This window comes from Littorina saxatilis, linkage group LG14 (assembly GCF_037325665.1).
Source record: "Littorina saxatilis isolate snail1 linkage group LG14, US_GU_Lsax_2.0, whole genome shotgun sequence".
Taxonomy (NCBI): Eukaryota; Metazoa; Mollusca; class Gastropoda; order Littorinimorpha; family Littorinidae; genus Littorina; species Littorina saxatilis.
This window is the reverse complement of record NC_090258.1, coordinates 31,373,201-31,445,289: the sequence shown is the minus strand read 5'-3', so window position 1 is coordinate 31,445,289 and position 72,089 is coordinate 31,373,201. Positions and strand designations below refer to the sequence as shown.

Sequence of the window (72,089 nt, the reverse complement as noted above, 5' to 3'; positions counted from 1 at the left end):
AAGAATATTCCTTACCAAAACATCGAAATATTCTAGTTAAAATTCAAGAATTCTCATTTAATCTTTATGAATAATTCAAGAAACTTCTAGAATATATATTCATGAATATTCATGAACGTTTCTTGAATGGTTCTAGAATTGTTCTTGACCGTTTCGCCGGGGCGAAGTGTTAGGTAAATCCCAAAGAAGAAGTTAAAAATTTTAGTAATAAATTTTCATTTGATTAATATACTTACCCAACTCACATATAGCAATTAACTCTAGTTCAGTGCTGGTAACGCTGTACGCATCCCCTTGGTAACAAGGGAAGCCCCTCTAAAAAAAGAGTGACCAATACCCATAAGGCCATATTAATACATACTTCCGACTTCCGTATGCGCGCGCATACGCCGCCATATGCATCATTCCAAACGAAGCCCAACTCACTCCCCTTTTTTAGAAATCCACCCCCCACAGCGGGGAGGCGGGAGGGAATAAACGATGTGAGTTGGGTAAGTATATTAATCAAATGAAAATTTATTACTAAAATTTTTAATTAAATTACATATCTTACCCAACTCACATATAGCAGATTGCTACTATAGGTGGAGGGCACTTAACCCAATCAGGAATTGAGAATCTGTCCTGCCGCTAACAGAGCAGGTAACCCAGAAACACATCCTATCTCAATGCATAGGCATCTCTGAGATAAACACCAAAGAAAACCCTTTCAATAAAGCCAGCAAGCCGACTCAAGAACACAGTTCCGCCAGGAGACCAAAACGAAGAACAGCTAGAGTGGAAGCCCCATCTCTTGCCCCGTGAGGCCTAGCTGTAGTAAAGGGCAAAACTGCCCTGACATCCCCTGCCTGACTCCGCCACCAAACATAAACTTGTCTAACTATGGTGGAGACCCAATTGGCTAACACTACTCTCGAGAAGTCTTTAAAGCGCACCATAACGAGTGAGATAAAAAGAAGTTCCTGAGATTCCGATCTAGTGTGCAGAGTCCTTAACGGAAAACTGTGGAGGGCTATAACCGTACAAAAATGTACATCAGAATCTCCAAGAGCCATAAAAATGCTCAAGAAAGGAAAATAGAGTCCGTGCCGTTTGAAGGGGGAGGACTGACTGACTGCCCCCCCCCCTGTCTACTGCCACCACTTGAAGGCATACCTGAACACTGTGGCAGTCCATCTAGGCAAGGTTGACCTCAACAAGTCATTACCCCTACCAAAGTTGAAAGACATTCTTTCTTCCTTTATATAAATTAATCAGTGTTTAACATCGTATATAACCGTTCAAGGTTAAAGGGCGACGAAGCAGAAAGATAAGAACAAGAGCCCTTAGATTTAAAGATCTCGAGCAATCCGTGCAAGTCAGAAAAAATCTTCAAAACTCGAAAAGACCAAAAGGCTAAATATGGCTCTAGGGGAGCCAAAATAGTGATTAAGATTTGAACAGTGAATCAAAGTTGGTAACTCCAGATTCCGCTTATATGCCAGAAAACCCAAAAGAAACCTAAGTGCCATAGATCAGTCTTCCTCCGAAAATCTGTCTATAGCAAAATCAGCAGAAAAAAAAAAAACCACTTACTCCCACTTCTCACAGAAGCTACCCGAGTAAGCATGGCCGATTTCCGTGTTGATCAGCAAGGCTAGTTAAGTAAAAGAGTCAAAGAATCCAATCACAAAACCCTAAAACTAGGAGCAAAGTCCAAGAAAGGACTGCAGATCAGCTTTCAGCAAGCCTAAAGTAGGCCCTCTCAAACTTGCTGGCTAAAAAGCCACCAAGAGAAAAATTAGCACCGAGCTGTCTCAGTAAAACTGATATCACATAATGTCTTAAACAAAGACGTGGGAGAAAAAGAACGGAAAGCCAAAATAGGTGGCTCGCCACCTTCATTGTACCGAGAGAAGAGGAGTTCTATCCGTTAAAACATAAGCCATCTGTTCCAAGCCAGACAACAAGACAAGTACCAGTCCAGAGTTGACGGGCAGAAGAGCCCGAGCCACTCAAAAATATCCTACAGTAGACACCCGTGAGAAACGAGTGTGAGCAAAACCGGAGCCCTCTTGCCAGCCTAACGAGGTCTGGCAACCCAAAAAGAACGGGCCCAAACTGTGAGACCGGCAGGCCACTCAAAGTAAAACAAGAGTAAAAATTTCCATGCCCGGCAGTCGGGCGACGAAGATAAGCAAAAGGCGATAGTACCAAAAGGCAAAAACTCATTATTAGAAATTACTCCCATTCCCCTGAAGGAACAAAAACACGTGGTCAAAGAGAGTCTGCTCCAAGTGGCCATGTGGCCGACAGACTTAGAGAGTCCGCCCAGTCATAGAGACTCTCATGAAGGTACTTCGCTGCTAAAAAGATCTCGTGATGGTAAAACCACCAAAACCTCTCATGTTCCGTGAGGAAGCGATAGGGAGTGAGAGACCCCCTTTTCTTGATGAGAAAAGCCCCCTGTGGAGTTGTCTGCTTGAAACAACACATGTTCCAACCCTTTGTTCTATTGCTTAACACCCAACAGACCACAAAGGGTCCTATAAAAGCTGAGAAGCCTTAGACATCTAATGTGCTCCAGCCCTGCACTCCCAGTTACACCTGGAGTAAAGGACTTCTATCAAGGGCCGCTTGCACAATCTCCAAGAGATCCAAAAACGGCTCAACAAACGTATGACTTAGAAAAAAGATCAGAACCCTGAAGCTCTGAAATACCAAACGAACCATGAAAGAGAACCAAAAGGGAGGCACCCGTGTCTCCCCCCACAAAGAGGGAAACCTAATCCCCCCCAGCCGCTGTGTCAAACACAAAGGCGAAAGAAGAGTGATGCCGAGAACTAACTTCCAGTTGACATAACTGCCACAAGTGTGAAAGAAAGCGTGCTTTTGTGTGCCTACCAACACCCACCGCCAACTTGCCTCAGGGGGAAGAAAGGTGGATATTAGACACAGAACCCTGTCACGAACGCGAGGGTAAGGAGACAAAAAGATAAAGTCGAGAACGGCGAGCCTGAAGCCTTTATTTGAAAACAATAAAAAGCCAAGGCCTGCCGTGCGCTTTCCTTCTGCAGTGAGCTTTTAAGATAGAGAAGAATCCCTGTGCATAGAAGCGAACTCACAAAAAGGAACCTTCAAGAAAAGAAGAGATTAAAGTCTCGCCAAAAGAACAAACCTTTTTGAAAGAGACCTACACCCAGGCTAAAAGCAAAGCTACATCCTTCGTATCCGCGTCCTGACGGAACACAAAAATATCCAGATAGGACGTAACCGCGCACGAGAGAGCGCAGAAACAAGATTTGTTAAAAAGCGGTAAATGTAAAGGAGTGCGGCCATAATGAAACATAGCCAGGAGAACCTTGTTCTGACAGAGAGACAGTCACTCCTAGCTATTAACATCCAGACGGATGTTCGCCAATTCCGGGGAACCCGGTGGCGGTTCCGTAGAAAAAGCAAACGAATCAACTACGTTCTTAAGCTTGGAGTAAACCGAAGCCTACGGATAGCGATCAGCGCGTGACGCGCTGCTTGAGCAGATGACGCAAGCTAAAGCCCCGCCACCGCAGGGGCTAAGCCGAGCGTTGCCCACAAAGGAAGTGGTAACAAAGGAGCCTCAATTGTGAAAAAACAAATTTCACAAGCCCAAACGACCCCAACAGAGAATCCAAGAACACAACGTTCTAAGATTCCCTTAAAAGGCTCAGGCCAGCTGAAAATGCGCAAAACGCGGCAAAGCTGAAGTATGAGCTTCCCCCTGAGATGCCAACAAAGGCAGAGATGGGGGAAAAGCATCGATTGAGTTCGCAAATTGATCCTAAGAAGGAGCAAGACACGCCAAAAAAGATGGAGGAGAAAAGGCAGATGACAATGCTACCGCTAACCCTACAGGGAAAAAGCGCGTAGTAACCTCTGCCATCCATGTAAACAAAGATGGCAGCTTCGCTGAAAGTCAACAAAGAGGCGTCTCCATCTGCCCCAGAAGCTTAGTCTTCCAAATCCTCATCAACCTGTACAGTGGTAATCCAACCAACTACAAAAGGATGAGAGCCGGAACCAATCCCGAAAAAGCAACACTTGCCAAAAGGGAAAGGTTCGGAACAAATTTCCCAAAAGCCGGAACTCCGAAAGGATATTCCATCCACCTGCCTCATACCAGCTGAAAGCCTGGAAAAGGAAGTGGATTTAGCCTGAGTAACAGCAGAGGAACCGCAACAACGGAACCGATAGCCGAAGACTGATGAGCGCCAACTACCAACACCACAGTGTTAACGGCAGAAGGCTATACCATCCTGTAACCGGAAGCCACAGCCGCAAAAGCGTTAGCAAAATCGGCCACGGATTGGCAAAAATCAGAACCAACCGGATGCCTAAACATGCACCAGAAGATCCTATTGTACCTTGAAGCCGCTTAAGCCACCAATGCCACTGCACTTGACAGCCTAGACGGCAATTTGAATTCAGTGCAACCACCTCTGCGGAAGCACCTTCTTCTGAACAGCCGTCAGGCACTCCCGTGCCATCCAGAAGCTAACCCCCTGCTTGACTGCCATAGTCAAACAAAGAGCCAGCTATACTGTTCTCTTCCTGCCCCCCGGGCGGAAGCGAAAGACGCACACCCGTACCACAATCTAAAGAAGCGGTTGGTTGCGCAAATCTTCCGTTCGCTCTCCAAGGTTCCTAACCGCCACCGACCTGCTGCCAATGCAGTCAGAGCCAGCCTCAGCTTCGGAACTTTCACCCACAAAGCCAGAGCCCGGAGTTACTTTCTCTTGGAGACGCTCTACCCTTTCCCCGGAGAACCCGGGTACTTGGGTAGAAAACATACCTTTAAACTGGTGTGAACCACCGGGAACCGGAACACAGGCCACAAGCGAAGGCGTGGTCCCATCATCCCATTCCGCATGAACATCAGCCTGAGACACAGTAGCAGACGGCGCAGGCGAACGTTGGCAAGAGACGAAACCCCCGTCACACCGGAAGCGAACGCATCTCCGCCCGCGTGGAAGCGAACTCCCCCGCCAAGGAAGAAACCTGTGAACTTAAAGAGAGCAACAATGTCGCCACGTCCGCAGACGCACGACCGGGAAACACATAAACTAAGGCAGCCTAAGCGGGCTTATCCACAGGAGAAACCTTGTCTAAAGGTTTAGCCGTCAAAAACGGAGTAGGAGGCATGACGACCAAAACATCGATATTTTTAGCAAAGACAGTACATGAACCGAAACACAAGCCTGTCCGGAAGCCTTTGCTTTCCCAGGTGTTTACTTTGTCGGCGGAGAACCAGCAGTTACTCGTTTAGACAACTGCCGCTTCTTGGCGTAAACCGCCATGACCAAAAACAACTCACGAAAAATTTTGTAAACAAGAAAATTTCACAAGTTCAATTTAAGGTCAAAAACGCCCACAAACACAAGCAAAAAACAGAAAGATCTCACCTCAACATGAAGAGACGATAAGACAAGCAAGAAGATACCAAGAGGTAAGTGACCAAGTCCGTAGACGAAGTGACAGATGGCTGAACACAGCCAGAGCGTACAAAAACACGACCAGTCCCACTGCTCGCTGAGTATGGAATGATGCATATGGCGGCGTATGCGCGCGCATACGGAAGTCGGAAGTATGTATTAATATGGCCTTATGGGTATTGGTCACTCTTTTTTTAGAGGGGCTTCCCTTGTTACCAAGGGGATGCGTACAGCGTTACCAGCACTGAACTAGAGTTAATTGCTATATGTGAGTTGGGTAAGATATGTAATTTAATAGCAGATTAAATAGCGCCATTTCTCCTGAAAAATTCAATGAGCACTTTCTGTGTTTGGCTGATCGATTGAAACAATCTAAAAATCTCTAAATGAAGAAGTCGAGGGTGGGGACTCCCTGTTGTTTAGATTAAAAGAATTTTGTATTCATAATCACAAGATTCATTCTCTATCCCAACTATTGCCGTACATGAAGTTGGAAAATTTATAGAAAACCTTCAGAATAATAAATCCATGGGGCCTGACAAAATCCCCCTGTCGTTGCTTAAATTAGCCCTATAGCCTACCGTACATAGTGGAATCCCTAACGTATGTGTATAATCTTTGCATTGAACAAAATATTTTTCCTGATGCATTTAAAACGGCAAAGGTCGTTCCACTTCCTAAAAATACAGATGTGTCTGACCCTAATAACTCAGGCCAATTTCATTGCTTCCTATTTTATTAAACCCTTTAGAGAAGCACATCCAGAAGAATCTTCTGAACTTACATGGAAAGGTGCAAATTATTTCCCAACTTTCAATCTGGGTTTCGTCCGAAACATTCCTGTAGTACAGCTCTTTCATCACTATGTGATAACTGGCTATCGGCAATTAATCGTTCGGACATATCATTGGCTGTATTTCTTGATTTTAAGAAAGCTTTTGATCTTGTAGATCACACATTACTTTTACATAAACTCGCATTGTACGTGAACAATCCCGCAACGTGTTCATTTTTTAAATCATATCTTGTCAACAGAACACAGTATGTTTCTATAAACGGTAAAACCTCTCCCAAAGGATGTTTAAAGAGTGGAGTCCCCCGGGGGTCAGTTTTAGGGCCCATTTTGTTTTGTGTATTCATTAATGACCTCCCCCTTCATATATATATATATCTCATTCAAAAGTTAAAACGGCATTTTTTGCAGATGATTCGACGCTTCACACAAGCTGTAGGGCTGTTCAAGAAATTGAAGTTTCCTTACAGCGGCTAGTCTGAATGAAGTCAACAATTGGTGTAACCAGAATTTTATGATAGTGCACCCAGGGAAGACAAAAAGCATGATTATTACAACAAGACAAAAACACTAGTCACGACCTCTTAATTTAAATCTTTCTCTGGAATCACAACCTGTTCAGCAGGTAACGGAACATCGTGTTTTGGGTGTGATAGTCGATCAAGAATTAAAATGGCAATCTCATGTACATTATATTTGTCAAAAAGTATCCAAGAATTTGTTTCTGCTATCAAAGTTAAAGCAATATGTCGATATCGCAACACTAAAACTATTTTATCATGCCCACATCTTATACCATATTAATTACGCATCAACTCTTTGGGATGGCGTCTCTGATATTCACATGAAAAAATTAAACTCTCTACATCGTCGGGCAGCTAAAACCATGTTAAATGGTCCACAATTATCAGCTGATTTGAAGTTAAAGAATCTAAACTACCTGCCGCTAGTTAAACAGTTACAGTTTAATAAGACTGTAATGATGTACAAAGTATATCATGGCGAAGTTCCCAACTATATTCAGGACCTATTTCACAGTCACCGAAAGGTACGGGTCTATCAATTTTCTACCACCAATACCCAGGATTGATTTGTTCAAAACTAATCAAGCCTTCTCTGGTTCTATGGTGTGGAACTCCATTCGGTCTGTAATAAGATCATTAACCTCACTAAAGAGTTTTAAACAAGCTCTGCATAATCATTATATGTCTACCTAGATGGCTACTAGTCTTAACATGTGCAAGTAGCTGTCAACAATTGGCAAAGCTATATGAATTACAAAAATATGTTCTTTATTACATGTATTATGTGGAATTTATGTTGCGATTTTCCATCATCATCATCAACATCATCTGTTCATCATCATCATCATCAAATCATCAAATCATCATCATCATCATCATCATCATCAACATCATCATCAACAAATCATCATCATCATCATCATTATCTTCATCATCATCATTTACACCATATAATCATTGTAAGCATTAGTGTAAACGTTGGTATGGTGTGAATTTTACCGTCGATCACTTCACCTCAATTAACAATGTTGCATGTTTCGCTTTCGATTTGTATGTTGCCTACTTTGTCATTTTGTTGTTTGTGTTTATTTGCTTGTTTGCTTACTTGTCGATTGTTTGCTGGGTCGTTCGTTTAATTTGTTTATTTGTCATGTTGCTTTACTTGTTTATCATTTATTAGACATTTGTATTAGAAGTAAGGACCGGTTGTAAGAAAAGGCGTCGCCTTAAACCTCTATCCTTGAAAAAAAATCATCATCATCATCATCATCATCATCATCATCATATCTCTCTCTCTCTCTCTCTCTCTGTGTGATTGCGTAATTAATGTTCCATTCTGTAATTGCTTTATTGATGTTCCATTCATGTATTTTCTACTACTTTTCTCATTTATTATTACTGTATGTTTGATGTTTCTATGATTCTAGTCGGGCGCACGCGTGAATATATGTGTTTGTGTGAATGTAAAGGGCACATTGTAAGGATTAAGCCTATGGCCTAAAATGTCTACCCTTTATGTGAATAAAATGTTCTAAGTCTAAGTCTCTCTCTCTCTCTCTCTCTCTCATGCTTCATCGTCTGTAATGTTTTCCATATAATGATTTCATGATCATAATTGGGAGACGTGTGCATAGTAATGTTTTTAATTTGGTTGGTGTTTTTGTTTTACCAGTGTTTGGAGTTCAATTTTGCTGTCTTTTACGCTTATACTACAGTGGAACCCGCTTATAAGAAAGTCGAGGGGGAATTTTGTTTGCTTTCTAATCTGATGGTTTTTCCTATCCGGATATAAGAAATATTTATGCAATTTTTGTTCTCTTATCCGAGAAAATAAAATTGTTATCATATGTTTGGAAAAGCGTTGCATTATATATGCCCGCAGGCAGGTGCCTGAATGTGCATTTTATCATAAATGTTTACGTTTATAATTTCATGTCCTTGGGCTTAATTAGTATACGTGCATGTTACTAAATGTGTATTTTCATGTGTTACCGAGAGAGGTGAAATACTGAGAGGAACATATGTATACAGGATCCCCAAATAATGGCCGCCGCACTGCTGCCTATCCGATTCGCTGTTCGTGGCCGTTTACCGAACAGCGCGTGCAGACGATCTTTTCGGTATCAACCAAGAGACTACAGGTACCGGTCCGACTAAACTACGCGCTAGCACGCGCCAGCACGCGCTACCTTGAACCATTGCACTTATATACTTTATTTTTATATTTCTAGTTAGTCCATCGTCCATTCTCACATAATACAACATTTTAAACTTCAATGATGAAAAATACGGAAGTTATGACGAGTTTAAGGAGAGCTAATGCACTACTCTCAAATCCGACGATTTCTCTATGATTGACTAAACAGCGTGCTACCACTTTGAAGTAGACGCTACCCAGTGATCCATAACACTTACATAATTTATTTTTATAGTCTATATAGTTCATTGTCCATTCTTACATAATACAAAATTTCAAGCTTGAGTGTTGAACATTTCAGTAGTTATGACGGGTTTTAGGCGAGCTAATGCGCTACTCTCAAATCCGACAAAATCCGGCAGTGACTAAAACTGCGCACTACCGGTACCTATACCAATTTTAAGTGGACGCTACTGAGATTCATAGCTGTTATATAATTTATCTGTATGTTTCTAGTCATTCCATCGTCAGTTCTTACATTACACAAAATTTCAAACTTCAGTGATAAAATGTACGATAGCTAAGACGCGTTATAGGAGAGCTATCCTAAGGCCGTGGCTCCATGTCCGACAATCGTCGGATTTGAGAGTAGTGCATTAGCTCTCCTTAAACTCGTCATAACTTCCGTATTTTTTATCATTGAAGTTTGAAATTTTGTATTATGTGAGAATGGACGATGAACTAACTAGAAATATAAAAATAAAGTATATAAGTGCTATGGTTCAAGGTAGCGCGTGCTGGCGCGTGCTAGCGCGTGCTGGCGCGTAGTTTAGGCGGACCCACAGGTACTTCATTTGATTACAAGTTACATCAATACAACATTCTTTTAAAATGAGGGATATAAAATCGTTTATGGGTTTTATTTAACCGACCAAAGTTACAAACGGATTGTCAGTGAAATTTATGATCAGTATTTTTTCTCTCTTGGACATGAATTAACGGTATTCACTGTCCTCGTCCAGGTACACGCACTGGAGTAGTATTTGAAAGTATTCACATTTACTAGTTTCAGTTGTCCACACGGGTTGATCTAGCTAGACCGGTGTCCCAAAACAACAGAACTGATGATGAACAGCTCCTGTCTGTGTTCCTTCTTGCGTAGTACTGAAAGCTGCGCTGCGCAAATCCTTCTTATCACGTTTGGCGTAATAATAGTAGTGAGGTCAGCGGAAGTCAGTCAGCGGAAGTCTTACGTCGTCACCTATGTAAACATTGAATCTTTGACGCCTCTTAAAGACAACTTACAGGTAGTAAAATAGTATATAATGTACCTCATTGGAGAGATTAGTTCTTCTATTTTCCGTTGATATGCCACATTACTCACTTAGATGACGAATCCGTGCCATTATTCTCCTCTGACTTGGTTAGATTTTTTTTTTTTTTTTTTAATTTCTGCGATCTTCTCAAACTCAAGGGTCACTTTGGCGGTCAATATCGCTGGTTAGGTGAATTTGGCCATTTTTGAGCGGGTGTCAATTGATAGTTAAGCCATTTATCTCTTATTTTAACCAAAAACTATGACAATATTTACTGTCTCCTCGTGTCTCCATGGGTATTTTTGACACAGGGGTGTTCGTGATCTGGCGCCATTGTTGAAGATCATAGAGTAGTCGCCCCTGATCACGTCCTCGTTACTTTCGATTTCTCTTGTAAGAAAAGTTAACTTAATTTTATCAACTATTATTGATAAATTTGGTGTTAAAATGTAAACATGTACTTGCTTGTTCATGAGTGATTGTGCAATTTCTCACTCAGTTGAGCCGGCTGAGTGAGGATAATTGGCTTGATAATTTTAGCTACTTGGCCAGTTGGGGAAATTGCATGTTGTTGTTTTTCAATATTTATTTTTAGTTTTAAATTTGTAAAGAGCGTATATAAATTTATATTCAGTGATCGCGCTAGATATCTTTCAAACCGGTATGACATCATGAGCTGACCACAATTCTCACGAAAATCAGTCAACCTGCCAATGCAACCAGTCAAAGGCAAACAATGACTAAATCAATGTTTATCAATGCCATCGACACGCAGACGTTTTCTGTGGAATAAATTCGGGTTATTCCCCCCTGGTTGTCAAAAACGTGTTGACGCGCAGAGCCGATGTCAAAATCACCGAGTGACTTGCTATGCCATCGTAGCATCATCAGGCGGTTGACGTACTAGGCCGTGAAGCACTTTCAGTTTCAGTGTCTGACAAGGGCCTTTTCTGACCTCTTGGAGGCAGAAACAACAGCAATGATCTTTGCTTCATGGTTATGATAGTACTGGCCTCAAATATATATGTGAGCAAAGAGCGGAGCTGGTGTGCGTAGGTGATTTTCCCGTATGATCGCATACCGGCTTTAGCATTCTGCTATTTTGACGTCATTTTTGACGTTTCGTTAACAGGACCTTGGGACACCAAGCCTCATCAATTTGTTTTCCATGAGACAATGGCACAACAAGCCATGCGATTCTCTCTCTCTCTCTCTCTCTCTCTCTCTCTCTCTCTCTCTTACTGACCATGGATTCTTTATAAAGGATTTTTCTCTCCGCTATTTCTTCCCCCCCCCCCCCCCCCCCCCGGTCAAAATAATTAACAATCGGTACGTCTGACCGAGCACCCATTTTCTTATTGGTATTGGCGAATCTCAATCGGTAAAATACCAGAAATTAACCGGTAAACGCCATCTCGACTAAGCTTGTAAAAACAATAGTATGGCACATTTTTTTTAATGATATTTCTTAATTGTACCTATTTATTTATGTATTTATTTATTTATTTTGTTGTTGTAAATCACTAGTCCGCCAATTATTGCCTTTAATGCTACTATTATTGTTTTTATGGTGTGTTCTTTCTTGTGTGGATTTTTGCACTGTATATATCGTCACTGTTGGACTCATGTATGTGCCTTCTTTTTATGTGTACCTATACCTGCTTAGAATGAGACAGTGACATGTTGATGTCACACCACAAAATATGATTTGCATGCTCATGCTGCATGTTTTCTTTCTCTTTTTATTTATATATTTATCAATTTTTAATTCTTTTTATTTCTTTGCTTTTAACATAGAAGCATGGTTTTTTTCCCAAGTTTAAAACAATGACATATTTTTTTTTCAGAGAAAAATGCCATGGGCATGATTTTGAAAACAATGATTTAATCTGAATTTGCACTTTTCAAACTATTGGTGTTGAGTAAAATTAATGTAGAGGTAAACTTGTGATTTACATTTCTTTTGGAATAACAGGCAATACAATTTATCCAGTGTGATTTTTTTTTCTCAATTTGTGATGTTCTAACTTTTAGTTTTAAAGAAATTAATTTTCTCCATTTCTAGATTCAATGGTATTGCATTAAAAGAAAAATACATCAATGTTTAGCAATAGCATGCTACTCAGTAGACATAATGATATTTAACGTATTGTCATTAGTAGGCCTACTTTGAACATTTTCTTTTTTTTTATCAAAATTAGTATGCCTTTTGTGTTTTAAAATGAACAGTACCGAAAGATAAAGTTTGACCACACATTTCTTGAACAGTTACTCTATTCAAATCCATGTAGCTCGTTACCTAATTGACCTATGGAAATGTAATTGCTTCCACAATATTTGTCTTTGAAAGACCTTTCTAATGGTATATATAAAAGATCACTTTGACCCCAGTCATTGGGTACAAGTAGTGTTTAAAACCGATTAATGCAGAGGGCTAACTTTTGACCCCACCCTACTTGGAGTTGGACGGTGCCGTTTTCAAATCTATGTAGCTCGTTACCTAATTGACCTATTTTAATTTAATTACTACCGTTGTCTTTGTCTTTAAAATACCTTTCCAATGATATATATATATGCCTATTTTGAAAAAAAATTAAAAATGGCCTGACCTAGCTAATAATAGAGAGATCCAGATTCAACTTCGTCAGACTCGAACATTCGTCGGTGGTGGGGATTTCCTCTCTATTTTTAACTTTGTGCCTCAATGCGCATGCGCTCGGTTTTTCGCGACCACTGCATGCCGAAGACTGGAAACTGCGTGGTCACGGTGTGTCAACTGATTCCGTTCATCCACCGGATGTTTCCGTTCATCCGCAGGATGTGTTCATACAGCCCCATTTTTGTCACTTGCTTCGGGAAAAACGTTGTAGAAAGTCGTGTGGGCAGCGCGCTTGTGTGATATTGAAAGAATAAGGTAGCGAAATGGTTGGGCTATGTGTACGATAAGTACCAAGGTGCCATAGTGAATCCTAATAATAACACACGCGGGCCGAACGTGGCAAAATTGCCTGATTATTTAACATTTTCTTGTTTTTCTCGCTCTGTTATCGAATCTGACCCCTGATTTGCACATGATCACCAAAACCATTGCCTGTTACGACATTTCGCTTGAACAGAAGTTTATAGAAACCCATGGCTTTTGTACAATCACTTGTCTTTTGAAAACATACAGATTCCGTTCATACCCCATGTTTCCGTTCGTACAAAAGTGCATGTTTCCCTTCGTACGAAAAGCGTTTCCGTTCATACACATTCGTTAGATCAGAGTGAAACAGGCCCCCACTACAAGTTCTGTGTATTCCAATCGTCTTCAAATAGCACAAAGTACGAATGCGTGTGATATTAGACCTATGTGAACCGTAAGATGAATTGAATTTGCAAACAAGTCGCGTAAGGCGAAAATACAACATTTAGTCAAGTAGCTGTCGAACTCACAGAATGAAACTGAACGCAACGCAACGCAACGCAGCAAGACCGTATACTCGTAGCATCGTCACTCCACCGCCCGTGGCAAAGGCAGTGCCCGTGGAATTGACAAGAAGAGCGGGGTATTCGTTGCGCTGAGAAGGATAGCACGCTTTTCTGTACCTCTCTTCGTTTTAACTTTCTGAGCGTGTTTTTAATCCAAACATATCATATCTATATGTTTTTGGAATCAGGAACCGACAAGGAATAAGATGAAAGTGTTTTTAAATTGATTTCGACAATTTAATTTTGATAATAATTTTTATATATTTAATTTTCAGAGCTTGTTTTTAAGCCGAATATAACATATTTATATGTTTTTAGAATCAGCAAATGATGGAGAATAAGATAAATGTAAATTTGGATCGTTTTATAAATTTTTATTTTTTTTTACAATTTTCAGATTTTTAATGACCAAAGTCATTAATTAATTTTTAAGCCACCAAGCTGAAATGCAATACCGAAGTCCGGGCTTCGTCGAAAATTACTTGACCAAAATTTCAACCAATTTGGTTGAAAAATGAGGGCGTGACAGTGCCGCCTCAACTTTCACGAAAAGCCGGATATGACGTCATCAAAGACATTTATCAAAAAAATGAAAAAAAACGTTCGGGGATTTCATACCCAGGAACCCTCAGTAAAATTTCATAAAGATCGGTCCAGTAGTTTAGTCTGAATCGCTCTACACACACACACAGACAGACACACGCACATACACCACGACCCTCGTTTTGATTCCCCCTCGATGTTAAAACATTTAGTCAAAACTTGACTAAATGTAAAAACAGTTTTGTGTCGGTTCGTACTGATTTTGATGGGAAAATGTGTCTGTTCGTACCACTTTCATCAAATTGTTTCCCTTCGTACGCTTTTCATGACGTTTGTGATTTTTGGTAGAAAGCTTGTGCAATTAGCATTTTAATACCCCTAATTCGACTTATGTATAACCCATAATGCATGTTGTTCATGAGTGCAACAACACGCGACTGTGGCTTTTCTGGTGCAATACCATCCCTGTTTAAAATCTTACTGAAGAGCAAACATTTTGATAAGTGTGTCTTCTTCCAGTTTCCTTATACAATGTCATTTCAAAGATCTAAACTTATGTGAAACCTGTTCAAAATATGCTTTCTGCAAGCTAAACCTAGACATTCAGTCTTTTAACATTTTCAGATTTTTAATGACCAAACGTTTTTTTAATCATTTTTAAGCTTTGAAGCTAAAATGCAATCCCATAGTACGGGGGTTGCCTGGCTAAAGTTTTAAAATCAATTTGATAAAAAAATGAGGGTGTGACAGTGCGGCCTCAACTTTTACAAAAAGTCGGATATGACGTCATCAAAGACATTTATAAAACAAGTCGCGTAAGGCGAAAATACAACATTTAGTCAAGCTGTCAGAATGAAACTGAAGGCAATGCAATTTTTCAGCAAGACCGTATACTCGTAGCATCGTCAGTCCACCGCTCATGACAAAGGCAGTGAAATTGACAAGAAGAGCGGGGTAGTAGTAGCGCTGAGAAGGATAGCACGCTTTTCTGTACCATCTTCGTTTTAACTTTCTGAGCGTGTTTTTAATCCAAACATATCATATCTATATGTTTTTGGAATCAGGAACCGACAAGGAATAAGATGAAAGTGTTTTTAATTTGATTTCGACAATTTAATTTTGATAATAATTTGTATATTTTTAATTTTCAGAGCTTGTTTTTAATCCAAATATAACATATTTATATGTTTTTAGAATGAGAAAATGATGAGGAATAAGATGAACGTAAATTTAGATCGTTTATAAAAAAAATTTTCTTTACAATTTTCAGATTTTTAATGACCAAAGTCATTAATTAATTTTTAAGCCACCAATCTGAAATGCAATACCGAAGTCCGGCCTTGGCCAAAATTTCAATCAATTTGATTGAAAAATGAGGGTGTGACAGTGCCGCCTCAACTTTTACAAAAAGCCGGATATGACGTCATCAAAAATATTTATCGAAAAAAAGAAAAACACGTCCGGGGATATCAATCCCAGGAACTCTCATGTAAAATTTCATAAAGATCGGTCCACTAGTTTCGCTCTACACGCACGCACACGCACACACACACACACACACACACACACACACCACGGTCCTCGTTTCGATTCCCCATTTATGTTCAAACATTAAGTCAAAACTTGACCAAATGTAAAAAGGACTGATAGAGCCGGATAATGTTTTTTCTTGATTTGTCTAAATTCTGCTCATGATTATCACAGGTGAAGCAAATGGCATGATAGGAGTAACATACAAATGTACATGTTACTTCGTTCAGTCTTAGTTGCAGTGCTGCAAAGCAAGCACAACTGCACAAATCAATCTTCGTTCTTATCAAAACACACCGAAAGCTCCGTCACTGAACACATTACTGAAAAGGGTACGAAGGGAAACAATTTGATGAAAGTGGTACGAACGGACACATTTTCCCGTCAAAATCAGTACGAACGGGCACAAAACTGTTTTTTGCAAAGGCATTGGCGATACACCAAGTTTTCTTCTTAAATGGGTGTCAGTCGCCTGTGCTAAAGGCATTGGTGATACACCAAGTTTTCTTCTTAAATGGGTGTCAGTCGCCTGTGCTAAAGGCATTGGTGATACACCAAGTTTTCAACTTAAATGGGTGCCAGTCGCCTGTGCTAAAGGCATTGGTGATACACCAAGTTTTCAACTTAAATGGGTGTCACTGTCAGTCGCCTGTGCTAAAGGCATTGGCGATACACCAAGTTTTCTTCTTAAATGGGTGTCAGTCGCCTGTGCTAAAGGCATTGGCGATACACCAAGTTTTCTTCTTAAATGGGTGTCAGCCGCCTGTGCAAGGACATCATGCAGTTATAAATGGGGTTTCACACAAACACACATATGCTTGCATGCATTATTGTACTCTGTCACACTAAGAACTCACACATACACACTAGCAAGCATACGTGCACATATCATTTGGACAAGAAGGGAATGCATAATACACCTTGTAAATTTATTCACAGTTAAAAACGCAATATATAAGAAACCTTACTGACAGTAAAATGAAACACAATTTGTAACAACATGGACGGATCATAAACAAGCATTTTACCAAATCATACAGTGTCTGTGATATGTTTTAGATGACACAAATAAATCCTTGAGCTGTGCCATTCTACATCATAATCATATGAATGTGAGACTGAGAGTTTTTATTATGCCTTGATCCTATATCTTTTTCTCAAACCAATGTCGTAGTTGCTTTCATGCTGTGAACATAACTTGAAAATGTCATCTTAGTGCACATTTACATGTTTATGGAGCTGCCTGTATTTCTGACTTTTGGCTATGGAATCTGTACTTTTCCAGCTGAGCTTCCTGTGTTAAACATCAGACAGTATCCACAACCACTACCCCCATCATCACTTTTTTGCAAGAAAAGTTTGTTTGTTTGTTTGTTATGTCTTCTAAAACAATCCTAGGCTGTTGCTGCCAAACTCAATTTTAATATTGGCTGTTAAAGGCTGTCCTTAACTGAGCCCGAAGTCAACTTCACAAAGTCTTTTTAGCAAAAATTTAGTGGTGCAGCAAGCTTCGCAAAGTATACTTCGCGTAGTCAACTTCGCCCAATTAATGACAGGCCCCCAAATAAAATAAAAAAAGAAGAAAAAAAGTAGTGAATATCACAGTCAATATTTTGAGAACATAGTTAAATAAGCTGCATGAAATGTCATTATATTTTCCCCCAGCTAACTTGGAAACAAGCCAAGACAACTGGGCACTTACGTAAATTTGCATGCATACCAAATGCACACACACATTTTCTCTTTCTCTCTCTCTTTTACACCTCTTTCTCAAGAAAAACCAATTCAAACTACAATTAATTCTCACAAGTGCAACTGCTCCCACATTCCAAAAAAACCACGTCAAATCAAAGCAAATGACAAACTCACTAAGTACCTTGCTGCTTACAATGTCTTTGCAACCATGTTTCAGAAATTCCCAACTGATCTAAAACCCAACCCGTGTCCCAAAAACTCACACTGAAATTGCTATAGCCAAATTGGGGACCCAATTAGTGGTAAAACCTTCATATAAACGTATAGGTTTTCTGCTTCTTTACACTTGCCTAATACGATCTTTCGAATCCTTTTTTTTTTTTTTACTAAACCCTACCCCAAACCTGATATGTTAAAAAAATCTGTGACACACAATATTTCTCCCTTACATGACGAACCCCTCGTTTGCATTTGTACTGTGCACTTGTTTGTTCTGCGTGGTCTTGTCCTTGAGCTTGGCCTGCAGGAGGACGTGCTCCACCACACCTGACCGGATGTCCATCTGAGTTATCTCCTTCTTCAGCTGCTGGATGGCCTGCTTGACCTTCACCAGAGGAGCTGAAAAGATGGACATAAAGGTTGTAACTCAGATTATAGAGTTTAGATGGGGGATGGATTTAGAAGCTCAGTCCCAGGACAGGCCCCTTTGGAAACGTGCAAGAAAAGACTTAAAGACCTTTGAAGCAAAACTAGAAGCCCCCTGGAAAAGAAAGTATGATGCAAGAAGAGCACAGCTGCCTCCAATGAGACACATTACCGTTGCAGCATAGTGCGGGAGACACTAGGCCTCCGAAATTGGCCCCCAATCTGCATATGCCGGACGCATTCCAGAAATTGAACTGTTTGCCACTCATCCGTTGCAACGATCGGAGACTCCATCATCATCATTGTGTAAATACTTTACTTTCTGTATAGACAATTACATATCAGTCCAATCTTTTTCATATGCTAAGGGCAGCCTTCAACTTGAATGCTTACAGTGGCACACACCTTACCCCCCCCCCCCCCCCCCCCCCCCATACAACCTGTCACAGAATGACTTTACAGTATTGTTGCTATTCAGGTATGTTTACTAGGACTTCTTTTCTTCTGTAAATTAGCCACAAATTGGCCATAATGGTTTGAGAACTTTTTGGAAGCACAGCGACAGTGAAAGAGTTTGGCAATTCTGCCAAAGTGATGATCAAGTTTTCTGCAATTTGAAATAAGTTTCAGCATTTCTCCAACCCACAAACATGTTTACTTGCTGCTATAATGAAACAAATAGAAAGAAAGAGGTCAGTGGATGCATACCTCCATCAGTCATACTGCTGCCTCTCTCCTCCATCTCTTGTTTCACTTTCTCCAGCTCCTCTGTCACCTGCACACACACCATACAGTTTTGTTGAAATACTGATCAGCACACCCCTTCCATCCACCCCCCCCCCTCTCCCCCCTTCCCAACCGTTTGTTTCAGCTAACAAAGCCAACAAAATCTGAAGGATAGTTTTTTTGGTTTTTTTAGAAGCCTCCTTTTTTATTTACACAGGTGTTATGTACGTACCGTAGTGTTAATCGCCAGAAATTGTTAGAGCGGTGTCCCCTGGATGTCGCAGAAGATCGAGTAGCTCTTTTTGTTCTTTTGAAAGTTGTACAAAATTGAGTTTTATCATTTATATCATTATAATACATTTTGTTTAAAGGCTTACTAACTCGCTCCCATGTTTACGATGTGTAGTTTGCCAACAATCGATGTCAAATGCATCATAAGGCCATATAATGATGATATGTCGCAATGCGCGGACCATATACATGCATTACAGCTTGTTCTAGCCTCTGAAAAAGTGAGGATGTCAACAAAGACGCGGAGTTATTTCCCTTGCGTCAACGTTACCTCTGTTGGCAAATCTATAAATAGGACGATCTAGATCAAAATAAAAATTCAAATATCTCAACATTTAAGGGGTCCTAGACCACAATATCTTGCAGGGAACTTAATTTAGCATGTCTCCAGCTGTGGGTAAAGCAATTAGCGTGAATAGTCATCAGCTTTCTATGCCTTTAAAGTAAAAACATGTTGTAAGGAGAAAAAAAAAAGAGTCAGTCGGGGAACCGGGAACAAAGACTTTTTCTCTCAGCCTTAGAAACAAAACATCCTCCGAAAGCGGCGTATGGCTGCCTTAATGGCGGGGTAAAAACGGTCATACACGTAAAATTCCACTCGTGTAAAAACACGAGTGTACGTGGGAGTTTCAGCCCACGAACGCAGAAGAAGAAGAAACAAAACATACAATACAACGCAACGTCTTTGTCTGATATTTGGGCACTAGTAGACATTTTGGGTACAACAAGGGAAGTAATTGACAGATTTGGCTCAAGACATTCCAAACATACATAATACCAAACAGGGTATGATCGAGAGTGTGTGTGTTTGTGTGTACGTGTGTGCATGGCTGTCTGGCTGAGCCATTGCATAGGGCAGGGACATAAAGATATGACTCCATGAGATCTGTATCACGTTAGCACCTGAACGTCACTTTTCTTGTCTGTTTTCTTGTGTCAAAATCTCTAAGTATTCATTCATGTTCTACAGATCTGGGAACCCCTGTTTTGCACTTAGAGTATTCTCAAACCATCACGTTGATTCGTTGATGACACAACCATTTGTCGAGGATAGCGTAGGCACCCGGTCTGCTCCCCGCCTAAAAAAGGCCAGTGCCGTTCCGTCTTCGAGGGACTGCGTGGGTTTCATTTCGGAGTTTTCCTTCTCCTAGACGAGTTTCCTTCCATGGATGATGAGCCTCCTCTACCCTCGTTTTGAATTCAGAGTGGTCTTCTCTTAGGATAGCTGCCTGCCAGGGTTGACGAGCCTATCCTGCCCGGCTATTTGACCCATAGCTGGAGGTTGGTTCGTGGGCACCTGGGCGTTTCCACACACCGGTGGGCCCGCATGCCGCACGTCTAGGGGCCAACCTCCTCCGAGTCCTTGTAGTCTAGCCTGGGGCCTTGCGGTACCCAGTTTACGCCTGTCGCCGCGATGGAGGCACTACATAGGGCTTGTTGTGGAGAGGTTATTGTACTGGCAGGAGAGACTGACGCATTCTGCTCTCTTTTCGCATTGTCCTAAAAAGGACAGACGGTGCTAGCCAGCGGTGAGGGCTGAAAGCGAGAAGTGACAAGCACAAGACACTTCGCCAACACACTAGACACGTCACACAACCGTTTGGCAGGCAGTATTCTCAAACAAACTTGGTGTATTTTCAGAAACATTAGCATTTGAACATCCCTGATTAAAACATGCTTCACATGCGTCCGTCACACTGTTAATTAAGTTTACCTATACATTTGAAACAAATGCTTATTTCAATGTTTACTGACAAAAAATGCAATCATGTGTCAAAATACTGGATCGTCTTCGGGGATGGGCTTGTGAAGTAACCTCCTTTAAACTTGACTAAATCTATTTGTTTTTAAAAAGCTGACCTACCCCTTATAGTTATACTGAAAGCTTTCTCTAATACTTTTTTGAACTCGGTATGGTTAAAAAAAATGTGCCAAAAGTTGATTTTTTTTTTTGAGAAATGAAAAAATAGGGTCGGTCGGGTTACCCCTAAACCAACATTTTGTGTGTGTGTGCCTAATAACACTGTAAAATAAAAAGAACCAAAGCCATGTGAAATAAGAGCACTAATTCTAAACTGAGTACAGGACCAAAGCTATGTTAAGCATCCGGCATAGCCCCAAATTAACCCCATGTAAGTGACGTCACATACAAAAAGAAGAGCGACCTTTAGACATTCAGCTGGAAGTTAAGAGTCAGTGAGCACAGTAAAGTTTGTTTACATTTTGGTCAACTTTGACCTCGCATTTATCCAATCAGAGGGTTACGTAAACAATGCCCAAAGTCGTAGAAATGGCCACTATTGGGTTATTGCCTAAAATCCATTATCAGTTCTCCGATCCAATCATACCTCAGCCAACGAGCGTGACCTCTCCGTGACCCCGCCGCTGGCCTGACGATATTTCTCTTTCGTCTCCGCCAGCTGATCCTGAGCCAGTCGGAAATCACTCAACAGATGCTCCAGTTGGTTGTTGAGGTACTTCTCTCTGGAACCGATTTTCTCCAGGGTGTGAGATATCTCGTCGTGGAGCTTGTCGAGATGAACTTTGGTCTCCGTCAGAGACGTCTCGATGCCGTCGCGGTGCCCGTGCATCTGCTCCAAGTGGACGCGCCAATCCTGGAGACAAAGAGATGTCAAGGTCAACTAAGGTCAAGGTCCCTGTTTGTGGGGAATAAAGCCATCCAGTGCAGAAGAAGAAGAAAACAAGTCGCGTAAGGCGAAATTACTACATTTAGTCAAACTGTGGAACTCACAGAATGAAACTGAACGTAGTCCGCCGCTAGTGCAAAAGGCAGTGAAAGTGACGAGCCTGTTTGGCGCGGTAGCGATTGCGCTGTGCTTCATAGCACGCTTTACTGTACCTCTCTTCGTTTTAACTTTCTGAGCGTGTTTTTAATCCAAACATATCATATCTATATGTTTTTTGAATCAGGAACCGACACGGAATAAGATGAAATAGTTTTTAAAACGATTTCGGAAATTTAATTTTGATCATAATTTTTATATTGTTAATTTTCAGAGCTTGTTTTTAATCCAAATATAACATATGTATATGTTTTTGGAATCAGAAAATGACGAAGAATAAGATGAAATTGTGTTTGGATCGTTAAATAAAAAAATAATTTTAATTACAAGTTTCCGATTTTTAATGACCAAACTCACTCCTTAGTTTTTAAGCCACCAAGCTGAAATGCAATACCAAACCCCGGCCTTCGTTGAAGATTGCTTTGCCAAAATTTCAATCAATTTAATGGAAAAATGAGGGTGTGACAGTGCCGCCTCAACTTTTACAAAAAGCCGGATATGACGTCATCAAAGGTATTTATCGAAACAATGAAAAAAACGTCCTGGGATATCATACCCAGGAACTCTCATGTAAAATTTCATTAAGATCGGCCCAGCAGTTTAGTCTCAATCGCTCTACACACACACACAGACACACACACACACACACCACAACCCTCGTCTCGATTCCCCCTCTATGTTAAAACATTTAGTCAAAACTTGACTAAATGTAAAAAGACAAAGAACAAGAAGCAGAAACCAAATCACACAGGTGACAATAACCCTCCTTTTTCTTTTTCAGCAGAACCAGTAAACCCTTATTACCCAGGAGCGGAAAATACTGCCCGCTCTAGCTTCCAGGTGCACATCCTTGAAACATGCTCTGTATGCAATGATACCTATGACACATCTGTTTTCATTTTTACTGCCTTCCTGCCATGTTTGAACCTAACAAATTTGAACAAAATTTGGAAAATTTTGCTACGATTTTTTCAAGTTTGAAATTGACAGTTACTTTCCTAAAACTGGATTAAAAGTTTTCAAACCAGAGGAGAGCAATCAATCAATCAATCAATATGAGGCTTATATCGCGCGTATTCCGTGGGTACAGTTCTAAGCACAGGGATTTTTAATTTTTTAATTTTTTTTTATGCAATTTATATTGCGCACATATTCAAGGCCCAGGGATTTATTTATGCCGTGTGAGATGGAATTTTTTTACACAATACATCACGCATTCACATCGGCCAGCAGATCGCAGCCATTTTGGCGCATATCCTACTTTTCACGGCCTATTATTCCAAGTCACACGGGTAGTTTGGTGGACATTTTTATCTATGCCTATACAATCTTGCCAGGAAAGACCCTTTTGTCAATCGTGGGATCTTTAACGTGCACACCCCAATGTAGTGTACACTAAGGGACCTCGGTTTTTCGTCTCATCCGAAAGACTAGCACTTGAACCCACCACCTAGGTTATGAAAGGGGGGAGAAAATTGCTAACGCCCTGACCCAGGGTCAAACTCGCAACCTCTCGCTTCCGAGCGCAAGTGCGTTACCACTCGGCCACCCAGAGCATGATCTTTCCTTCTTATTTCTTACTTATAATATCTAATCTCTCATTTCTATTCACCTCTTCAGTCTTTCTCTCCCTTTCATTCTTCCACACACCTGATCTTTCATGCACATTCTGTCTCTGACTCATTCATTTTCCCTGAGGCTGGGTATTTTCTGTTAAAAGGTTATCTTTTTTTCTGTTAAAAAGAGTTGCATACGGAATTTTTTTTATTTTTTTTTACCTTATTGTCTGTACGAATGGTGACCTTGAGCTGCGGGGTCACTCGCTCGACCTCTAACCTCCAGTCAGCTGCGTCTGTTGTTGACTCCAAAATTTCCTCAGGCTTGGAGGAGTCTGTCTGTAAGTAAGACATTCAAAGAGTTAAGCCACATACACAAAGCATAGTTCCAATCAACATGGGATTCTCCTTTTCCTGTACCCCACCCTCTAGCACCCCCCCCCCCCCCCCCCCCCACCCTCAGTACATTTTCTATACTTCAGAAATACTATAAATTTTGGTACAAATACAAACTGGTGCTCAGAAGAACAGATACATACATCCATCAGTTTACAAATGCAGACATTGGTGAAAGTAATCCTGCAACATTTCATAGCAGGCAACTGGAAAATGCTCTTTTTAAATTTGTGTGGGTAAAATTCTGAATCAAGTCAGTGGAAATTAAATAAAATGTAGGCCTGTCTTGTACTTTATTCAGAAAATGAAAGTAACATCATCAACATGCACAAATAAAAGTAACCAAAAGCAAACACATGCTTGCATGCATACTCATGAATGCACTGATTTGCACGCACTCACAGACACACAAAGAAACAATAAACTAATACATGTGCACCAACCTTGTTGAGGTTGAGTTTCTTCATTCCCTCCAAATCCATCATGGGCTCATCTTCCTCGTCATCCTCCCCATCATCACCCTGGAAACAAAACAGAGTATTTTCACTGGCTACCCAACACCAGACTAGTTATGCCACGATTGAAACCTTCCAGTTTGAGCATGCAGAGAAAGTATATGCATAGTTCAAAGACCCACCTGGAATTTTGTTAAATCATAAAGCCTTGGGTATATTTGCTGAGATATTCCCATCGTACAGAATTTGAAACTTAAGTTATTATATTATCACTTATTAGCACACAGCTAAGGGGAGATAATCATAATGCATCAAGAAAAATTGGGAAAAAACAAGAAAAATAAGCAGTTGACCATAAACAGAAATATCAAATGCTATATAAAATTGAAGAAAGCAACTGATAAGGCCAACAAAAAAAATTGTCTGTTTCTGGTCACCCGACCGACCCTAAATTTCGGCGCCGACCCTAAACTTTTTTTTTCCAAACTCAAACTTATTTTTTGGGTGGTAAAGGACAGGGTGAGAAAATGAACAACAAAAACGTGTGAAAACGAAAGTCCGCTGACGATTTGTAAATGTGTTGAGTGTCTTGTCTCTATGTATAGTGAATCCAGTCTCTTTGCGCGATTTTTAAAGTTAGTTTTATTGGTCTACATTTGGGGTAAAAAAAAAAATTTAAACAAAATCCCTACCTACCGACCCTATTTTTTTTAGCCATGTTACCAGAAACAGACAATTTTTTTTTTGTTTGGCCTAAGCAAAAGAAAGCAACACAAAACGTGGTAACATGCAAACTTACACCCATCATCATGGTCTTCTCTATCTCATTCAGCTGAAGCTCTGAGTCGTCTTCCACAAAGTTTTCTTCTTCCGTCTCTTCCTGTGGGTACTCAGGGCTAGAGAAGAACAAGTAAACAAGTAGATCAATACATTTTCTTTGCAGTACACACATGATCACAGGAGTACATGCAGGAAACAGAATTCATAATTATTCTGACAACCAAGAATGGCTGACAGTGACAGTTGAGAACAGCCTCTGGGAAAAATAAAGGGCTACAGTTATAATAATTACAGTTAAGAACCAAGCACAGATCAAATTCCACAACTCAGTGTATGAAATAAACCCACAGATCTGTGTATACTTCACTCTCATCCTTTTAAGTTAGTTAACCCAATGCCTCTTAGTGGGCCCAGTATCGCCAGCTAGAACATCCATAAGCAGATCCCGTAACAGCCACATCAATCATCTTCAATATCGCTCCCCCCCTGTCATGCAAAAAAGCCTGCATGGCTTGAGAAGATGAGAGCAAGCCTTCTTCATTGAATAGTTCAGACGGGTGCAGTGGCCTAGCGAATAAGAATCCGGCCTCCCAAGCGGAAGGTCATGGGTTCGAATCCAGGCCACACCTGGTGGGTTAAGGATAGAGATTTTTTTCCGATCTTCCAGATCAACGTATGTACAGACCTGCTAGTGCCTTATACTTTAGTGCCTATACTTTAGTGCCTATACTTTAGTGCCTATACTTCATCCCCCTTCGTATGTATACGCGAGCACAAGACCTAGTGCGCATGGAAAAGATCCTGTAATCCATGTCAGAGTTCGGTGGGTTATAGAAACGCAAAAATACCAAGCGTGCATCCCCCGAAAGTGACGCATGGATGCCTAAATAACGGGGTAAAAACCCACTCGTGCAAAAAACTTGAACGCAGAAGAAAAAGAATCATTCAGTTAAATCCCACGTGCGCTGATAGATTCTGTGCGGGAGGCAAAGGGTTGAAGTAAACACTCTTTGTTTGTTCCAGTTCCTGTACTTTCTTTGCTTTGGGCGCTGACCAAAAAAAATATGAAAATGGACTCCACTACTTACTGCTTCCACTTAAAGCCAGTGGCAATGAGAGCTTCGTCAGCCAGCCTGTCCAGCACATAGATACAGTGTTCTCCGCATCCCTGTTTCAGCTTGGACGGTGGGAAGTCTATGGTGTGACCCTGCAATGACAGTACACATGATCAGTCACATGAGATTTTCTCCTGCATGGGTTGATCTCACATTGCATGATACAAATCTATTCCTAAATGCTGTCCTTAATTTCAGTGCCAAGGTACATGCACTGAGCTTCATGTAATACTAATAGACTACGCACAAGAGACAATTTTTGGAAACAACTCCGTTGGGTTTGTATGGGATGTGAAAGAGTGACCTTTTCCTTGCAAAACCTCTTCAAAACATTGGAGGGGCCCATCACTAGCGGGGTGTGTGTCGAAACCATGTAGACGGGAGCCTGTATTTCCAACACTCCCCTCGCTAGTTATTAGCCACTGCAATGTTTAGCAGAGGTTTTGCAAGAAAAGGTCACACTCCCACAACACATACAAACCCGACAGAAGTATGAGGATGTTCAATCAATGAATGACTCTTTCAAATATCACTCCACAGATTATAAACAGTCTTTTGTAATATTTATACTCCACTGGCCCAATGAACACTTACCTTGGATCATTCATCTGTTTCTATTATTAGTGCTACTATAAATCAGCTGAAATCAAAATACTTGAAGACTTGAACAAACAAACAAAACACAGTGAAACAGTACTTACGAATTTTCTAACTTCATCCAAAATACTGGATATTGTAGCATTGGGATCATCGTACTGCAAGAAAAAAAAACAATTGATTAATCACTGAACCAACTTTGCAAGAAAAAAACCTTAAACGTGCCAGTCATTTGCTTTAAACAAAAAACAAAAACAAATAAATGGTAGGGGAATACAGAGAGCAAGGGAGAGAACTGCATCAATGGGCAACAATCAGTTTTTAGTCCTTTTTCAAGTTTTGTGTGAATCTTCAAATTGAACGGAACACTAGAGTTCTAAGATACTGTATCAAGCACTACTCCACAGAGAAAATTGCGGGGAACGGCTGAAGATCGGCGCCAAACTTGACAGTTTATAACATCAGCAGGCCTCAGACAATGAGAGACACATTACCGTTAAATGCTGAGAAGAATATCATTTAAGCCAAGGACTACTAAAGGGAAGGACTGGCACAGCTCAGCTTCAGTGCATCTAGCGAAGGCCACCGCTCGTGGGCTGTGCTGGCGTCTATTTTTAGCGACACGTCACGGGCTGCGCGTAGTAGTTTACTGTAGAGAACCTGAAAATAAATTCCGTTGATTTTACCCCAAAAGCCCATGTACTGCCATGTACTGTCTCGCAATATTATGAGAATGTGTCAAATAAAAGTTAAATGACACTAAAAGACTCTCTTTTAAAATAATAGCTTCTTCAAGTGCGGACTATTTTGCTTGCAACTCGCAAAGTAGTCCTGTTTCAAACTGTCATGGCGGCAACGAAGTGTTTACATCGCATGTGCTGACTAGAAGTGGATGTTTTGATTCAGTTTTCGATCGTGTAGCAAGTGTTTTCTTCATAATGGTTAACAAGTGTGGTGTAGTTAACTGCAAGGGGAACTACAATGCAATAAATAAGTGCCGAGTCTTCAAGATTCCCAAGAACGAGGAGGAGAGAAAGAAGTGGCTTGCTGTCTAATAGTGTCTTACCTCCACGTGAGAACTTTTTCATAGACCCAGAGAAGTTCTTCGTTTGCGAAAAACACTGGCGGTATAACACAAACATTCAACAGAACAAGGCGGTATGACACACACACTCAACAGAACAAGGTGGTATGACACACATAATCTGTAGAGAGACTGAGGCGGTATAACACAAACATTCAATTGAACAAGGCGGTATGACATACACAATCTGAAGATTAACTGAGGCAGTATAGCATTAACATTCAACAGAACAAGGCGGTATGACACACACACTCTGTAGAGAGACTGAGGCGGTATAACACAAACACTCAACAGAACAAGGCGGTATGACACACACACACACTCAACAGAACAAGGCGATATGAAACACACACTCAACAGAACAAGGCAGTATGAGTCTATGACACACACACACTCTCAACAGAACAAGGCAGTCTAACATAAAAACACTCAACAGAACAAGGCGGTATAACACATTTTAACACTCAACAGAACAAGGTTGTATGACACACACACTCAACAGAGAGACTGAGGCAGTCTAACACAAACACTGTACAGAACAAGGCGGAATGACACACACACTCAACAGAACAAGGTGGTATGACTGTGACACACTCTACAGAGAGACTGAGGCGGTCCAACACAAACAGTTAACACTCAACAGAACAAGGGCGTTTGACAAACAAACTCAACAGAGAGACAAGGCGGTTTGACAAACAAACTCAACAGAACACGGGGTTTGACAAACCTCAACAGAACAAGGCGGTTTGACAAACAAACTCAACAGAACAAGGCGGTTTGACAAACAAACTCAACAGAACAAGGCGGTTTGACAAACAAACTCAACAGAGAGACAAGGCGGTAGAACACACACACTTTGTAGAGAGACTGAGGCGGTCTAACACAATCATTCAACAGAACAAGACGGTATGACACACACATTCAACAGAACAAGGTGGTATGACACACACACACTCAACTGAGAGACTGAGGCGGTCTAACACAAACACTCAACTGAACGAGTAATAACAAGTTGCAATCGTGGGGATTTTTTTGCTGATTTTGTTTAATTTTTAATTTTGTTAATTTTGTTTGTCTATCTCAGTTGCATTCAGTCTGCTACAAGTATGAGTACAACCCTTATTGTTTATCTTTCTCCTTCTTCATAGGTATTTTTCTTTTCTTAATCAAATTCTCATATTTTCATTATAACATGATAGATAAACCAATATCATATAAATCATAACATTTAAATAAAGAAAAAAAATTCAGTACTTAAATTAATTTACTTTCTTAGAGAGACAGGCAATTTAACAAAAACACTCAACAGAACAAGGCGGTAGAACACAAACATTAGGTATTTTTCTTTTCTTAATAAAAATGGAGTAGAAAAGGGGTGACAAAATACTGTTTTCTTGATGTGGCATGCACAGGTCAACTTCACTTAATGTACTTTGGTCTCTGCGGATGACTTTTTAACAGGTTTCACTGTACACAGTTTTGAAATGGGTGTTTAATGGTGGTTGTGTCAGGTTGTTTTCCCAAATCATGTCTAAAACATTGTACAAAACACTTATTGCAAATGAAAGGCACAGGTGTTCAAATTGCTAATACTATAGTATGAATGTGTGCTACTGGAGAGACCCTCTACACCCAATGTTGGCACAAAATTCCTATTTAAACTTTACAAAATCAAACTAAGATAATGCAAACACTTGATCATAACCTTTAGGACACCTTAAATGCTAGTTTTAGAGAGAAAAATAGCAATGATAGACAAACAGAGTGAGAGAGGCAATGGCCTTTGCTAGCAAAGGCTGAACATAGACTGTGCCAGTCCTTCCCTTTAGTAGTCCTTGCATTTAACACAAAATCAATTTCTAGTCTCTCTGAGTTAAGTATTCCCTTTCAATGCATTTGCTGAAGAGCCTAGACACCTCCATGAATGTTGTTCAACAAATTTAGTTAAAACATCTTGATCACCTCTTGTGGTTGTTCAAAGTTTTTGCCAGCCAGTCTCAGCAGCCATGCAGCAAGGGAGGTAAACATATAGAACTGTTCTCCTGGATTCGTTTGGATGGCAAAGTAATGTCTGCAACAAAAGTAAAATAACTTAATACAAAAATAAATGTAGGACACACAAAAATGTACAAATGATTACACAGATAAATACATTATCACATGCAAAAAAATAATATCCTTGTTAAATAAACTAAAGTAAACCTTTTTGAAAGAATTCAAGAACTGCTCACATTTGTAAGTCAGGAAAAGTTTACCTTATTTTGCAATTTTTCTTCCTCTCATTCTCTTGTAGTTGTATAAATTAGAATGTTATCTTTGAACTGTGTGTGCATAGATCTAGGTCATTCTCAAAAACATGTGTGGTATGATAGTGACCCAATTGCTCGAGCTATTATTTGGCTGTATTGAATTAAAAACTGAGATGAATGATTGTTATTGACTCCATTTGTATTAAAGAAACAAATTTTATATGATTCTGTGAGTTGTTGTGGTTTTCTTGTTAAAAATATCGATCCTAGTCACAAAATATGGCCAAACCAACATGGCGGATTTGTGACATGATTGTGCCTGCTTTAAACAAATAGTTATTGTGACCACAAACATTAATATTTTGACAAATAAAGTACATCAAATTGATACACAGTCATCCTTTTACAATCACATCAAGAAAAAAGTACGTTTTTTATTTACTACAAGTAAAAAAAGGGGCACATTAAATACCCATCGCGGTCGCGACGCTTGGTTTCTGAGTTTTGCCCAAATTTAAAAACTTCATGCACAAACAACTAAACATTGTAATGCGTGCACTTAAATACACACAGATGAAGAAAACCGATTGCAACATTAAGATACATCGATTGATGACGTCCGCTGTTCTAATCCTCGTACGTAATTAATTTTGCCTGAAGAGGAGCATCGTTTCCGTTTTTCACCGTCGCGACCGATCAACAAAAAGCGGCTGAGAAATCTATGACCTACATTCACTTACCGAGATTTTCCCCCCAGCGCTGACTCATTCATAAAAACATCCCTGGCATCTAATTTTTCCCGCCGAAAGAACACAGTGATGATAAATCCTGAGCTGCTGTCCTTTTGTCTTCTGCTTGTTGCGTGAGTGTCGCGACCGAGTGCTTAGTGCCGACTGCATCTATTCAAGGTGAGTTTACTGGCTTCTATCTTCATTCTTAATCGTTTGAAAAGTAACATTCTCTTCCCAATGTATTGTTGTTTCGTCAGTTGTTCTTTAAATTAACTTAAAACCTCATTGTGTACTTAGAAATGCATGTGTTTTCACGTACTCGCCAACTCTGTCAAATGTCGTCTGCTACTCTTGATTGTTATCGGCGGACACGTTTTGTCAGTTTTAAGAAAAGACCCTTTCAAATCACCCCAAAAAAGAACAGAAAAATATTTTACTTTAAATACTGAAAGTGGTTGTTCATATGCAGTTCGGGAATATTAAACGAAATCTAAGTAGATTTATTTTAAGTTGTACAACGTCGCGGTCAAGACCGGAAACGTACGCACTATGGTATCTTGTGCCGACCGACGCACTCATAGAAAGTTTATTTCTCTTTCTTTGTTTAAAAAAATGTTCAGTGCATTTCATTTGGAACAATTACAAACATATTTGCAACATAGTTGTAGAATTTTGTTTTTTTATCTGTAGTTTGGGGTTTTGTTCTCGTAGATAGCAAAAATTCCGACAGAGCGTGTTAGTAGTGACGGGAATTCACGGCTCTATGGTATCTTGTCTCGACCGATAGATCCAGTAACTTGGACAGACCTATGTCGCGTGTTTTGTCTGTTATTCATGATGTTAATTAGTATGTATCACTTGGCAGTCCCATTAAAAATGCAAACCAATATATTACTATTCTGTTAGTTATCTCACATAATAACTGTTGGCCGTAAAACACTCAAACCATATTGGTCGAGACAGGAAATGTAATCAATTTGGTTTCTTGTCATGACCGATCATTTGTCATGATAAATTATCCCTTTCTCTATTTTCATTTGTTCTTGTGTTGATGTCTGAGAAGCGATTGTCTACACAATCGTTGTCTGACTTCAGTGATTCACATTACATACTGTTGCAAGCTAATCCTCATTTTCGCTGTGACGTTTAGTTTAGAACTTAGCTCGGTCGTGAGCGGAACTCACTGTTCGGCGTTTCTCGTCACAACTAAGTACGTCTGACATCTAATCATGTTTCGCTGTATTTTTTTTTAATCTAAAGGGAAACAAAGCTGCTTTATTGTTTTAAAATAAAGTTTGTTACAAAATCCGTTTGTATGCTCCTAGTTATGCTTACTAATTTTGTTTTAAAACTAATGAATCTTTTAGTCTATGATCGGTTGTGACAGAAACCAAATCATGGGATTGGATATTTTGCTTTTGGTTGCTGTTGTTATTGTTGACCTCTATATTTACACTCATTGCACCATTCCACATAGGAATTCATGAGACGCCAAGATACTGGATCCCAATATGGAACCACGCAGATGTGGACGACTTGCAAAAAAAAGGGCAAAGCCTACAGCAACTGAATCTTCAACCCCTACCCCTACCCACATCCCCATCCCTCCTAAAAAAACAGCTTTGTCTCATGCTGAGAGGTGTAAAGCTTACAGGCAGAAAATTAAGGAAGACTCAGACAAGTATCACAAGCACTTGATTGAGAACAAAGAAAAATGCAAAGCCTACAGACAAAATCTATCTGAAGAGATAAAGGCAGATCAAAGACTCAAAAATACACTTAGAAAGCAAAAATAGAGGTTATGACAATAAATTAATAGTAATTACAATTGTTGAATAACAGTTATATGAAAATATGATATGAGAATGAAAATAACTGCTTTTAAGTATTAAATTGATAAATAGCATTTTATAAGATATTTAGCCAACATGCTTTAAATCTCTCTCTCAGGCAATCTCTCTCTCTCTCTCTCTCTCTCTCTCTCTCTCTCTCTCTCTCTCTCTCTCTCTCTCTCTCTCTGTCTGTCCCCCTCTCTCTCTCTCCCTCTCTCAGTCCCCCTCTCTCTCTCTCTCTCTCTCTCTCTCTCTCTCACACATAAAAGTGACATAAATAAGCCGGCTATTATTACGAGTTTTAATGCAGAACTATAGTATAATTTGACTTTACAACCACAGTCGGTATTGTTTCAATGAGCCTTTTATCCTTAACACTATTTATATACTTCAACTTGTTCCAACTATGCCAGCACAAAGCCAGGAGACTTCCTGTTGGTTGCCGTGCCAAAGGACAAGACAGCAGTCCAGTGTGTTGCCCAGGTAAATAAGAGACTGATAGGACAAACAGCATTTTTGATTCTGATAGGAAAAACAGCGTTTTTGTTTTAATGTGACTGACTTACACTTTAATTAAAAAAATGAAGGTTTTTAATTATGTTTCCGTTTTTACTTTCAGTGCAAGAACATCACATTATGATTTAATATTAATCTTAACCTGTTTCAGATCACGAAGAAGACTCCAGAGGGAGACTGGGGGGTGTACCTGAAGGATGTTGGGGAAGGGAAGTGGAAATGGCCACACAAGGCCACAGAATTTTTCATTCCCCAGACTGACATCCAGCGTGTCTTCAGGGAGGAGGACTACACCATGAAGATGGAGCACAGGGCCGTTATCTACACATTTACATAGAATTAGTGTATTGTGTTGATGATGGATGTCTCCCTTCATCAGGAATGACACAGCAGGTTAGACCTGTATGTGTGATAGCGAACTATGTGTTACCACATAACCCTAAATATCATTACCTATTTGAAATACATTCAGTGAGCTCCTTCTTACCTTATGTTCCCTAGAGTCATATTAAGTGCCTTTCTGTGAGATTTTGTTTTGTTTTGGGTTTTTTTTTGAGTATGGGTTCCATGTCACAACCGACACGGTTTCTGTGTCCCAACCGACACATTTCACTTATATTAAGTGTTAAAATATAGATTACTACAATTATTGTACAAAAATATGTGCTATGTGTCATGAATATGATTGAATGGTTAACATTTATTCAAATTTGGCGTCTTTGTGGTGGTGAACTGAATGAAAAATAAACTTCAAATGAGCGGATACAAAACTGTCTTATATTGTTATTGGAAAATGAGCTAGTAGTGTTTTTTATCAATGATCCCTATACTTTTTATTGTTGGGTGTGTTTTATTTATGATTTAAAAGACATTTTGCAGTGGGTTTTTTAGGTATTTTATCATGAAGCACTTTTTTATGCTACTTTTGGTTTCCGTGTCACAACCGACACGGGGATAAAAATAGAATTTTTATTCTTCAAATACAAGGAAATGGGTTGGTCAATTATATTTTTTTTTACAGCATATAATGTGTGCTAAAGTGCTCTATTACATGACTAAAGTGCATTAAGTTCCATTGACATTTATTTTTGAATGTCTATGTCACAAAAACAGCACAGGTTTCTGAGAATGACCTATCTACGTGTGTGAGTTTGACAGTCAGAAAGCCAAAGAGACAGGGAAAAAAAGAGTGTGGGTGTCTGTGTGTGCGCATGTGTCTATGTTTCCATGTACACGGATACCTGTGTTAGTGTTACTTCAGTAAATTAGAATTCTTGCAAGTTAAAAGCCTGGTTACCTGGAAATGGGTTTGATGTTCATCTTGCGTAGAAAGCTGCGGTCGTAGTCCAGAAGTCTCAGTTTATCGGTCAGCTCCTCCATAATGACGAAGGGCATGTAGACCAGACCAGGTCCCCCCTCCTCCCCATCATCTCCCCCACCGCGCTTACGGTCCTCCGACATTGTGCTGCAGGGGCTGTAAGGCAAAAAAAAAAAAAAAATAGGTGTGGTTACGGTAACATAGTCAAAAAAAATATGGTAGGAAGGTAGGCAATCACTTTTTTTTTAAACTTTTTTTTTTCTAATGTGTACAAATTAAACCTACTTGACAGGGAAATAAGTGTGCGACTCGAGCGCTTTCGCTTTCATTGCGTTTTCTGCACTGGTTTTTTTTTTGTTTTTTTTTTTTGGACAAATGTAATAAAAAGTTATAGGGTCGTCCCCTAAAAATAGGGTAGGTCGGGTTACCGTAACCACACCCATTTTTTTTTTAGGCCTAAAGTACAAAAGGCAAATTAATACGATGAGAAAAACACAAAACGAATGTAGACGAGCCCAACAGCTTAGTGGATAAGACGTCAGCTAAAAGTTGAGTATTCAAATCCCGGCCCGAAGGGTTATGGGTAGAGATTTTTTCGACCCCCAGGTCAACTTATGTGCAGACCTGCTAGTGCCTTATCCCCCTTCGTGTGCACAGGGAAGTGCTCATGGAAATGATCCTGTAATCCATGTCACGAGAACTGGGTGGCCGAGTGGTAACGCACTTGCGCTCGGAAGCGAGAGGTTGCGAGTTCGACCCTGGGTCAGGGCGTTAACAATTTTCTCCCCCCTTTCCTAACCTAGGTGGTGGGTTCAAGTGCTAGTCTTTCGGATGAGACAAAAAACCGAGGTCCCTTCGTGTACACTACATTGGGGTGTGCCCGTTAAAGATCCCACGATTGACAAAAGGGTCTTTCCTGGCAAAATTGTATAGGCATAGATAAAAATGTCCACCAAAATACCCGTGTGACTTGGAATAATAGGCCGTGAAAAGTAGGAAATGGCTGCGATCTGCTGGCCGATGTGAATGCGTGATGTATTGTGTAAAAAAAATTCCATCTCACACGGCATAAATAAATCCCTGCGCCTTGAATATGTGCGCGATATAAATTGCATAAAAATTAAAAAAATAAATCTCTGCGTTTAGAACTGTACCCACGGAATACGCGCGATATAAGCCTCATATTGATTGATTGATTGACGAGTGCAGTGGGTTATAGAAACACAAAAATACCCAGCATGCGTCCCCCTAAAAATAAAATATGTTTGACTAAATAGCAGTGGGGGAAAAAACGAGGAGATTGCTCAGTCGTTAGCTGCGCTGGCTTTGAAAACCATTTTCTATTAGCGTGCGTTCGATGGTAGAGATCGAGTTATTCGCCAGAGACAATTTATAGCTTCTGCAGACTCTCCTTGGTGTCTGAACACCATCGGGTGCATGCACGTCGTGCAAGAGAATGATCGATTCCAAGTTCTCATCAAAAATCTCAGGGCTTGGTAATATGCACGAACACATGCACACAGGAACTGAGGAAGAGAAAATAACTTGGGCATACGTGTCATACTGTATGGAAGCTTGCTTACCCAAGGGTGAATGCAACCTGAATTTATGGGGGTAAGCTAGCTCACAGGACTATATGATATTCTTCACGGCTGTTCCCAGAGCTTCATTTCTGCCTCCTATAGCTGCAGGCATGCAGGCACTGAGTTATTTTTAGCATCCTTTTCACCAATCAATCAATATGAGGCTTATATCGCGCGTATTCCGTGGGTACAGTTCTAAGCGCAGGGATTTATTTTTTATTTATTTTTATGCAATTTATATCGCGCACATATTCAAGGCGTGTGACTGTGAGATGGATTTTTTTTACACAATACACAATACATCACGCATTCACATCGGCCAGCAGATCGCAGCCATTTCGGCGCATATCCTACTTTTCACGGCCTATTATTCCAAGTCACACGGGTATTTTGGTGGACATGTTTATCTATGCCTATACAATTTTGCCAGGAAAGACCCTTTTGTCAATCGTGGGATCTTTAACGTGCACACCCCAATGTAGTGTACACGAAGGGACCTCGGTTTTTCGTCTCATCCGAAAGACTAGCACTTGAACAACCTCTCGCTTCCGAGCGCAAGTGCGTTACCACTCGGCCACCCAGTCCTATACGGCAGTGCTGGCTCGCTCAGAGCTATACACTGATAAGTACCACCTTCCGGTGTAGCGCGGAAGCATTTGGGTATAACAAGCAATCGAGCTTAACAAATAACAGTGTGCTGGCTGCAGCTGCATGTTGCTAGCCTCTGCCTTGACTATTTCCAACTCGCACTAAAACGCTGGCCAGGAACAACCATTCCTTATCAAAACAATGGTTGTCCACAGCGAAGTGATTATTTCATGTTATGTTATGTTATGTTATGTTATCAGACTGGTACTCAGGCTGTTAAGCCTTTGTCTGATCTTTTGATCAGTTGCTATCCTAGCCTAACTTTGGGCAAGGTAACCTACACGATCTTTTGACCGTGGCCTATTCTATCAACTTTTTCTTGGCTGGTGTAGTGAGAGGCATACTGACATTTGGGCTATACATATAATCTTTCAGTGCATTGTCCAAGCGATTTTTGAAACTGTTCATTGTCGGCGCTTCTACCACATTCTTGTCCAAGGAGTTCCACGTGTCTATGATTCTGTTCGTGAAGAAAGATTGTCGGAGAGCTGTTCTGCATTGTTTCTTCTTGAGCTTGAACTGATGTCCACGGGTATTACAAAGGCTATTCAGCTCCAGTGGGTTCTTGCAATCGTAGTATCCATGCACGAATTTGTATGCTTCAATCATGTCTCCCCGGATACGCCTATAGCACATGCTTGGAACTTTCAAAACTCTCAAACGCTCTTCATAACTCAAGGTCTTCAACCCTGGAATACACTTCGTGGCTCTTCTTAATACACTTTCAATATGCTTACCTGGTTATCCTTTAGCGCGTTAGGCTTTGGAAGAGGGAAGGTGTGCACTGAAGTGAAAGTGAAATTTATAGTACTTTGTATGAAGACCTGCTAATGGTACGTCCCCCGTGTCAGAACCGATTTAGCGTAAAACACAAGTCACTGAACAGTCGGTCTTGAAGTTGAAAGCAGATACAAAAAACACAAAGTACCAAGATGCCTAGCCCGACTGAGTGCGTGAGTGCAACCTTTATGGCAGAAGTGTTCAACATGAAACTGAAAGATCTTGATTTGATGAGACCTGAGAGTAGTATCTAATGAGCAAGAGCAGTTGCTTCTGAATAAAAATGGAACGTTCTGGGTTCAGTTGCTAAAACTTTGAATCAAGATTAGTTCAACGTTGAACACAGTGACAGTTGCTGATAAATTGAACATAGAGGATGATTGGCAAAATGTAGTTTTGTTTGTTTGATTAAACTTCGATTGTTCACGCAATTATAAAACTGAAGAAACCGGTCTGAATTACAACGCTTTAGTCCACAATAAAATGTAAATCAACACACGCTTATCTGGGGGAATGAATTCTCAACGGTTACCTTAGCAAATTCGTCGGCACAGAACTGAAGCAGTCGAAAGAATGCGTCTTATGCGCATGCTCAGAATCAAAATTGACAACTTCCCTTTTCCGGAATACAGGGACAGTTTATTGTCACACACCGTCAAAAAAGTGTTTTCCCAATTTTGGCTTCTGTCTGAAACTATAGTACATTATTGAAAATATTGATATTTAATAGATTGTTTTTCAAATATTGATAGCAGCAAAGAAAGCTATTTAATACATTATCAGCTTTGCATAATATCTTATGCTCTGGTTGCTCCCTCATAGTTGCCATAAACAAGCAACATGGCGGCGAACCCGACCAAGGATGTGGAAGCTTTTCTGAACAAAGTTGAAGAAATTGGTACGGGATGAAACTTTTACGCATTTGATTAGATTACATTCAAGCTTTCGGCTTCTTTGAGTGTAAATTGGCTCATCTGAGTCTATTAGTCGGTAAAGTTGCTTTCTTTTGCAAAGAACAAGAGTCTCTGGAACATAAGTTCCTGAAAGTTCTGCGAGTTTGACCGACTTGGGCACCAGCAGACTTTTCTAGAACGATACGTAATGAAATTTTGTTGTCTTATATTCTTAGACGTAATCTGCATATACACCTCTATGGCCTTTAAGATTTATTTCAAATTGCGGTAATCTTGAACTTTAGCGTGTTAAATTCATAGCTCAGAATCCAGTAACATTCTTTACTTATTTTTGATACAAGTCCATGTAAGCAAGCCAAAGAACATTTTTCGTGAATTTAATTGACGGATTGAGCTCCAAACTTAAGCATAATTAATTAATTTGGTTGTTCAATCGACGAAAATGCACCGAAAATGGCGTACGTTGTCAACCATGGGACATCATTTACACAAAAGAATTGTCTCCCTTGTTCGCTCAGGCCAAAAAAAAAAAATGCTTTGGTTACGGTTTCATGGCCAAAAAAAATAGGGTAGGTAGGTCGATTAAACTTTTTTTTTTTTTTTTTTTTTTTTTTTTTGGTTGGTCCCTCTTGAAATGATAAAAATATTTGTGTATGCAGGATATTCGAGGTATTTTCATATTGGTGTATTTGGAACCACAGATATTAATTACTTTTTCATGTTAAGAAAAGAAAACTGGACATACCCTTTAAACTGTATAGTGCCACTAGTGAACACAGTCTTGAACGCAGTCTGGACTGATTCGAAAGAGTCTTCGGGCTCGGCACTTATTTTCGTCGACCCAACACATTTTATCCCGAACAGTTTGCCGTCCAAAGTTGGATGAAAATCATGAAAAATGTCCACCAAGGTTGCACTCTTCGAGTACCGACTTATCAGTCGTGTTTGTTCGATAGGAACGCACTTTCCGAATACGATTGCAAATGCAGACGACATCTTTTTACGTTCGCGCAACGAACGAACGCACGAGACTGACTTCCCTTGGATATGGGAGTTGTAAAAAGCGGAGTGGTGTCCCTTGTCGGGCTTGTTGTCTGCTCGCCGGCGATCGATGTTTTCTCTGTGCCGTGGTGTTGTCGTTTTCGGTGGGTTTTTGTTTGTGTGTGTGGTTTTTTTTTTGTGTATGTATGTGTTTGGTTCATTTTATTTTTAGCTTTAGGACCAAAAAAAAAGTTTAGGGTCGGCCCAAAAAGTTAGGGTCGGTTGGGAAACCGAAACCAAAGCATTTTTTTTTGTTGGCCTCATACGGATAATTCCTTCTTTGACCCATGTCAACGAACTGCATTCGTACAGTTCATCAGGGTTCATTCCGTAACTTCAAAGGGATCTAAAATGGCTTGTTATGATTACAAGTGCAGGTTCTACAAAATTTGGAGACTTAAATGCCTCTGAATTATGACTCATATGAGCCATGAATTTAACACGTTAAAGTTCAAGATTACCCAAATTGTTGAAGTGAAACTAGGTCTGAACCCTTTTTGGAGTTATGGTGACACCGACAGTGACAGTGACACTAGTGACAGCCAAATTTGTGTAAAATCGTTGCAATGATGCAAAGTGCCATGTCTGTTTCATGATTTATATTTCAAACATTTGTCTGATTAAACTGTACATGATGGTTTAACATAGCATAGAATGCTATATCAAAATACTATATTTCTGTGTTTCTTTTTCTATGGTTAAAATACTTGTGTGCAATTTATTTATTAAACTTTGAACATGTAACTGAATTCATGTATATTCTTCAAAGCAGTGATACACTTGTGATACAGTCAGTCAAAATGTGGTAATTTAGACATGCATTCAGAGACATTCCATATGACATATAGTATTGTATGACATACTAGATGATTACCCACTTCGCCGGGTACCGGCTTCGCCGGGATGATCGCGTTCGCCGGCTTCCATGAATAGCCGGCTTCGCCAGGAAGAAGTAGAGCCGAATACCCGGCTTTGCCGGGTGAGTGGGGCACCGTACGCCGGCTTTGCCGGGTGAGTGGCGCACCGTACGCGATTGACGCCACACGAAAGAAATTAGATAAACGCGCAAAACACTGGAGAAGATAAGGAAGAGTTACTGGGAATGGATGTACAAAAAAAACAAAATCGGTTCAGCGCTGCGCGCTGAGAGCACGTGTTGAAAATTTTCATCGACCAGATTGTGTCCGGGGTCTATCAATCAATCAATCAATATGAGGCTTATATCGCGCGTATTCCGTGGGTACAGTTCTAAGCGCAGGGATTATTTTATTTTTAATTTTTATGCAATTTATATTGCGCACATATTCAAAGCGCAGGGATTTATTTATGCCGTGTGAGATGGAATTTTTTTACACAATACATCACGCATTCACATCGGCCAGCAGATCGCAGCCATTTCGGCGCATATCCTACTTTTCACGGCCTATTATTCCAAGTCACACGGGTATTTTGGTGGACATTTTTATCTATGCCTATACAATTTTGCCAGGAAAGACCCTTTTGTCAATCGTGGGATCTTTAACGTGCACACCCCAATGTAGTGTACACGAATATGCCCACCAAATTTGAAGCAGATCCATCGAGAACTTTGGCCGTGCATGGCGAACACACAGACAGACAGACACACACACACAAGCCGTATATAGATATAGATATATAGAGTCTCATCCTCACTCTGACATTCTCAATCTCAGGCTTTGTTTTACATGTGGCCGGTGTAGCGATGTCAGAGTTTTACCTCTGTCAGCTTTCTGATTCGGCCTCGTTGATCTTGTATAAACTCCACACTGAACAAAAAAACACCCTTCAATAGAAATGATGATTTTCTTCTTCTTCTTCTTCTTCTTCTTCTTCTTCTTCTTCTTCTGCGTTCGTGGGCTGAAACTCATCCATCGAATTTCACCACCAATTTCCTGCACATGCAAGAAACTCGGACATGCTTTTCTTCCTTAGAGTTAGATAAGTTAACGTCTTTAATTTGACCTGGAAACAACATTTCAGTCTCGAGTATAATATATATATATATCGAGTCAGAAAGGTGACAGAGGCAGAAAGCTGATATCATTACACCGGGTTTTATACTTCGCACAATGATGTATACATGTACAGCTATCGACAATGTGATTCAAATGCAGGACTCTCACTTTTGAGTGTACAGTATTTGGGGATTTTTGAGAAATATAAAAAATTAGAAGCCTACCATTGTGGTCAGATTGAACCATTTTTAATACGAATATATATATGTGCACATTTATTTTTTTCCTGACAGTGTGTAACAATTTTAACTTTTGCCATTTTCAGTGGGTGCCAAATGCAAATTTGAAGTTCCGTGGCTGTTTCAGTGTTTGCTTGCTTTGTGCTGAGTTGTTAATGAAGTTAACAATACTCTTGCAGAAACCATTGTAAAGGGACTGAACTCTGGAGATGAATGCCGACTCAAAGATGCGATGCAGAAAGCAGATGACTTCATCAAGTCACAGAAAACTAAGGGTGAGAAGGATGAGGAGAAAGACTTGCCTGAAACAAAGACAGGTCTGTATCATTGTCCTGTGTGTGTGTGTGTGTGTGTGTGTGTGTGTGTGTGTGTGTGTGTGTGTGTGTGTGTGTGTGTGTGTGTGTGTGTGTGTGTGTGTGAATAAAGTTAATTCTATTGTGTATGCTTTAATTTCAGGCGAAACTTTAGTTATTTGACATTCATTTTCCTGTGTACACTGTTCAGTCTGAGATTTGTACAGCTTTTAAAAAAAGAAATTCCTTAATTATTTTGTTGTAATACTTTTTGACAAGTGCGCCTGAACTTTGACACTTACCTACTCTTTGACTCCCCCTGACCCACCTTGCTCTTGGTCTGATCATTTACTTATCATTTTTTATATATTTATTTGTCATTATTATAAAAAAAAAATTTAAACAGCAACTGTACCCATTTTTGATCCTTTGAAATATATTGATCTTAACTGTGTACTCATTAACTGTAAGTCATTCAGATAAGATGAACAACTAATGGTATATTTAATTGTCTTGAAACAGGTTTCAGCAAGACCATGATCAACAAAAACAGCAGTGCAGAGGAGGGGGCAGCAGGAGGAGGAAACATGGCCGCTGCAGATCAGAGTGAGAACACACACATAGCAATTCTGATGTATCTAATTGTGGTACTGTATTATACGAACAGGTCCAGATACATACACTTGAAGCCTAGAAAGAGAAAGCCTTTCATTCACATGCACATGTTGTTGGCATTGCTATGGTAGTTGATTGACATATACTCACGGAATAAAATAACTTAACATTGTTTAAAATTTAATATCTCAAAATTGAAAAAGTTACAGGAGTGATTTTTGTACCAACGTAAAGCTTGTTCAATTGCTCATTATGGGCAAAAAACCGGAATAGTCTGGCTTGTTCGTTTTTTTTGCAATTTGAGCTCAAAGACGCATGGTGTCATTTTGGAGTTTACAAACTTAGCACTGTGTGTTTGACAGCGCTGTGCGTGCACTGGTTGATCGCAGCCGCAATTAAATTACACAGGAGCAGTGAAGGTTAGCCTCAATACGTTTATTAACAAAACAAATTTCATTCTGAAGTCGAAATTCGATCAACAATAACCAACAAGTGGCAAAAAAAAATCCCTATAACCCTAACCCTAACCCTTACCCTAACCCTAACCCTAAGTCATCCCTCCTCTCAATATCCCTATTGCGACGAGTCTATCGTTCACACACGTTCGTGGCATGGTGAAAGAGAAAGACAGAGTGGACAGTTTTGAGCAAAGAGAAAGAAACATTTTAGTGAGTTGTTCTCACTCACAAACAAACGGACAAACCAAAGGCAGTACTTTCATGCAATATTCGTGGATCAGCAGCAGACCTTTTGCAGGTTTCAAGTACGGGTAGACGTGCCCCGAGAGTCAAAGAGTGCAGGCCTACCTGTTTACAGCACACACAGCGTGCACTGGCTGTCGGCAGCATCGGCAAGCTTAGGCGTCAGTCTAGTAAACTCCAAAATGACACCATGCGTCTTTGAGGACCAATTGTGAAAAAACTAAGCAACCGAGAACATTCCGGTTTTTTTCCTCTTCTCAGGAATTGATGGTTCTATGATCGTACCACCCCGCTCTCCTGCAACTTTTTCCGATTTTGAGATATTAAATTTTAAAACATGTTAAGTTATTTTATTCCGTGAGTATAGATGGACTGTCTGTTATCTGTCTGTCTGTCTGTCTCTTACTCTCTCTCTCTCTCTCTCTCTCTCTCTCTCTCTCTCTCTCTCTCTCTCTCTCTCTCTCTCTCTCTCTCTCTCTTTGTGTCTCTCTCACTCTCTCGTGCTCTTTTGCATGCATACGTGCAAAGTAAAGCAACGTCAGGCCAACAGCAAAGGTTTAAAAATATATATAAAAAACATTGAATAAAGAAACAACAACCTGAGAACAACAATAACAAATACCAAACAGGCAAACAAAAAAAAACCCACCAACTCCAGTCAAAGCAGGTAATTTTATCAATGGCAATGCAACAAACTTTCATCAAAATGTGTTAAAAAATCAATCAAAGATAATTCCTCTTTAACATGACTTTCCTCCATAAAAACAGACGCCTTCATGGCTGCCTTTGAAGCAGACGCCAAGGAAAGATGCGAGCGGCGAAAAATTTCTGAAAAGGAGGCTCAAGTCATCAAGGAGATGGGGAACCTGGCTTTCAAAGAGAAAGACTTTGAAAAAGCCCTTGAGTATTACAATCAGGTAAGTTCTGAGATGATGGTAGCTGCCAATTAGTTTGAAAGAGGGGATAGCAGGGCGTCCTACAGAAGCGCTGTCTAGAGGGTCCGAGGACCCCCAGTTATAATGATAAGGGGGATCTTTGCTGTGTGTGTGTGTGTAAAAAATGTGTCTCTGCTTGTGTGTTTGAAAAAGTTGTGTTCATGGAATTTGACAGGAGTCTACTCATAATTATGTCTTAATGCATGTATGGCACTCTATCCTAGGCCTTTCAAGACTTCTTTTTAGTAAGGCCCAAAAAAAAAAATAGTCTGTTTACGGTAACCCGACCGACGCTATTTTTTTCGCGCGACCCTAGACTTTTTTTTGGCATTTGGGAGGGGAAAAAAAAAAATAAATAAAAAATAAAAAATAATAATAACGTAAAAATATGGTTTTTGAGTCACTTGAGAAAAAGTGACTCTATGTAATCGGTCAGTGTTAGTCTGTCCGGCCGTCCGGCCGGCCGTCCGTAGACACCACCTTAACGTTGGACTTTTCTCGGAAACTATCAAAGCGATCGGGCTCATATTTTGTTTAGTCGTGACCTCCAATGACCTCTACACTTTAACGATGGTTTCGTTGACCTTTGACCTTTTTCAAGGTCACAGGTCAGCGTCAAAGGAAAAATTAGACATTTTATATCTTTGACAAAGTTCATCGGATGTGATTGAAACTTTGTAGGATTATTCTTTACATCAAAGTATTTACATCTGTAGCCTTTTACGAACGTTATCAGAAAAACAAGGGAGATAACTAGCCTTTTCTGTTCGGCAACACACAACTTAACGTTGGGCTTTTCTCGGAAACTATAAAAGTGACCGGGCTCAAATTTTATGTGAACGTGACTCATTGTGTTGTGAATAGCAATTTCTTCCTGTCCATCTGATGCCTCATATAATATTCAGAACTGCGAAAGTGACTCGATCGAGCGTTTGCTCTTCTTGTTTGGAAAAAAAGAAAAGAGAAAAAAAACCAATCCCGACCTACCGACCCTATTTTTTTGGCCTATGTTACCGTAAACAGACCTATTTTTTTGTGGCCTAATTGAAAGGTTAGCTACCATACACTTCAAATATTAAAGTACAGTGGAACCGCCCTTTCAAGATCCCCTAATTTAAGACTCCCTCCATTTTCCAAGTCCCTGTTTTCTCAGACTTTTTGTTCATGACCCCTGTAAATGTACCCCCCCTTTTAGACCCACTTTTCTCCGATTTGGAGAGGTTAAACGGGAGGTTCAACTGTACGAAGACACTTCACTAAGATACAGTTTTCCACTGTTTCACCTCACTAAGATATTGTTTTCCACTATTTCAGGCCATCGACAAAGTGCGAGACAACGCCATGCTGTACACCAATCGAGCGCAGACACTTATCAAGCTGGGGAAGTACGAAGATGCTCTCAAAGACTGCGACTGGGCTCTGAGGGTAAGTTATTAGATGCAGGTTCGCTCAGAGCATTGTTGAAGCAACAATTTGTCTTTTAATGTCAAATGAGGATAAAAACAGTCAACCTTTTTTCAAAGCTATTGCTTAGATGGCTACGCATGCCTTTAGGGTTGCCAGCCAAACAAAACTGTATAGTTTATGCAGATTGTCAGTTCGCATCTCCTGCCAAAATGTAATAAACATGTTCCGTGATTACGTTTTGGGGCTAAAGGATGTTTGCGGCTTGCCAAAATGGAACCATGATTAACAATGTCTTAATGTTAACAATCCCAGATAGAAAGAATTCTCTCTCTTGTGGAGAATAATGGATTTCCATGAAGGCTTTTGATGTTATTAGTTCACGTGCGGGACTTGATGTAAGATAATAAATGATCATAATAAAAATTAATTCGTAAAAAAGTTGCAGTTTTCAACTCCTTGCATTGATGCCCAAAGAGACGCGTTCTGTGTTACAAAGTCATTGTTTCTCTGTTATGCTTCTGTGTATTATTTTAGTTTGAAGTTTTACCTTATGGTGTACTTTTGTCAACAGGCAAATCCTAACAGTATCAAGGCGTACGTACACATTGGGCGCGCTCACGTTGCCTTGAAGCAATACCAGCAAGCCAGAGACAGTTACAACAAAGTTCTCACCGTTGACCCCAAGAAAGATAGTCTGGTGCACGGTAAGAGAGACAGAGCAAGAGATGAATCAGATTTTAAACTTTATTACAAAGGTACGAAGGTTTTAGGCAAAGTTTTGTCCAATCTTCCAACCTGTTCCTTATACTTACAGACACAATAACATGATACGGAACATGATATTACATTACATGCAGAGTTAAAGAGAGAGAGGGTGTGTATGCACAGAGGAGTTAGTTGAGGGGGGCGGCGGGAGGGGCGCGGAGCAGGGGTAGATATGGGGGTTGGGGGTATTTGGCAAACTGTCAGTTTATATGCATTATTAGCTTGATGTTGTGGCAGTTTTTATTGGTATAGACCGCAGACTTTGACAGTGACATATTCACAGTGATTCCACCAGCCGTTTTTCATCAAATTCATGTTTCAAGCTTCTTTTTTCAGACTGCAGAACAGTAACATGAAGCTATTCCAACAACTGTCTTTCAGAATACTTAGGAGAAGTGGATCGTGCTGAGGCGGCCAGCTCAGCGGAAGAAAAAGCCAAAGAGATGTTTGACGCGGGCGACACAGAGGCACAGAGTCTGGTGCATGTGCTGGAAAAATTGAAGAAACCCGACCAGGTGCCCATGTATTACAGCGGGGGATTCAGAGTCCTGGCTAGCATTATGACCACAGGTGAGAAATATAGGATACAGACCCTTTTTCTTTTTAAAAAAGAATGAAGTAGCGGGTACGCTCATTGGGTCAACGTTAGGACTGGAATCCTAACACAGAATCAGATTATTCCATGTCTTTTTTCTTTTAGAAGGACAACAAAACACGCACAAACATCTAGAGGTAGTAAAGCCGTGATCACACAACGTGACAAGGCATTTTCCAAACTGAAAAAAACACCAGTTGCTCAGTCACAGTAAGACAAAACTGTCGAAAAAATATATAATATATCAGCCAATTGGTCTTTCAGATTTCAATTAGTGAAATAAATACCTGATGAGGTTGATAGACACATTCCAAAAATGACTATGTCAGGTTTGGATGGGTTGTAAAAGAGTTGGAAACATCCAGGTAAGTGTGGAGACACACCGCTCGCTACTGATTGGCCTATAATGTCAGGTGGGAACGTTATCCTCAGTGTTTCAAAGAGAAACAACTCTTTCACAACCCATACAAACCTGACGGAGATATTACTGAAAATCGTCTATTCAGATTTTATGATCTGATAACCAAAGGGAAGTAAGCACTCTAAATGCAGATGAAATTATGAGGATGAAAGTGGCTTGTTCATTTCAATGCTGTTATTCTCTCAGGTGCCAAGATATTAGTTCCGGATAACTCTCACTTACTCCATTACACGTGTTGCATGCATTTAGAGCTAGCGCTAATACTTCCCAATGGCTATCAGATCTCTAAACAGCGCTCTGCCTCCTTTCGTTTAAGATATTATTGAGATTTTAGCCATTTTTGTATACATTGAAACGAGCCTTGCGTTATGTGTCTTGACAGAAGAGAACCAGACCCAGTTCAGGGTGAACGGGGGACTGCACTTGCTGCAGACGCACAACGTTCTGTCACGCTGCCTGTCGGCGTCACCACAGAGCATAACCAAAGAGGAGCGCGACGTCATGACGTCGGCATTCGACATGATGACACAGGCCTGCAAAAACAGTGGTAAGAGAGTGGAAAAAAAGACAGTGGAAAATTTCTTCAGAGATCCCTGTCAGGCTGTAGTTTGAACGACTTCATTTACATGATATACACATGTGTGAAGATGTGCTTTAGTTATGACATGGGTGGTCTCTCATGTATGTAGCATACACAGAGATAGTTATGTTATGTTTGCAGCTGCCGTGTTGACAGAGGCTGGTAAATAAAGGGTGGAACAGGTTATACATAGCCACTTAACTTCTTACAAATCTTACCCTCTTTATTTGAGGGTGGCCGTTTTTGTGTGACAGCCATGCAGCTCAACTTTTAAGATTAAATGACAAAAACGATGTCTGTCTAATTCTTTGTATAGAATCAGGTTAGCGTCCATGTTGGGTTCATCTCTTGATTTACAAGGAATTTCTTTCCTTTTGCTTGATAGAACCTCTTGGCATTTACTCCCAGCTGTACTGTTGTGATGTAAGCGGCATGAAACAGTGTACCATCCACAAGTTGCACTGACCACTTTTGAATGCTGGTTAGAACACCGACAAACTCTCCAGCCCCCATCCAACAACCTTGCTCCCCATCAGTTTCCCATTCTTGATGAATACTCACCTTTTATTTCTTGGAACCTCCTTGAAACTCTTTATTTTAACTCTTACAGCCCAGCCCACCATTTGTGTTGTGTTTATACAGTAGAATCTTATCCCCATCCCCAGCCAACCCCCTCCCCTGCTCCCATTCAGCCCCACAACCCTTCCCCCCTTCCCTCCCCACTCACAATCCCCTTGCCCCCTCCTCCCCCCGTTTATTTAAAACAAAGCTTTCTCAGATTTTGTGGTCATAACATCTGCAAATTTGCCTCTGTTGTAAGACTCCCTGATGTTCTAAACAATGTTGAGGTCCTGATGGAGATGTTCCACTGAATTCTTTTTTTTTATCAAACCAATTTTCCTGTGTCCCCCCGCGGGTTAGGGGGAAGAATTTACCCGATGCTCCCCAGCATGTCGTAAGAGGCAACTAACGGATTCTTTCTCCTTTTACCCTTGTTAAGTGTTTCTTGTATGGAATATAGTCAATGTTTGTAAAGATTTTAGTCAAGCAGTATGTAAGAAATGTTAAGTCCTTTGTACTGGAAACTTGCATTCTCCCAGTAAGGTCATATATTGTACTACGTTGCAAGCCCCTGGAGCAATTGTTTGATTAGTGCTTTTGTGAACAAGAAACAATTAACAAGTGGCTCTATCCCATCTCCCCCCTTTCCCCGTCGCGATATAACCTTGAATGGTTGAAAACGACGTTAAACACCAAATTAAGAAAGAAATTTTCTTGTGAATTCCATTTCAGACGTGAACCAGGAGCAGCTGTTGAAGCAAGAAGGGTTGCCGCACAGCCTGTTGCATATGCTGTCAGCCTGTGTCAAAGGTCAGGCCAAGGCCATGAAGACGGCCATCCTGACCTTGCTCTACACTATCTCACAGAGTCACCACGGCCGCTCCGTCATCTTGCAGAATGTTGACGTCCACAGGTTAGTGTGTGTGTGTGTTTGTGTGTGTGTGTGTGTGTGTGTGTGTGTGTGTATGTGTGTGTGTGTGTGTGTGTGTGTGTCGGTGCCATGCCTGTCAAAGAGAAAGAGAGAGAGACTCAGAGAGAAAGAGGTGAAAGAAGAAATAAAAATAAGTATTCAAAAGAAAACAAGAGTTACAGAATACAGAATCTTTAATTGCCCAAGGTTGGGAATTTGTGATGACATTGCGGTTAAGAAACATTTCAATCCAGCTATATACACCAACACACGCATCATTTATACAAACGGATCAACAACATTTAAAAACAACACTGGACAGCATAAATTTAAAGATACATTCACTAAAACTAGCAGTATGCACTCAAAGTTAGAGTAAATACTGAATATAAGTTTGACTCCGTGGCAGCAAGAGGAGTTTGGTCTGTAATATAAGTTTGACTCCGTGGCAGCAAGAGGAGTTTGGTCTGTAATATAAGTTTGACTCCGTGGCAGCAAGAGGAGTTTGGTCTGTAATATAAGTTTCACTCCGTGGCAGCAAGAGGAGTTTGGTCTGTAATATAAGTTTGACTCCGTGGCAGCGAGAGGAGTTTGGTCTGTAATATAAGTTTGACTCCGTGGCAGCGAGAGGAGTTTGGTCTGTAATATAAGTTTGACTCCGTGGCAGCGAGAGGAGTTTGGTCTGTAATATAAGTTTGACTCCGTGGCAGCGAGAGGAGTTTGGTCTGTAATATAAGTTTGACTCCGTGGCAGCAAGAGGAGTTTGGTCTGTAATATAAGTTTGACTCCGTGGCAGCAAGAGGAGTTTGGTCTGTAATATAAGTTTGACTCCGTGGCAGCAAGAGGAGTTTGGTCTGTAATATAAGTTTGACTCCGTGGCAGCAAGAGGAGTTTGGTCTGTAATATAAGTTTGACTCCGTGGCAGCAAGAGGAGTTTGGTCTGTAATATAAGTTTGACTCCGTGGCAGCAAGAGGAGTTTGGTCTGTAATATAAGTTTGACTCCGTGGCAGCAAGAGGAGTTTGGTCTGTAATATAAGTTTGACTCCGTGGCAGCAAGAGGAGTTTGGTCTGTAATATAAGTTTGACTCCGTGGCAGCAAGAGGAGTTTGGTCTGTAATATAAGTTTGACTCCGTGGCAGCAAGAGGAGTTTGGTCTGTAATATAAGTTTGACTCCGTGGCAGCAAGAGGAGTTTGGTCTGTAATGGCAGGGCTCGACAATAACGAATGCCTGACAGCCCGGGGCAAGCGTTTGAACCTGTCGGGCAAGTAAACCTTATGACCAGCTGCCCGACGGGGCAAGTGACAATATGTCAGTGAAAATTAAAATGTACTCAAATACCTTGGCGTACAAAGGACCAAACTTCCGAAGAACAAGACTCTTCCAATGTTTCCCCCAATGTTATCGATCGATTCTGCTAACCGGAAATGCTTTCGTTCATGTATTCACCCCATTCAGGAATTTCCGATTTGGTGACATTTCTTTAATCTAACGCGGCTTCTCATTGGTTTAGGTCACGGCTAAGAGCCAATCAATGAAGAGCTATCTGAAAACTGAGAAGCACAGTTCAAAATGGCTTCGCAGTCGTTGATGTTTTCCTTTTTGACTCACATGCGAAGCAAAAGTGAGTCTATGTACTCACCCGAGTCGTCCGTCCGTCCGTCCGTCCGGACGTCCGGACGTCCGTCCGTCCGTCCGTCCGTCCGTCCGTCCGGAAAACTTTAACGTTGGATATTTCTTGGACACTATTCAGTCTATCAGTACCAAATTTGGCAAGATGGTGTATGATGACAAGGCCCCAAAAAACATACATAGCATCTTGACCTTGCTTCAAGGTCAAGGTCGCAGGGGCCATAAATGTTGTCTAAAAAACAGCTATTTTTCACATTTTTCCCATTTTCTCTGAAGTTTTTGAGATTCAATACCTCACCTATATATGATATATAGGGCAAAGTAAGCCCCATCTTTTGATACCAGTTTGGTTTACCTTGCTTCAAGGTCAAGGTCACAGGAGCTCTTCAAAGTTGGATTGTATACATATTTTGAAGTGACCTTGACCCTGAACTATGGAAGATAACTGTTTCAAACTTAAAAATTATGTGGGGCACATGTTATGCTTTCATCCTGAGACACATTTGGTCACATATGATCAAGGTCAAGGTCACTTTGACCCTTATGAAATGTGACCAAAATAAGGTAGTGAACCACTAAAAGTGACCATATCTCATGGTAGAAAGAGCCAATAAGCACCATTGTACTTCCTATGTCTTGAATTAACAGCTTTGTGTTGCATGACCTTGGATGACCTTGATCTTGGGTCAAGGTCACATGTATTTTGGTAGGAAAAATGTGTAAAGCATGTGAGTCGTATGGGCTTTGCCCTTCTTGTTAACAACTTCAAAGCGCGGTGTAGATGACACAGACGATGGTTCGAAACGAAAATCCCAGAAGAAGGCATTCGAGGCCTGTCGTGACCGGAAATTCCTCTCATCTTGGCTTACGGAGTCAGTGTGTTACTGTTTGCGTTACTCCGTTTTATTGTTTTATATCTCATTCTCTATTTCGTTTATTGTGGCAAGTAAAAAAAAAATGGGGCAAGTAGTTTTGATGTGTACTTGCCCGACAGGGCAAGTTGTCAGAAAAGTTAATGTCAAGGCCTGAATGGGCAGGATGGTTGGGGTTGGGAGAGCGGTTATATAAGGCTCTGCGTAAATGACTGTATGGTATTGATAAAGAGCGATTACTTCCCTTGGGTTATTTGATATGTATGGTACTGTATTGAAAGCATGGTTGTTCCCTGAATTTTAAAACAGGGTTGTTTGTTATTTCTCTCCAGACTGGTGTCTACGTTATTTGATCTGATCCGCACCAACAAGACGTACGCTGAGAATGCTGCTTCCGTGCTAAACAATTTGTCACTTGAAAAAAAGTAAGCACATCGCACATTGTCATGTAAAACTTGTTTGCAGCTTTCTGATATTTTTAGATTTTGAATCTAAGTTTTTGGAATATTTCATATAAGCCAGAACAAAACATTCACTTAACCAATTTTTTCATTTATTATTTTGTACTTCTTATTTTAACTTTTTTGGTTTACAAATTGCTAAATGATTTGTCACTGTGAAAAAAAGGAAGTCCATGTAAAAACTTAGGATTGTGTCGATTTCACGTCTTCAGATTATGTACTCAAAGTTAGTTTAATTGCATTGTATTGCAAAAATTCGATTATCCTTACATTTGATGGGCTGTGCTAGTAGATTGTGGTCCAGATTTCGGAATCTGGGTTTCTTTTCCCCACAATTTGTAATGCAAACCACTGTAGGTCAGTTAATGGAATAAAACAGCCTTGTGTTTTGTTTGTTCGTTCATGGGCTGAAACTCCCACGGCTTTTACGTGTATGACCGTTTTTACCCCGCCATTTAGGCAGCCATACGCCGCTTTCGGAGGAAGCATGCTGGGTATTTTCGTGTTTCTATAACCCACCGAACTCTGACATGGATTACAGGATCTTTTTCGTTGGCACTTGGTCTTGTGCTTGCGTGTACACACGGGGGTGTTCAGACACCGAGGAGAGTCTGCGCACAAAGTTGACTCTGAGAAATAAATCTCTCGCCGAACGTGGGGACGAACTCAAGCTGACAGCGGCCAACTAGATACAAATCCAGCGCGCTACCGACTGAGCTACATCCCCGCCCGCCCAGCCTTGTGTGAACACTTACATTTTTTCTTGTGACCTCACTATTCATAAATTGCAAACTGTTCTTGAAATACTTTTTGTTTGCCCTGATTTTCTTCCAGGATTAATTAATTTTGATTTAAATGTCACTACTTTTGTGTCACTTCTTTCCATAGATTCCGAGGCACAATGAGAGAAAAAGTGGAAGAAATCCTGCCCTCCTTTGAAGAATTGTTGGTACGTCTTGAGGGAGAGTGCAAGGGATGTATTTATTGTATGTTCAAAATCTAGATCCTTTTGATTTTACAATACATCTTTGGCGGAACATAAGTCATTTAAATTCTTTGTGTGTGTGTGTGTGTGTGTGTGTGTGTGTGTGTGTGTGTGTGTGTTTAGTTTGTTGGTCTTTTTGTCTTTTATGCATTGGGAGTAGATATTAGTTGTCTTTTCACTGTTTATATTAGTAAAATCATTTGATACCATCGCATCATTGGTTTTCTGTCATGTGTATTTTAGTTTCATTTTCTGGGGAAGTCAAAATGTCTGAAATTCTTTTTAATAATAGGAATTAAATTACCTATCTTATCCCAACTCACAGCAATTTACTTCAGTTTAGTGCTAGAACGCTGTACTACGCATCACCTTGGTAACAAGGGGAGCAACCCTGAAAAAAAGAACGGCCTTGACCAGTTAAAAGGTCATGGGCCAGACCGAGGCTGCCTTCCTACGTGCGCGCGCATACACTGCGCGGCCATATTGTCATTCCCTCTTCAGCGGTCGCACGCGGCGGACGCTCTCTTGACTATGCTGGGGCTTTCTTAGCCCACTGTCTACTTACAGCCTAGGCAGACTCTCACCTTGGTCTTCGACTTCGTCGTCTTCACTTGCATACAGCATAAAAACTGAGAAATTTAGGTTTATTTTTTGGGGGCATTGTACATTGCAATTCCTTAATAATTATTATTCCTTCTTCCATACAGCGTACATTTTTTTAAATCTGTGAATGCCAGCTGCATTTGAAAAATCTAACCTTTTGTGTGATGCAGAAAGACGCAGGCAGCAAGAGTGCAGTGGTGTCCATGTGTATCTCTACCATGATGAATCTGGCCAACGATAAAATTGTGCGCACCAACCTCGCCTGTCGCAGGTCCCTGTGGTTAGCCAGTGAAGAGCTCTTGGTATGTATCTCTCTCTGTCTCTCTCTGTCTCTCTGTCTCTCTGTCTCTCTGTCTCTCTCTCTGTCTCTCTGTCTCTCTCTCTCTCTCTCTCTCTCTCTCTCTCTCTCTCTCTCTCTCTCTCTCTCTCTCTCTCTCTCTCTCTCTCTCTCTCTCTCTCTCTCTCTCTCTCTCTCTCTCTCTCTCTCTCTCTCTCTCTCTCTCTCTCTCTCTCTCTCTGTTAGGCATAAATGTTCATCGATGTGTGGGTCACTGTGATGAATCTTGCCAACAATATAACTGCATAGCAACCTCGCCTGTCGCAGGTCCCTGTGGTTAGCCAGTGAAGAGCTATCGGTATGTGTCCCCCCTCTTTCTCTATCAGTTTCTTTCTGTCAACCCGTGAGTTGCTGTTGCATTTGGAAATGGTTTGTTTTTGACTGTGTTTGTCACTCTGTCTGTGCCTTTGTGTGTATGCTTTTGCCCTCGTGCATATGCAATACTGTAACTTACCAACTGTTTCTGCTTTTTAACAATTTGCTGAATGAAAAATTACAGTAAGCTACAAGAGTAGGCAACGGCTGGTAAAATTCAAGCTTCTCCTTCATTTGTCCTGTTAGTTTAAAAAAATTTAATATTTTTTAATCAAGAAAGACATTGTCTACTCTTCTCTAGGTTCGAACCTCCACAAGCACAGACAAAGAGCTCTTAGAGTCAGTACTGGGCTTACTGGTCAACATAACCGCTGAGCCAACAGCAACCCTTCGAGAATTTGGTCAGCGAATGTGCGGCCACTGTCGATCTCTTCTTCCATCCGAGGCATCTGGGGAATCCATCCCACAGAGGGCTCTGACGGTCATGGGAAATATCTTGCCGCACTCTGTGCCGGCGGTGGAGTGGATTTGTGATCACGGGGGAACGGTGTTGCTGCTTGGTTATATGGAGGTGAGGCACAGTTGCATTGTGATTTTTTTTACTTTGTATTTCTGTATTTGTGCATGTGGCTATAATGCCTGATGCTGAAATTCCAGTAATTTTAGCAAGCATTTCGGCATGCAATGACACAGAAGAAGTATGACTCTCAGGCAAAACTGTCATGCAATGACACAGAAGAAGGATGACTCTCAGGCAAAACTGTCATGCAATGACACAGAAGAAGGATGACTCTCAGGTAAAACTGTCATGCAATGACACAGAAGAAGGATGACTCTCAGGTAAAACTGTCATGCAATGACACAGAAGAAGTATGATTCTCAGGTAAAACTGTCATGCAATGACACAGAAGAAGGATGACTCTCAGGTAAAACTGTCATGCAATGACACAGAAGAAGGATGACTCAGGTAAAACTGTCATGCAATGACACAGAAGAAGGATGACTCAGGCAAAACTGTCATGCAATGACACAGAAGAAGGATGACTCTCAGGTAAAACTGTCATGCAATGACACAGAAGAAGTATGATTCTCAGGTAAAACTGTCATGCAATGACACAGAAGAAGTATGATTCTCAGGTAAAACTGTCATGCAATGACACAGAAGAAGTATGATTCTCAGGTAAAACTGTCATGCAATGACACAGAAGAAGTATGATTCTCAGGTAAAACTGTCATGCAATGACACAGAAGAAGTATGATTCTCAGGTAAAACTGTCATGCAATGACACAGAAGAAGGATGACTCTCAGGTAAAACTGTCATGCAATGACACAGAAGAAGTATGATTCTCAGGTAAAACTGTCATGTACCACATTGGCACCCAGGCTCTGTTGTATGTTTGTGTATTCATTGTTTCTTTCATTTTACGTTTCATTCTGCTGTATGTATCCTTCTTGTTTTCAATAACCAGTCACTGTCTTTGCTTATCGAGATATTGAAACAATCTGGCGTTATTCCCCCTATATTTCAGTTTTTTTAATGACTGCAGAGTTTTCAGGGCTTCAAATATGAAGAATTGAAATGGGTGTTGTCAATATAACACTTACCTCGACAGTACTATTCTTGCACATTATCTATAATAGATAATGTGCAAGAATAGTACTGTCTCGGTAAGTATCATAAATTATAGACAGTAGGCTTAAAAAGAAGCCTTACATTGTTCTTGATGCAGATCTCTTAGTACTTTTTTGTGTTGTTATTTTTTGCGTTTGTAGTTGTACAGTTTGTAGTTGTACAGTTTGTAGTTGTACAGTTTGTAGTTGTACAGTTTGTAGTTGTACAGTTTGTAGTTGTACAGTTTGTAGTTGTACAGTTTGTAGTTGTACAGTTTGTAGTTGTACAGTTTAAATGTTGGTTCTCCCTTTTGTTCTTTCTTGTTTAAAAAAAAGTTATTTCTCCTGTGTTGTTGCTGACCTTGTTGAATCTGAATTTGAAACCTAGGTAGAAGATGGTTCTAACTGTGCACAGCTTAATTTTTTTTAATTTTTTTTTTTAAGATTGTCTGGTTGGTTGTTTGCTGGTCATACAAATACTGCTTTACAGTTTCTTGTACCATTTACTTGACATTATGTTGTAATATGTCATTTCAGAGCGACAAACCAGCATTAGTCAAACACAGCCTGAAGTGCCTGACAGCCTTAACCCAGTTCAACGAAACAGCGAGAAAGACAGTGGTTGAAAACAAAGGTACGCCTTCTTGTTGCCCTTTCTGCTGCTGTTGCTTCAAACGGTCACTAAATTGTACACATTTAGGGGCGGGGATGTAGCTCAGTCGGTAGCGCGCTGGATTTGTATTCAGTTGGCCGCTGTCAGCGTGAGTTCGTCCCCACGTTCGGCGAGAGATTTATTTCTCAGAGTCAACTTTGTGTGCAGACTCTCCTTGGTGTCCGAACACCCCCGTGTGTACACGCAAGCACAAGACCAAGTGCGCACGAAAAAGAGCCTGTAATCCATGTCAGAGTTCGGTGGGTTATAGAAACACGAAAATACCCAGCATGCTTCCTCCGAAAACGGCGTATGGCTGCCTAAATGGCGGGGTAAAAAACGGTCATACACGTAAAATTCCACTCGTGCAAAAAACACGAGTGTACGTGGGAGTTTCAGCCCACGAACGCAGAAGAAGAAGAAGAAGAAGTACACATTTGTCTCTGTCAGATTTTTTCCGATCTCCCAGGTCAACTTATGTGCAGACATCAGCCTCCTAATCAGAAGATCGTGAGTTCAAATCCTGGCCGCCTGGTGTGTTAAGGGTGGAGATTTGTCCGATCTCCCAGGTCAACTTATGTGCAGACCTGCTAGTGCCTTATCCCTTTTTGTGTACATGAAAGCACAAGACTTAAAGTGCGCACAGAAACGATCCTGTAATCCATGTCAGAGTTCGGTGGGTTATAGAAACACGAAAATACCTAGCATGCTTCCCCCCCAAAAGCGGCATATGGCTGCCTGATTGGCATACGCGTAAAAAAAACAACCACTCTTGCAAAAGCATGAGTGAACATTGGAGTTTCAGCCAATGCACGATGAAGAAGAAGGTCATTTAGTCTCTTTATTGCATGATTATTTTTCTTTCTAGGAATCCCAGCATTAGCCCAACTGCTGAACACCAAAGATGAGGGAAACGTGGGCAACGCAGCGTTGTGTCTGAGTCACTGCACGCAGGTGGCGGGCGTGTGTTCCTGGCTGGCACAGACTGACATCGTCAAGGCAACACTCATCTGGGCGCGAGACGGCAAGAAAAGCGCTGTGCAGCAAAACTGTGCCATCCTGCTGGCTAAGCTGGCTCAGGGGGACCCCAAGTGAGTATTGATGTCGCGTGCATGCACGTTTGCATGTTTAGTTTTTCACACAAAAACTTTGGCCACACCACACAGCACTCACAGAACACCGATGTAAATAAATGAAAATATTTAATAGTTCCCAGTTGGGTGAAATATGGGGGTGACGATGGATGGAACGATGGAAGGGTTAACACGAATACATGAAGATGAACATAATGAACATGAGAAAGTACACAACAGTCAAAATAATGTCAACAAACGACATACGAGACAATCAGGATAGTCAAATACAAAGCACGTACGTCTTAAAGGCCCTCCTCATTCCATAAATGATATCTATCGTTGTAAGAAAGTACTTATCTACACGTTCGACGAATTCAGGGGGGGGGGTGCGCCCTCGGGTCGACACCTGCGTCTCTGTCGCGGGGGTGAGAGAATCAGCCCAGTTGAGAGCTGTCACACGGCACACACTCTGCAGCGACGGCGCCTGTTCGATGTTGCTGCTCAACAGCAGCGTGGTTGCGCCGCTGTGACGTTACAAAATTGCTGCTCAAAAAAACAGCGTAGTGATGCCTCGGAGATGATCCAGAGGGGCTGCTCACACAGCAGCGTGGGGGTGACGATGCGAGAGTCCAAACTGGCTGCTCAAGCAGCAGCGTGGTGGTGCCTCCTCCATGCTGAGAAGCTAGGGTTCGCACCTTCCCGTCCGGTCTGTCTTCGACAGTAAACACTGAAAGCCTAGAAGGCCAAAGTCAATATTCTCCCCAAAAATATAAGACACGTGACTTCCTCCTCCAATAGACATCATTATTAGGGATGAGGAGGAAGCACAATGACCCTAAACTTTGGTTTCCTTCTACAATACAATTTACCATTATAATGATTTCCTTTTAAACACTATGATGAACACTATTTACAACAACACAAAGACGAGACAAAACAGTACAACTGGTAACTAATGTAGGTTCCCTGTCCCCTGCCACCGGCCGCTAATTCACCTTCAGCAAAAACTGACAAAAGTCTATCCAATTAGACCAAGAAATATGGCTTACCTCACACAGGCCACTGAATATCATCGCGTACACCTTACGCAACCGACTTTAACAAAGTCCACAGTAGACGTACATTACTACTGAAAATAACTTCGAACTCAAACGACAATTCACACACGAACTTCGAAGCCGTTCGAAAAACATCTGGTCTCGGCCGAGACAGAAAAAAGAATGCTTATGAATTTTACAGTCAGCAACCAGGTAACCGGTGAACTCTACAAATAGCGCGCAGCCTACCGTGAACGTCCCGTGCAAAGCGTGCAAAGCGTGCAAGGCGCGAATCACTGAGCTAAGCCCAGCTACAGGTCTTCCCACCTTGACACCGGTACCTGTCAGCAACGCCCGACCAAGGAACCTTATAACTACATACAACTGTCCGCGACATTGCCCCCCCAAGTTAAGCATAGACATCTGTCTACACGGCAAAAGATCCCTCCTCAACGCATGCCCGACTGAGGTAGTCGGCTCCCACGTTGCGACTACCGGGAATCACCTATCACATGACAAAACAAACAAACAAACGTCAAAAATGTACAAAAACTGTGTTTCTTAGCCACCGAAGGTGTAGATTTTAACAGTTATGCCTGTGTTCTTGAAGACTTCCTTGATCATCTCAAGGACGGCGCTACAGTTCAGCTCGTCCAATCCACATCCGATCTGCGGCATGGCCAGGGAAGCGACATTGTTCTGCTTGCAGTGGTCCCTCATAGCTTCCATGGAGGACCGCAGCGTTTTGTAGGAGGGTTTGTGAAAGTAGCGTTTCTTGGTGATCATGTAGTAAACGTAGGAAGCACCTACCTGTAGTACAGCTACCTCTCCCACCTTCTTGTTTTGTGCTCTAAGTTGATCAACTTTTCCAAACGATTGCTTGAAGTGAACGGCAATGCCTTTTCCCATCTCAAGATCTTCACTGACGCAGTGGGCCATAGCATCATCAGGTTCACAGCTGAAAAGGTCGCCTTTGATCTCTGTTAGCTCAAACCCCACAACAGGTTGACCCTGTCGCCCTTGTCTGTCTCTGTACAACTTGAGAAGATTGGCGTGGTACAGCTTCTCACGCCCGTAGATCCGAATCCTGTAGTCTGACTCGCCCTTCTTCTCCAGAACGTCAAACGGTCCCTGCCAACACAGCTGCAGCTTGTTCTTCTTCTGCGGCAGCAGCAACAAAACCTTGTCTCCAGGTTGGAACTGTCTTCGAACTGTCTTCCGGTTGAACACGTTCGCGTGTTTCTGTGCAGCAGCTGACAAATTCTGACGCGCCAGTTTGCAGGTTTCCTCAATCCGGTTCCTCAAGTCAACCACATACTCAGAAGTCGTGCGAACTTGCTCATCAGCTTGCTCTTCCGTCCATAGGTTGCGAAGAACAGACATGGGTCCTCGCACTGTCCTGCCGTATAGAAGCTCAAAGGGAGAGAATCCAAGACTCTCCTGTGGAACTTCACGATAAGCGAAGAGGAGTGCAGGAATGTAGCGATCCCACTGCTTCGGTTTCTCTTGAGCAAGCTTGCGTAGCATGGTCTTGAGTGTTCCGTTGTATCGTTCCACCAATCCGTTTCCTTGCGCATGATACGGAGTAGTCGCTAAACCCTTGATGGCCAGCAAACGCTCCACCTCTTTCATCACCTCGGACATGAACTGAGTACCACGGTCTGTCAAAATCTCTGAGGGAATTCCTACTCGAGTCCAGACTGCCCACATCGCTTCTGCAACCTTCACAGCCTCAATCGACTTCAATGGAATGGCTTCCGGGTACCGAGTAGCGTAGTCCACAAACACTAAGATGTACCGGTTACCAGACTCAGAAGCAGGGATGATGGGACCCACCAGATCGATCGCCACACGCTCGAACGGCGTATCGATGAGAGGCATCTTACCTAACGGTACCTTCTGTGGCTTATGAGAAACCTTCTGACACTGATCACAAGACAACACAAAGCGACGTATGTCTGCGCACATACCTGGCCAAAAGAACTGCTGCCAAACTCGATCACGTGTCCTCTGAACACCCATGTGACCTCCCATAGGCGGTTCATGAGCCAACTTGATAACACCTAACCTCAACTGCTGGGGAACAACAACCTGAGTATAGACGCTACCACCACCGCGATACTCACGGTACAGAATCTTCTTCTTCCAGACAAACCCAACTTCACCGGAGTGACCAGACGTTCGGACGTCTCGGCGATCTGCCGCCTCACGACAACTCTTCAAAGTCGAATCATTCCGCTGAAGGTCATGCAACTGCTCAGGGGTGACTGTTTCTAGCCCTGGAGCAGCAACATGCAACAAAGTCGGCTTCTTTCCTTCAGCGGCAGCCTGAGCACGAGTGACAACTGAAACAACCTTGGACACAGCGTACACTGGTAGAACATTCGAATCACCCAGCCGGGCGTGATTACCTACAATGAAATCAGCAACAGGTGTATCCATGACGATAGCCTCAACCTCACCAGTGTAGAAAGGACAATCAACCTGAACCTTAATCACTGGATAGCGCCTCTTGATGTCTTTCTCAGCCATAGAAACCTCAAGATCCTGTCCTGTGAACTGAGACCTTGAAACTAATGAACTCTTCACGACACAAACCTGAGATCCAGTATCACGCAACCCCTCCACTGCAACACCATCTACCACAACCAGGCATCTCGGGTCGTAGTCTTGCTGGCTACAGGGAGTACACAAAGTAGGTACACTGACGGGCGGTAAGGACTTCACAGGACCACTATTCACCGCTCCAGTCGACTTGCTCTTCTTGGGGCAATCTCTAGCCAAATGTTTGGGGGATTCACAGATGTAACACTTCCTACCGGATGTACCAAATGAGTTATCTCCACTTTTCTTCTTTTCACCAGCGTCAGCCTTTCCACCCTGATCACGATCATGCTGAAAAAACTTCTTGCTATCACGGTGTGCTTCAAAATGAATCTCAGCGGACTTAACTGCTTCGGCTAACGTCTGAGGTTTTCTCTCCTTAACGTACGCGGCCATGTCCGCGCTCAGGGTCTGCAAGAACTGTTCAAGCAAAACCAACTGTTTCAGTTCTGTGATCTCGGAAAGCTCATGCCACTTAGTCAAATTCTCTTCAATGCGAGCACCGAACTGTCTGAACGTTTCATGTTCTTTTCTCTTGCAGGTTCTGAGACGACGGCGGTAGGTTTCGGCTGTGAGCTGATAGCGGCCTAACAACGCGACCTTCAAACCGTCATAGTCGTCTGCGCTATCATCATCAAGAGTGTTGTACACTTCTACAGCCCTACCCGACAACCTAGTCGAGACCCTAGTTGCCCATGTATTTCTCTTCCACTTGTACAAGGTAGCGACTCTCTCAAACCTTTTCAACCAAGTAGCTATGTTTTCTTTGCTCTCATCAAACATCGGTATGGAAGGCCGAAAACCACGAAGGTCACTAGACTCTTCTTCACCTGAGGAATCTCCCTCATTATCAGCTCCATCCCTACTTCCTTTCTTCACCCTCTTACTTTCCGACTCTTTCTGCAGGAGTTGCATGCGAAGGTCATGCTCTTCTCTTTCTTGCCTTTGTTTTTCTTCAAACATCTGAGTACGTTCATATGCGGCTTTCTCATCAGTCTCTCTCTGAGCTTGAACATACTTAACTCTCTCATCAGTCTCTCGACGCGCTACTTCTAGCTTGTCCTGATAAGCTTCCCTTTCTAGTTCAAGTCTTTCCTGTTTCTCATCTTCACGGGTCATTCGCTCGGCAATAAACTCAGGAATACTGGCAGATTTAACACCTAGCTCCTCAGCAAGTGAACGCCACCTAGCAATCCTATCCGAACTACTTTCCGTCCTAGACGCCATGATAGCACTATCATCAAGAACACGACCAGAACGAAGTTCCATAAACAAGAACAAAACTAGCAAACGGGTAACCAAAAGATGACAAACCAAAACAAGGCACAGCTGACTGGCAACAAGGACAGGCAACCCACAAGGCCTGATGCTAACCCTCGGGCCCCTCCAACCACCCACAGTTACCAGACAACAACAAAAGCTAATTAACTACAGTACATCAGTGTCCAGTGTATGGGAAGTGTGGCCAACGACAAAAATGAAGTGAATTCCTTGAATTCAAAGAGGATTTATCCTGGCAAGCTCGCCATTGTCGCGTGCATGCACGTTTGCATGTTTAGTTTTTCACACAAAAACTTTGGCCACACCACACAGCACTCACAGAACACCGATGTAAATAAATGAAAATATTTAATAGTTCCCAGTTGGGTGAAATATGGGGGTGACGATGGATGGAACGATGGAAGGGTTAACACGAATACACGAAGATGAACATAATGAACATGAGAAAGTACACAACAGTCAAAATAATGTCAACAAACGACATACGAGACAATCAGGATAATCAAATACAAAGAACGTACGTCTTAAAGGCCCTCCTCATTCCATAAATGATATCTATCGTTGTAAGAAAGTACTTATCTACACGTTCGACGAATTCAGGGGGGGGGGGGTGCGCCCTCGGGTCGACACCTGCGTCTCTGTCGCGGGGGTGAGAGAATCAGCCCAGTTGAGAGCTGTCACACGGCACACACTCTGCAGCGACGGCGCCTGTTCGATGTTGCTGCTCAACAGCAGCGTGGTTGCGCCGCTGTGACGTTACAAAATTGCTGCTCAAAAAAACAGCGTAGTGATGCCTCGGAGATGATCCAGAGGGGCTGCTCACACAGCAGCGTGGGGGTGACGATGCGAGAGTCCAAACTGGCTGCTCAAGCAGCAGTGTGGTGGTGCCTCCTCCATGCTGAGAAGCTAGGGTTCGCACCTTCCCGTCCGGTCTGTCTTCGACAGTAAACACTGAAAGCCTAGAAGGCCAAAGTCAATAATCTCCCCAAAAATATAAGACACGTGACTTCCTCCTCCAATAGACATCATTATTAGGGATGAGGAGGAAGCACAATGACTCTAAACTTTGGTTTCCTTCTACAATATAATTTACCATTATAATGATTTCCTTTTAAACACTATGATGAACACTATTTACAACAACACAAAGACGAGACAAAACAGTACAACTGGTAACTAATGTAGGTTCCCTGTCCCCTGCCACCGGCCGCTAATTCACCTTCAGCAAAAACTGACAAAAGTCTATCCAATTAGACCAAGAAATATGGCTTACCTCACACAGGCCAATGAATATCATCGCGTACACTTTACGCAACCGACTTTAACAAAGTCCACAGTAGACGTACATTACTACTGAAAATAACTTCGAACTCAAACGACAATTCACACACGAACTTCGAAGCCGTTCGAAAAAACATCTGGTCTCGGCCGAGACAGAAAAAAGAATGCTTATGAATTTTACAGTCAGCAACCAGGTAACCGGTGAACTCTACAAAAAGCGCGCAGCCTACCGTGAACGTCCCGTGCAATGCGTGCAAAGCGTGCAAGGCGCGAATCACTGAGCTAAGCCCAGCTACAGGTCTTCCCACCTTGACAGAGGTACCTGTCAGCAACATCCGACCAAGGAACCTTATAACTACATACAACTGTCCGCGACAATTGATGATGCTGTTTCTTAAAAAAAAAAGAGATAGAGGGGTAGGTTGTGAGTCACTGAGTGTGTGTGTACGGAAACGTTTATGTGGGCAAGAAAAGTGTCGTGCAGCAAAACTGTGCCATCCTCCTTGCTAAGCTGGCCCAAGGGGACCCTAAGTGAGTACTGATATGCTGATTCGTTTAATAAAAAGCGCATGCGTGCACAAGGGAGGGAAAGGGGAGAGATAGAGAGAAAGAGAGAGAGCGAGAGAGGCTGTGAGTGTATGTGTACAGAAACATTAATTAATGTGAGCAAGAAAAAGGACTGAGCGAGGGAGAGAGAGAGAGGATGTGAGTGTGTTTACAAAAATGTTTGTATGGTCAAGAAAAGTGCCGCCCAACAAAACTGTGCCATCCTGCTGGCTAAGCTGGCTCAGGGGGACCCCAAGTGAGTATTGATAGGGTATATCATGGTGTGTGTGGGGGGGGGGGGAGTTGTGTTGCAAAACAGATTGCCATTTTGCTTCCTGAAGTGGCACAAGGAGACGCTCAGTGGGTATGCTGTTGATAGTTTCTCCTTTATATATTCAGTTGTGATGAGCTAACATTTTAACCCTTAGGCTGTTGTCGCGACATATGTCGCGCTACTTTATGTATACTGTCACCTGGTTGTCACGACATTATGTCGCGCTACTGTTTCAGTCTGTTTGGTCGGTTCCGATTACCTCCCATAGATGTAAAAACCTATATGACCGTTTTTATTTATTTTTCTCTCTGTTAATTCACCAGTGGCTATGTAACATGTGTTACAGAATTGCACCAGTGTAACTTACTTACTTACTTATGCCTTTGACCCTGTCCGGGGCATAGGCCGCCAACAAGAGTATCTCTTGTTGACGTTTCTGTAACGGGTATTTTTTTTCCATGGATGGGTTGTTAGCCCTTCGCACAACCCCCAACCTGGAGGGCCAGGGTGTATACTTAGTCTGGCCCCATTCACCTCAGACCTGTCCGGCGTGGTTACACCTGCCAGGAGCACTATGAAGGCTCCGGGCGGCATAGTTCTTTGAATCATCAGGGCACGCAAGCTGCTACGCCACGGCAAGGCAAATACACCAGTAGCAGGCACCAGTGTAAGGGTTAAGATAATCCTATTTTTTTCGTGTCTGCTTTTTGAAGTTGCATTTGAAAAAGAAAAGATCTCTAGTCTTTTTTCTTTGTTTGTGTGTGTGTTTACAGAAATTTGGAGAGATTGCGCGAGCTTCATGGGATACAGATACTTCACGACTGCATGAAGCACATCCGCTGAGACGTCAGCACGACAGATTGTTCCACATCACCGTTTGCATTTTGGGGAAGGAGGGTCAGGTTTACAGATGTTGTTTAGAAAAGATAAAGGGATATTTTGTTTCAGGTGAATTGAAGTGTTTAGTTTGTTTGTGAGTTTCAAGTGGTACATTTTGGGCATAGTCCCGAATTAATCCTGTGGAAGTGATGTCACTTTCTGCAAGAAGAGCGACCATTTGAGATTCACTCACTGGGATCGTGAACCTGCCCGGGGATAAATTGGGTTATTGCTTGAAGAAAACAAACGGAGTTTGGAAGGTGATGGGTGCCATGGGTTAGGGCTGGGTGTGTGGGAAAGAAGGTGGGGGGGGGGGGGGGGTTTAATTGGAGAAGGGAGGGGGAGGAGCAGAGGGCTTGCTGAAAACGTAACACGTTACTTGCAAGAAAAAGCACTGTGGGGGCAATGTGCCGTGTTTAGGAAGTAAAAGGCCTGCTCGAAAAATAACTCGCAGTAATCGTCAGAAAACACGACAAACTTGGGTGCTTGCTTGCTTGCTTCGAGAATATGTCCGGTATTGAGATTCCTACAGCTGGGATTATAGAGGCAATTTAAAGTTTTACAGTACTTGGCTTTTTAAGAATAAAAAATAACACCCAAACACCAAAATGAAATAAATATTTCGGAGTGAAAACTCCTTCTTCAGTAATCATGTAATGGAATCAAAACAAACGATGACGTAAAAACAGAAAGGAAATTACGTAAGAATACAAATGACGTCATTCTAAAAATAGATAAAACACGTGCAAATTTGCTATTGTTCTCTCTCTCTCTCTCTCTCTCTCTCTCTCTCTCTCTCTCTCTCTCTCTCTCTCTCTCTCTCTCTCTCTCTCTCTCTCTCTCTCTCTCTCTAAAGTAAGCAGTAAAGGTAAAACGTCATATGTTTGCAAGCACATACACTTGAGCACACTCACTCCCACACGCACACACACACATACTTCCAGGTGTTGAATGCGATCCAGGGAGCTAACATGTTACAAGGCTGATAAGTTTATAGCCATAGGACACTGTTTATCTTGTTGATAGCGTTGTGTACTCTGCTGCGAACAACAAAGGGATAATTATAGAAAAATATCCAAACATTATATCCGCGAACAGCCTCGTAATAACAAATACAGAGGGTAGCAACAGTCAATTAGTCAAACACATTAAGTCCGTCAGGGAAATTGGTCTGCAGCTGATGTCTCCAGAACCTTTCTCTTCTTTTTCTCAAAGCAATGTCTTCTGCATGGATTTTTTCTATGGCTGTGCATTGCATGTCTGCTAGTGTATGTCCAGGGAGATTAAAATGTTTAGCGACCATTGTATCTTCTCGTGTATATTTTGATGTACTGTCCGTGTGTCCTGCATGATCTTTGTAGTGTTTGATGTTGTGCCTGTGGCCATAGAAACGTTTTTTAAGTGTCTGTCCAGTTTCGCCGACATACTGACATTTTTTGCATTTGCCACAGTCAATTAGGTAAACCAAGTTGGTTGTGTCACAGGACATGAAAGTTCTGATATTGTGTGTACCTCTATTAACAACACTGTGGAATGTCCTCGTCTCCTGCAAGTGCCCCCCGCACAGCACACACCTCCTCCCACTGCACCTATAGCATCCATTTTGCTGGTGAAAGGGCTTCTGGTGAACACCATTGTTGCTACTAGTGCATTGTGAAGAGGCGCGCCCCACGCAAGGAGCACCCACAAAAGACGAAGACACACCACACTGCTGCGGTTGATCTTCATGTCTCTGCTGCTGCTGTTGGTCATCAGGTTCTTGTTGCTGCTGCTGTTGGTCATCAGGTTTTTGTTGCTGCTGCTGTTGCTCATCAGAGTCTTGTTGCTGCTGCTGTTGGTCATCAGGTTTTTGTTGCTGCTGCTGTTGCTCATCAGAGTATTGTTGCTGCTGCTGTTGGTCATCAGGTTCTTGCTGCTGCTGCTGTTGTTCATCAGGTTCTTGTTGATGTTGGTAATTAGGTTCTTGTTGCTGCTGCTGCTGTGGATCCTCATGTTGCTTCTGCTGTGGATCGTCATGTTGCTGCTTTTTCTTACTTGGCTTTTTAAAAGTACTTGGTTTTTTCTGACGTCGTCAAATAACACAGGCGCTAAAACTTCCAGAGTTTTTTCCTGATTGTGTAAACAACCATGTAAACCACCAAAGATTTTTCCAAGCTTTTACACAGAGCTACTAACTGCTACGCTTTTGGCGTAGTATGCTACGTTTTAAGACGGATAGCTTCGCTGTTATACCAAGCTTAGATTTGCTACGCTCAAACAAATAATCACAAGCAATTGCAACAGTTTGCTCGTTCTTGTGAGTCCTGGTATCTCATTTCTGATTCTCACTCCGTGTTGCTGTCAGAATGTTTGTCCAAAAACATTGTCTACACGGAGAAGTGGCACTGCAGACAGTCTGTATTGGCCATTATGTTTATTTTTCTAAATAAACTTTTTGTAAATGTATTTTCACGCAAAATAACCTTAATGTGGATTTGCTAATAAATTTTAGATAACGCTGCACTAAAACACCATTTGCTACGCTGACAATTCCAAAAATAATTAAATTGCTACACTTGAGGTTTTACCAAGGGTTGGCAGGTCTGTTTACATGAGTTAACTAAGCACTCAGAGCAAACATCTACATCCCGTCTGCTTCTTTTGCAGAGTGGGAATTTTCAGCTGCATCAATTTCACAGATTGACAATGTGTCACTTGCAAAATGAAATCAGCAAAAAATTCCCAGTCTGTAAATAATGCAGAACGGATGTCGATTTTGCGCTTGATTTCAAGTGCGGTTATTATTCAGGATGCTCTTAGCCCATGTAGAATTTTGAACCCGTCTTGTCTCATAAGAGTTATTTTGCAAAGGAAGAAAGGTATATACAGTGGAACCTGTATATAACGACCACTCAAGGGACCAACCAAAAGTGGTCGTTAAAGACAGGCGGTCGCTATGGAAAGGGGAATTATAGAAGGGAAAAATATAATCTGATATAATCCTTTTGGCTGGTCACTGTGAGCAGGTGGTTGTTATACAGAGGTGGTCACCAGGGAAGGTTTGACTGTACAAGGCCCGGCAAGTGCTTCAAATTTGCATTGAGGAAGGGATCTAATTTCACATTGGGGATTTCCCATTGCGACATAGCGGTTATCTTATTGGCAACTCTTTCTGTTGACTCTTACGATTGGTAATTTGTTCAACTGCTGAGTTTATCACGACAGATCTGGCAATTAACTTGTGCACTATAAGTTCTCTTAAGTATTTTACCATGTCAGCATTGATTTTATCATAGGATTAAATATAGGTGCAACCCAGTGATAACCCCCGCGGGTTTGGGGGAAGAATTTACCCGATGCTCCCCAGCATGTCGTAAGAGGCGACTAACGGATTCTGTTTCTCCTTTTACCCTTGTTAAGTGTTTCTTGTATAGAATATAGTCAATGTTTGTAAAGATTTTAGTCAAGCAGTATGTAAGAAATGTTAAGTCCTTTGTACTGGAAACTTGCATTCTCCCAGTAAGGTAATATATTGTACTACGTTGCAAGGCCCTGGAGCAATTTTTTGATTAGTGCTTTTGTGAACAAGAAACAATTAACAAGTGGCTCTATCCCATCACCCCCCTTTCCTCCGTTGCGATATAACCTTGAATGGTTGAAAACGACGTTAAACACCAAATAAAGAAAGAAAGAAAGTATTAACCATTCTTGTGAAAGGGAGTGAAAATTAGTCTGGCTACAAAGATTTCTGTAACTAGTGAGACTAATTTCATCATTGTCGTTATACTTTACTCAGCACAAATGCTTCAACGCACACGCAGTTAATTTGTACAAGAGTATGTTACTATATATGCTGACTTTTTGAATGCGATCTTCATTTATCAGGCACAAAAGTATGTTCTCAAAAGTACCAGCAGTTCATTTTGCTATTGTATTTTGCAGCAACTTTGAAGCATATATTTCATAAACAGAGAATGAATGCATTTTACATGTGAATGAAGCTATAGCAAGGAATATTTGTCTTCTACTCCTGTCTCCGATTCTTATGGCATAATTGTAAATGCAACATTGACTACATGTACTTTATTCTCAGATCTGATACCATTTTCTCTGTATTTTTTTTCCTAAAAGTGGAGGGGGTTAGCCTGACAGTCGCGATGCTTGAACGACTATTTTGCGTAGATGTTTTGTGTCATATATGAAGGAAGGATGAAGAGGGAGGGAGGGAGGGGGGGAGGGGGTGCTAACTGGTGGGTTTTGTTTTACGAAGGAATGGAGAATCATACCTGTATAAACAAATTTTTCATGTGCTGTAATTTGTGGTTGTACAGGTGGTTTCTTGCATGACTTAAGTCTTGTTCGCTGCTGTGCCGTAAGCAGAATTGTGTGAATTCGACCTCATAATGATGAGATTTAGAAAGTTCAATTTGGCATGTGAATAGTGATTTTGGCATTTGTGGAAAGATGTGTTCTCTCTGTTTTGATTAATTTGTCTGTCCATGCGTCCTGCTTGCCTTTCTGTCTGTCATCCTCCCTCTGTGTTTATTGTCCCTCTATGGGCGGGGATGTAGCTCAGTCGGTAGCGCGCTGGATTTGTATCCAGTTGGCCGCTGTCAGCGTGAGTTCGTCCACACGTTCGACGAGAGATTTATTTCTCAGAGTCAACTTTGTGTGCAGACTCTCCTCGGTGTCGGAGCACCCCCCGTGTGTACATGCCAGCACAAGACCAAGTGCGCACGAAAAAGATCCTGTAATCTATGTCAGAGTTCGGTGGGTTATAGAAACACGAAAATACCCAGCATGCTTCCTCCGAAAGCAGTGTATGGCTGCCTAAATGGCGGGGTAAAAACGGTCATACACGTGAAAGCCGTGGGAGTTTCAGCCCATGAACGAACAAACAAACAAAATTGTCCCTCTGTGGGCGTCTCTGATACTGAGCACAGACCAAAAATTGATAGGTGTACAACTTTGGGGATGTGTTTGGACACATTGCTGCAAATATGACAGAACCAAATGTTATTCATTTGCCTTCTGAGGCATTTTACTAATAAAATGAACGCTCAATATTACAAAAATCTATTCTTGTGAATTTATAATATATTTTTGTAATCCGATGAGCGAGTCAAAATGGCGACGAAATGTGTGACATCGTCAACACGCAACTTTGAAGTGCTCGTTTTTTAAAATTACACAGTTTTCAAATGCGATACAGGTGATGAAAATACCACAAAGGATGAAAGTTAAATGATGCTAAGCAAAGTTGATAAATGACAAGGCATTTCGCCTAAACAGGCACGATAAAAAGTCGGTCGCGTACATCCATTTTTCAAGAAAATATGAGAGTAGAATCATCTAAGGCCAGCAAAGCACATACACTAACATATATTCAATAACAAATGGTCTCAAGAACTCACATTTTCACTGGCTTCTTTGTGCTGTGAATAGCAAGTCGAATCACACTATGGATGTCTCTTATGAAATCATTATGTTGCCATACCCCAAAGATTCAAGAGACATTTGACTTTGGAAAAAACACTCCTGAGAACACACCACAAGCATGTTACTCTCCAAACAGTGAATTTTGAATGACAAAATCGATTTAAAATTCAGTAAAATCAATAAAAAAAATATATAATCAAAATGCTGCAAGGCTTGTTTGAATTTTGTTCAAAACTCAAAATAGATGTACACACCAAATGGCTACAGGTTTTGACAAGCAAATTCAATGCAATGTATTCTTCAAAATGACGAAATGGAACGCTGAACGTCATTACTATACGTAATTTCGTCGTGACGACTCATCCGTACATATTTCTGTTCGGCCCGTACACTGTTATTCAGCCGGTACACTCAGGTATTTGGCCTGTGAACCTGTACCAGGCTTGATCCTGTTGGAGTAGGCTATAAATATCAGTCTGCTTAACCTCAACGTCTGATGACCACAATCGGTGCAGAAATGAGATATAACGGGTTTTAACTGACAAAAGTTTGTTTTTCTTCTTAAAAGGTGTATATCTAAATTCAGTCAGGGTTTGTGGTCCTATCAAACAAACATCGTCAAAATCAAAGAAAAATATCAAACCTTAACTGTTTTTAACGGACAAAAGGTTACTTTTCTTCATCAGAAGTTTGAATTGAAATTTAGTTA

At 41.4% G+C, this 72,089-nt stretch overlaps 3 protein-coding genes and 1 long non-coding RNA gene across 5 annotated transcripts in view; 2 read left to right on the top strand and 2 right to left on the bottom strand.

Moving 5' to 3' along the window:
* The window catches only part of LOC138947564 (uncharacterized), a 33,400-nt gene extending 23,311 nt beyond the window's left edge, over positions 1 to 10,089 (bottom strand). The window contains exon 1 of one of the 2 annotated variants that reach the window (XM_070319052.1): positions 9,965 to 10,089. The gene's annotated coding sequence lies outside the window, so the exon portion shown is untranslated. Of the gene's footprint in view, positions 1 to 9,910 lie in introns of both variants that reach the window. The other variant, XM_070319051.1, reaches the window with a different exon arrangement.
* Positions 10,090 to 16,671: 6,582 nt separating this feature from the next.
* Positions 16,672 to 38,145, bottom strand: LOC138947578 (intraflagellar transport protein 57 homolog). Its single transcript, XM_070319081.1, has 11 exons — positions 38,095 to 38,145; positions 34,531 to 34,707; positions 29,868 to 29,976; positions 26,926 to 26,979; positions 26,198 to 26,316; positions 25,129 to 25,225; positions 24,318 to 24,395; positions 23,701 to 23,817; positions 21,467 to 21,733; positions 18,810 to 18,876; positions 16,672 to 18,074 (listed from the first exon to the last, which is right to left on the bottom strand). The coding sequence occupies exons 2-11, from the start codon at positions 34,692 to 34,694 to the stop codon at positions 17,902 to 17,904; spliced, it is 1,245 nt and encodes a 414-aa protein (XP_070175182.1). The 5' UTR covers positions 34,695 to 34,707; positions 38,095 to 38,145; the 3' UTR covers positions 16,672 to 17,901.
* On the top strand, positions 30,244 to 34,368 carry LOC138947582 (uncharacterized). Its single transcript, XR_011449720.1, has 3 exons — positions 30,244 to 31,062; positions 33,131 to 33,200; positions 33,385 to 34,368. It is a non-coding gene; the product is annotated as an uncharacterized lncRNA (long non-coding RNA).
* Positions 38,146 to 38,397: 252 nt separating the features above from the next.
* On the top strand, positions 38,398 to 66,241 carry LOC138947576 (tetratricopeptide repeat protein 12-like). Its single transcript, XM_070319074.1, has 16 exons — positions 38,398 to 38,460; positions 41,912 to 42,049; positions 42,548 to 42,631; positions 44,110 to 44,258; positions 45,591 to 45,701; positions 46,255 to 46,387; positions 46,830 to 47,018; positions 47,847 to 48,011; positions 49,338 to 49,518; positions 52,352 to 52,444; positions 53,369 to 53,429; positions 54,239 to 54,370; positions 55,022 to 55,291; positions 56,870 to 56,966; positions 57,853 to 58,075; positions 65,857 to 66,241. Exons 1-16 carry the CDS (start codon positions 38,403 to 38,405, stop codon positions 65,924 to 65,926), a joined length of 2,154 nt encoding a protein of 717 aa, XP_070175175.1. The 5' UTR covers positions 38,398 to 38,402; the 3' UTR covers positions 65,927 to 66,241.
* The last annotated feature ends 5,848 nt before the right edge of the window (positions 66,242 to 72,089 follow it).

Bases quoted from the DNA above. Each gene is read 5' to 3' on its own strand.
- LOC138947578 (XM_070319081.1), bottom strand. From the start codon at position 34,694: ATGTCGGAGGACCGTAAGCGCGGTGGGGGAGATGATGGGGAGGAGGGG. The intron at 26,980-29,867 runs GTGATCAAGATG...TTTTTCTTGCAG, and splicing joins ACTTTGAACAACCACAAGAG to TACGATGATCCCAATGCTAC. The intron at 26,317-26,925 runs GTAAGTACTGTT...CTGTCATTGCAG, and splicing joins TGGATGAAGTTAGAAAATTC to GGTCACACCATAGACTTCCC.
- LOC138947576 (XM_070319074.1), top strand. From the start codon at position 38,403: ATGGCGGCGAACCCGACCAAGGATGTGGAAGCTTTTCTGAACAAAGTT. The intron at 44,259-45,590 runs GTAAGTTCTGAG...CCACTATTTCAG, and splicing joins CCCTTGAGTATTACAATCAG to GCCATCGACAAAGTGCGAGA. The intron at 45,702-46,254 runs GTAAGTTATTAG...TTTTGTCAACAG, and splicing joins ACTGCGACTGGGCTCTGAGG to GCAAATCCTAACAGTATCAA.